Source organism: Oryx dammah, unplaced genomic scaffold (genome assembly GCF_014754425.2).
Source record: "Oryx dammah isolate SB20612 unplaced genomic scaffold, SCBI_Odam_1.1 HiC_scaffold_3, whole genome shotgun sequence".
Taxonomy (NCBI): Eukaryota; Metazoa; Chordata; class Mammalia; order Artiodactyla; family Bovidae; genus Oryx; species Oryx dammah.
The window spans coordinates 83,066,963-83,139,051 of record NW_024070187.1 but is presented as its reverse complement, the minus strand read 5'-3'; the positions used below and the strand labels follow the sequence as shown (position 1 = coordinate 83,139,051).

General features: G+C 37.7%; 1 protein-coding gene across 1 annotated transcript; it reads left to right on the top strand.

Moving 5' to 3' along the window:
* Nucleotides 1–23,927: 23,927 nt before the first annotated feature.
* LOC120861597 (transmembrane protease serine 11F-like) lies at nt 23,928–70,209 on the top strand. Its single transcript, XM_040237321.1, has 10 exons — nt 23,928–23,933; nt 28,267–28,471; nt 34,990–35,108; nt 49,201–49,265; nt 51,154–51,317; nt 53,511–53,549; nt 57,439–57,640; nt 61,241–61,500; nt 62,594–62,736; nt 69,190–70,209. The coding sequence occupies exons 1-10, from the start codon at nt 23,928–23,930 to the stop codon at nt 69,346–69,348; spliced, it is 1,362 nt and encodes a 453-aa protein (XP_040093255.1). The 3' UTR covers nt 69,349–70,209.
* Nucleotides 70,210–72,089: the final 1,880 nt, after the last annotated feature.

Below are 72,089 nucleotides of genomic sequence, written 5' to 3'. Positions count from 1 at the left end.
TATCTAGGTTGGTTATAACTTTTCTTCCAAGGAGTAAGCGTCTTTTAATTTCATGGCTGCAATCACCATCTGCAGTGATTTTGGAGCCCCCCAAAATAAAGTCTGACACTGTTTCCACTCTTTCCCCATCTATTTCCCATGAAGTGATGGGACTGGATGCCATGATCTTTGTTTTCTGAATGTTGAGCTTTAGGCCAACTTTTTCACTCTCCACTTTCACTTTATAAATCTACATATACATTATTACTCCTTAATGAACTTCAGTGGAGTAGGAAATGAAAATCCACTTCAGTATTCTTGCCTGGAGAATCCCATAGACAGAGGAGCATGGTGGGCTATAGTCCATAGAGTCGCAAAGAGTTGAACACATGACTTGGTACGCACACATGCACACATTAATTTCATATACTATAAAACTGGCCAGATTTAAGAAGCTAATTTTGAACACTCATATACTAAAATTTTTGTGGAATGATTTTGCATTTCTTTTTGCAATAACTGTAGGCTGTTTTCTTTCATGCTCACTATGTTTCATACACACTTGTCATATCGGTAACATGAACTAACACCAAGCTCTGACTCATCTAACACACACTGCTTCCTCTGCTTGTGCAGCTCTTCCTTGTAAGCCTCACCTAATCAGAGAATCCTTTAGGTTTTGGTTCAAACATCTTCAGGGAGATCTTCCCTGATCTCTTGCTCTATTTTTTTAATTTAATTTTTTTTTCATTGAAGTAAAGTTGACTAACAATATTGTATTAGTTTTTGGAATACAGCATAGTGATTCAGTATTTTTACAAATTATAGTCCATGAAAAGTTATTATAAGATAATATCTACAATTCCCTTGGCTTTTAATGCTATTGGGGGCAATACAGGCATACCTCATTTCATTTCACTTAATTTTATTGCCCTTCACAGATACTGTATTTTTTTAACAAATTGAAGGTTTGTGGCAACCTAATATCTAGCAAGTCTACTGACACCATTCTTCCAATAGCATTTGCTCACTTTGTGTCTCTGTGGCACATTATGTTAATTTTCACGATATTTTAAACTTTTTTTTAATTAAATTTTTATTTTTACTTTATTTTACTTTACAACACTGTATTGGTTTTGCCATACATTGACATGAATCCACCATGGGTGTACATGCGTTTATTATTATATTTGCTATGGTGGTCTGTGGTCGGTATCTCTGATGTTACTATTGTAAATGTTTTGGACACCACAAATTGTGCCCATGTAAGATAGCGAACTTGATAAATGTGTGTGTTCTGATTGTTCCATCCACTAGCGGTTTCCCCTTTTCTCTTTCTCTCCTCAGGCCTCCCTATTCCCTAAAATAAAACAATATTGAAATTAGGCCATTTTCTAACCCTACAATAGTCTCAAAGTGTTCAAGTAAAAGGACCAGTCATATATCTCTCACTTTAAGTCAAAGCTAGAAATGATTCAGCTTAGTGAGGAAGGCATGTTGAAAGCCTGTGTACAGGCCAAAAGCTAGGTCTCTTGCATCAGTTAGCCAAGCTGTGAATGCAAAGGAAAAAATCTTGAAGGAACTTTAAAGTGCTACTCCTGTGAATATATGAATGAAAAGAAACAGCCTTATTGCTCATATGGAGAAAGTTTTAGTATCTGAATAGAAGATCAAACCAATTGCAACATTCCTTTAGGCCAAAGCCAAAGTCCTAATTCTTTTTAATTCTATGAAGTCTAAGAGAAGTAAAGAAGCTACAGAAGAAAAGTTTGAAGCTAGCAGAGGTGGGTTCACAAGGTTTAAGGAAGGAAGCCATCTTCAGAACATGAAGGTATGAAGTTAAGCAACAAGTGCTGATGCATTATACAAGCTTCAGTAAATTATCTTGAAGATCTAGTTAAGATAATTTATGAAGGTGCCAACACTGAACAACAGATTTTCAATGTAAATGAAACAGCCTTATATTGGAAAAAGATGGCATCTAGGGCTTTCAGAGCTAGAGATAAGTCAATGCCTGGCTTCAAAGTTTCAAAAGACAAGTGGGTTCTCTTGTTAGGGGCTAATGCAGCTGGTAACTCTAAATTAAGGCCAATGCTAATTTATCACTCCAAAAAATCCTAGCGTCCTTAAGATTATGCTATATATCTCTGCCTGTAATTTATAAATGGAACAACAAAGCCTGGATGACAGCACATCTGTTTATAATATTGTTTTCTGAATATTTTAAGCCCACTGTTGAGATCTACTGTTCAGAAAAAATGATTCCTTTCAAAATATTACTGTTAATGGACAAGGCACCTGGTCACTAAAGAGCACTGATAAATAAATTTTTTATTATTATCAGATATTATTTTACTATCATTATTATTATTATTTCTTAACATAGCCATTCTTCAACCCATGAATCAAGGAGTAATTTTAACTTTCAGTCTTATTATTTAAGAAATACATTTTGTAAAACTATAGTTGGCATGGGCTTCCCCAGTGGCTCAGTGGTAAAGAATCAACCTAAAGTGCAGGAGATGTGGATTGGATTCCTGGGTCAGGAAGATCCCCTGGTGGATGAAATGGTAGCCCACTCCAGTATTCTTGCCTGGGAAATCCCATGGACAGAGGAGCCCAGTGGGCTACAGTCCATAGGGCTGCAAAGAGTCAGACATGACTGAGCACACATACACACATAGTTGCCACGGATAATGATTCCTCTAATGGATCTAGGCAAACTAAATTAAAAACCTTCTGGAAAGGATTCACCAGTCTAGATATCATTAAGAATATTTGTGATTCATACGAAGACATCAAGTTGTCAACATTAACAGCAGCTCTGAAGAAGTAGATTTCAACCCACCTGGATAACTTTGAGGGGTTCCAGACATCAGTGGAGGAAGGAACTGAAGATATGACAGAAATAGCAAGAGAACTAGAATTTGAAATGAAACCTGAAGATGTGACTAATTTGCTACAATCTCATGATAAAACAGATGGGGAGTTGCTCCTTATGGATGAGCAAAGAAATTGGTTTCTGGAGATGGAATATACTCCAGTAAAGATGCTATGAGGATTGCTGAAATAACAAGGATTTAGAATATTACATAATTTAGTTGATAAAGTAGTGATAAGGTTCTAGAGAACTGACTCCAATTTTGAAACAAGTTCTACTATGGATCAGTTCAGTTCAGTTCAGTTCAGTTGCTCAGTTGTGTCCGACTCTTTGTGATCCCATGAATTGTAGCACTCCAGGCCTCCCTATCCATCACCAACTCCCAGAGTTCACCCAAACCCACGTCCATCCAGTCAATGATGCCAACCAGCCATCTCATCCTGCCGTCCCCTTTTCCTCCTGCCCCCAATCCCTCCCAGCATTAGAGACTTTTCCAGTGAGCCAACTCTTCACATGAGGTGACCAAAGTACTGGAGTTTCAGCTTTAGCATCATTCTTTCCAAAGAACACCCAGGACTGATTTCCTTTAGAATGGACTGGTTGGATCTCCTTGCAGTCCATGGGTATATGCTATCAAATCACATTGCATGCCACAGAGAAATCATTTGTCATAGTAAGAGTCAATTAATGTGGCAAATTACATTGTCATTTTATTTTAAGAAATGTTCACATCCATCCCAGCCATCAGCAACCACTACTGTCAGCAAGGCATCAACATCAAGGCAAGAGCCTCCATCAGATAAAAGATTATAACTCACTGAAGACTAATATAATGATTAGCATTTTTTAGTAATAAAGTATTTTTAAATTAAGCTATGGACATTGCTTTTTTAGTCATAATGTCATTGCATACTTAATGGGCTACAGTATAGTATCAACATAACTTTTATACACACTGAGAAACAAAGAACTTGTGTGACTTGCTTTATTGTGATATCTGATTTTATTGCAGTTATCTGGAACTGAACCTGTATCTCTGAGGCATAACTGTACTGCTTTTATAATTTCAATATTCATTCATCCAGTGATAATATATGAAAATATTTTTTGATGTTTATATGTAATTTGCTGTCCTGTAACCTTTGTAAGCTTACATACTAGTCCCTTTCTGATCAATACTTAGATATTTTCTATATAATATGCTAATAAAGACAGTTTATTCTTTTCATTCTGTAGGTTCTAAATTTCTTTTTCTTGCTTCCCTGAACTGGTTAGGGCCTCCAGTATGAATAGGGGTGATCCCTGCTGTGATCCCAGTCTTAGGGGAAAGCATTCAGGTCAATATTCAAGTGCATGTCCATTTTGCTTAATATTTCAAGTACACAAACTTCTTTTAAATGTCAAACATCAATATCACATTGCTATGACTCTGTTTTTAATAATGAAATGGAAATGTTCCTAAAAAAGACTAAAATGACATCATTTACTGCTCAGTCGTGTCTGATTATTCAGGATCCCATAGACTATAACCTGCCAAGGTTCTTTGACCATGGAATTTCCCAGGCAAGAGTACTGAAGGGGATTGCCATTTCCTTCTCCAGGGGATCTTCCCCACCCAGGGGTTGAACCTGTGTCTCTTTCATCTCCTGTACTGGCAGATGGATCTTTATCACTGTACCACCTGGGAAGCCCTTTTCACTAGATTTTTAAAATTTAAGTGCAAATTAATGACGACAAAAGCTAGAATGGAAAGGTATCCCTGTGAAGAGGAACTTTTCATGTGACATGACCATCACTCTTGAGATTGTTCTAGGACCAACTAAAGGTTGCAATGTGGGTACTTCACAAACTACTTCCAGTAAATTTTTAGAGTTAAAAATATATGGGTAACTTAGAAGGGTCGTTACTTCCCTTGGATGCTGACTTACTGTGTTGAATAGGAAAAATAAAGTGGAAAATCAACATGAGAAAAACTTCTGTTGAGAAGCTTATATTATGCAGCTATGTGTCTCTTGTTTAGCTGTATAAACATTTGAAAAACGATTACAAAAAACTGAGTATATTTTTGACACAAACTTGGAGTTCAACCTGATAAAGAGGTTTATGCTATAAAATACTAAAAGCAATGAATACTTCTGATGAGTTCTGAAGGTGATTGATGAGTTAAATGTTAAGTTCATTTACTCATCAAGTAGCTACTTGATATCTATTATATGTCTGTTATTAAGGTAACATATTTTAATTGAGGATGAAAATAAGTAAATACATATATCATAATTTGGATAATGATTAGCACAACAAAGAAAAATAAAAAAAAATAAAGAGGGAATGAGTTGGGCTATCAGTGTAAGGCAGGTTATTAGGGTAACCAGGGTGTCTTTATAAAATGAGACATGTAGATATCTGGGGAGGGAATATTTCAAGCAAAAGGAGAACCCTAATGCAAAGATGCAGGCAACATTTTTTAATGATTCAGAGTAAAATATTACCAGAATAAATGCGAGATAAGACATTTTGAATTATGAAATATTTGAAAATATAATAATACACATACATGTAGAACTAGGCCACCAAAATAGTTACCATGCTTATAATTTAATTTAATGGTAATACGGGACTAAATGTTATTTCTTAACTGTTTATGAAAACATTCTTAAATTAAAAAACAACAACACACCATTTGTTTATTCAAAGCAAAACTTTGGCAAGATTAGAAGACTCTTGACTGAGGCTTTCTATTGAGTTGGTTTTTATCTGAATCAACATGTGCTTCTTCAGTCAACTTCAAACCTTTATTCCACTATGGTCAAATTCTTGGGATTATATATTATTCCTACTGGCACTGGTGAGTTAGTTCCAAGTAGTATTTGATAAAATATTGACTAGTGAAACCCCAGTTTATTATCTAGAAGCAACCATTTAGGATATTTTTATTTGAAGTATAAGAGTATAGCTCTATAATATTTAATATAGTGCACAAAATTAGAAATGTAAATATTCTTAAATCTTATTTCTTATAGAACAAGTTTTGTATAGGAAATATTTGTTAATATATTTAACCCACATTTGTGAACTCAGTGAGTGATATAAAGAAGACAGTCACAGATTCCATCCTTTAGGAAATTATAACCCAGGAGAAGATATAGGAGATTATTAGTAAAACAGATTATTAAATGAAGTAGAAGATAGTATCTATGTACTCACTCAAAAGTGTTTATTGAACAACTACTGTATACCAGGCACTCTGCTAGACACAGAAGATACAGCAATTAGCAAGACTGGTACTATCTATGCTGTTTGCCACCTAGAAGTAGGGAGGCAGAGACAATAACATAAATAAAAATAATAGATTATTTATTATAAATTTAAATTTGGAAAGGTAGAGGGCACTATGGGAGCATACTTGAAATAGTATGAGAACACAACATATAAGAATATTAACCCCAAAGGCGTTTGTGATTATGAAGAGAAAGATCATTTTTAGCCAGAGATTCAGAAAGCCTTCCACAGAAACATAGTAATTGAGTTGGATCTCGAAGGATGGGTGGGATTTGACCTGGGGTAGAGATGGATATGCACCAGATGGAGGCGATGGCATGGACAGAATCATTCAAGTGTGAGAAGGTCTAGAGGATCAAAGATCATGCAGTAGGCAAGCTACTGGGAACTTTACTGAAAATAGCCACCAGCTGGCTGGAAAGATGGGTTTAGAGCTATGAGTGAATGTCTAGGCTTGATTCAGGAAACAGAAAGTAGCTGAAGAGACATTTAAGCAGAAGAAACACCACAGAAAATGAGATGTCCAAAATATCTCTGTTTACAAGGTGCTGAATAGACTGATGGGAGGAAAAGTGAAAACAGAGCGGCTAAAATTCCGTTATGATAGTTCAGTAAGGACATAATGAGGCAGGAATTGCCCAGATCTTTGGGTTTACTTATCAAAGGAAAATATGTAGAACATAGAAGTGCCTTGAGATTTAGAGTCATAGTCTTGATTTTAAATTCTTGTCTCAATTCTTGCCAATCTCACCTTGACCAAACTAATCTAAATCTTAGTTAATTTATCATTAACTGAGGCTACTAATGATTGCATTCCAGAATTTTGGGATGAATTTGAGATAAAATGTATCAATGCTCAGCACCAATGTGATAGAGGGGATATGTTCCAAAGGGGAAGTCACACAAATCTGCTTTCCCCAAGGTGGCATTTGGATTTGTTGTTGTTCAGTCACTAAGACGTGTCCAATTCCTTGCAACTCCGTGGACTACAGCCCATCAGGCTTCCCTGTCCTTCACTATCTCCCAAAATTTGCTCAAATTCATGTCCATTGAGTCAGTTATGATATCTAACCATCGCATCCTCTATTGCCCCTTCTCCTCCTTCCCTCAATATTTCCCAGATCAGGGTCTTTTCCAATGAGTTGGCTCTTTGCATCAGGTGGCCAAAATACTGGAGCTTCAGTGTCAGTCATTCCAACGAATATTCAGGGTTGATTTCCTTTAGGACTGACTGGTTTGATCTCTTTGCTGTCCAAAGGACTCTCAAGAGTCTTCTCCAGCACCACAATTCAAAAGCATCAATTCTTCAGCCCTCAGCATTATTTATAGTCTATGTTTCACATCTATACATGATTACTGGAAAAACCATAGCTTTTACTATGCAGGCCTTTGCAGCAAAGTGATGTCTCTGCTTTTAAATATGCTTTCTAGGCTTGTCATAGCTTTTCTTCCAAGGAGCAACTTTTAATTTCAGGGCTGCAGTCACCATCCGCAGTGATTTTGAAGCCCAAGAAAATAAAATCTGTCACTGCTTCCACTTTTCCCCTTCTATTTGCCATGAAATGATGGGATCAGATGCCATGATCTTAGTTTCTTGAATGTTGAATTTTAAGCCAGCTTTTTAGCTCTCCTCTTTCACCCTCATCAAGAGGCTCTTTAGTTCCTCTTCACTTTCTGCTATTAGAGTGGTATCATCTGCATATGTGAGGTTGTTGATATTTCTGCCAATATTTGGGGAATACCAGTGTAAGAATTATAGTTTCAAGCTGATGAACTATAATTATAACACTTTCCTTTCATTGGCTGCCTATTATTTGTCAGGCACTGTGCTCAGAATTCCATTTCCATTATTTCTTAATATAGTACAGAAAATGGGAGCCATTGTCACTGTTTTTTAACAGAGAACTGAAATCTATCAAGAAGTTATAAAGTTATTAATAAGTAGCAGAACCTACTGTCATCTGCAAGTATTAGGCAATCTATTTCATGGTATCTTAATACAACAGGTAAGAATGAGTTGTCATAACAGTAGTCATAAAATTTTTGTAAAGAGAATGTGTTTATTAAGATATTCAGTGTAAGAGAAGGAATAATTTCAGAAATACTAAACTGATATGAGTGAAAATTGTATTAGTAGACATATAAGCTTCAAATATAGACTAAGCCAACAAGGTAAAGGCAGGGAAAACAACCTCATTCTGGAGTTTTAGTGCTGAGATCAATATGTTACAGCATCATGCTTAATGCAATACAGAATTTATAAACTACCCATTATTCGTGAGTTTCACCTAAAAAGGCAATAAAAATGGGATTAAAATGCATGATGGCCTTGATTATTTTGAGGTTACTTAGTACCATATCTGACAAATGATTGAAGAGGTGTTACTCTCCATTTCCATCCTTGGACTCCTATTAGAGCCATTTTTAAAGAAAAGAAAGTCAGATAAGAATGCAGAAATATATTCCATTTGAGTGAGAATCAAAATAAAATGGCATATTAAAAAAGAAGAAAGTTATTTGGATTCAGTTACCATTGTTTTGCCTGGGGAAATAATGGATTTTTTTTTTCATAAAGCTCAGCAAATTAGTGGCATTTTAATAACAGGAAAAATATTCATGCACTTATGGCACTTTACATACAAAGTTTCATTTTATTTTTGTAAGAAATTTGTGAAGTAGATAGTATTATGACTTCCTTAGTGACTCAGTGGTAAAGAAACCACCTGCAAAGTAGAAGACCTGGGTTCAATCCTTGGGTCAGGCAGATCCCCTGGAGAAAGAAATGGAAACCCACTCCAGTATTCTTGCCTGGAAAATCCCATGGACAGAGGAGCCTGGAAGACTGCAGTCCCTGGGGTCACAAAGAGTAGTGACTAAACAAGAAAAAAACAAAGTATTATACACATTTTCTGATTTAAAATAAACAAACAAACATACTGAAGCTCAGAGGGATTAAACATCTTGTCTGAAGTCACACAGTTAGTTAGGCATTAAGTGAAAGTCGCCCAGTCGTGTCCAACTCTTTGTAACTCCAGGGACTGTATAGTTCATGGAATTCTCCAGGCCAGAATACTGGAGTGATTAGCCTTTCCATTCTCCAGTGGTTCTTTCCAACCCAGGGATCAAACGCAGGTCTCCTGCATTGCAGGCAAATTAAAATGGGGATTTAAAGGAAACAACTGGACTCCTGGTGGTGCTTTTAGTTATTATAATATACTGTATCTCAACTCAAAACAAACTTTATGCCTTTTAACTGACCATACAGTAGATCATAATAAAAGTCCACTGTTAGTGATTTACTTCCACTGTGTCATATCCAGGGCTAAACACTGGGGGAAAAGACTCTGAGTCTGCAGATATTGCTGAGGTGTGAAGCTTCCTTTGTGCATTCAAAATTGCATTTAAAATGCATTTTGTGTTAGTTTTCTGTTGCTGCTTCTCTCCATTAACCTGTATGTGTCACTATGTGTTTATGTCACTCTATGTGTGTGTGTGTGTTTTAAGGAAGGTTGTTAACCTCAGTTAACCCATGTCATTATAGAGGTATTACTAACCATGGGAATTCCCAGAAATATATGCTGTTTGGCAAGAAACAGAGGACTGTGCCCGAACAGAATATCTAATATGTATCTAGGCTTCAGGTTGAATGCAAATATGTTAAGACACGTGTAAGATATAATAAGAATTCCCCTTAGGGCTGCTGTCAGGAGAACACCTTATTAACACGTAGATATTTATGCTGCCCATGGAGGAGTGTACCTTATTTACCTTAACCTTGGATATTTACATGTCTTTAGTACCAAAAATAGTCAGATATTTAAATTCTCATGTGAATATCAATAGTTATCTGATGGATTCACTTCACTTACTTCAAAGTAATTAAACAGGGTTTCCTGGTAATATTTTAATAATATTGCCCAAATATTTAATAATATTGCCCAAAGAGAAAGTCATCTAAGAGTGATCTTAAAGGTTTGAAAAATATTGGTCACACTTTATATATATAAAGTTGGTCACAGAGCCTTCACAAAATTACTTGTCTTTTGTATTTCAAAAGACCCTTAGCCACCTCATCCTCCTTTCCACTGTGTTACCTAGTCAAATTAATATATGACTTTATTCAAACATAAACTCTTGGTTCTCTGTTTCTAATTTTGAGAAGCATCACTTGGTTGATTTTTAAAACAAAGACAAAAAGATACTGAATGAAAAAAGTGTGCTTACAAAATTCTCAGGGAGCTCTGCTTTCATCATTTCTATTCACCTGCTATATAATTCCTATTAACATTTCTCAGGTACTAAGAGATGATGAGAAATACTTTCTTAACATGTCTCATTGTTTTCCCAAAGCAGTAAAAAGATTTGGCCCACTGGTAGAAAGAACTGGAAAAGTTCACCTGATTTTATGTCACAACAAGGACCTAGATTTATTCATCAGCAAATACCCCAGGGTGTAACTGTGCTAGGCACACAGTAGGTGCTCAGTAAGAACTTGTTGAATGAATCACATGTGACAGAAGGATTAGATCCATTTTGTGTGATCCTAAGGAAATATAACCAGCATAATGGATATAAAGTTTAGGGATGCATTTCTAAAAATCACCATCAGTTTATTCAAAGGTGAAAGAAATTTCCTCAGAAAAGTAGGGAGGAAGTGTTTCAAGAATATGCTGGTCAACTTAACAGTATAGTAGTGATATAATACAGGACACTGTAGCATTGTTGACTGAGTGGATTCATTATAAGCTATGCTCAACTATGAATTCCAAGCTTTCATATGGATTCCTGGGGAAAATCAAGAAAGGTATCTTCATATCCTCACTCCCAGACTTAAAAATATATTTGTATCTGCAAGCAGTCTCAGGAAGCAGGTGCCTCTATTAAAGATGACTTCTCTAGATCCCAGACTTTCCTTCCTCTTCTGAGGCCCTGGGACAGGGAGGGAATACATGGCTCATGTTTATATCTACTGCTCACCTTGCTGGTTCCTTTCTTACAGGTCAAAGCCTGCCCAGGATTTTCATATTGGAAAGATGGTAGAGAGGGGGCACTTTAAAAGTGATAAGGTGTCCTCTAGGTTTATGGCAGGCAAAGGCTGTAGACTTAGATGTTAGACATGAGAAGGGGCTGTGTGACAGATCAGGCTTCCAAGGACTCCATCGTATGGGACCTTTAGGGTTACATTAAAAATTTGTGTGTCATCGTGAAAGTCAGAAGTTATTTCCTACACCTGTGCCTCAGTGGGGAAATTATGTACTGGTAGAGTTCTATACCATTATATCTACTACTGTGGGCAGGAATACCTTACAAGAAGTGGAGTAGCCATCATGGTCAAAAAAAGTCTGAAATCCAGTACTTGGATGCAATCTGAAAAATGACAGAATGATCTCTGTTTGTTTCCAAGGCAAACCATTCAATATCACAGTAATCCAAGTCTATGCCCCAACCAGTAATGCTGAAGAAGCTGAAGTTGAATGGTTCTATGAAGATCTACAAGAACTTTTAGAACTAACACTCAAAAAAGATGTCCTTTTCATTATAGGGGACTGGAATGCAAAAGTAGGAAGTCAAGAAACACCTGGAATAACAGGCAAATTTGGCCTTGGAATACAGAATGAAGCAGGGCAAAGGTTAATAGAGTTTTGCCAAGAAAATGCACTGGTCATAGCAAACACCCTCTTCCAACAACACAAGAGAAGACTATACACATGGACATCACCAGATGGTCAACACCAAAATCAGATTGATTATATTCTTCGCAGCCAGAGATGGAGAAGCTCTATACAGTGAGCAAAAACAAGACCAGAAGCTGACTGTGGCTCAGATCATGAACTCCTTATTGCCAAATTCAGACTTAAATTGAAGAAAGTAGGGAAAACCACTAGACCATTCAGGTATGACCTAAATCAAATCCCTTATGATTATACAATGCAAGTGAGAAATAGAGTTAAGGGACTAGATCTGATAGGCAGAGTGGACTGAGGTTCGTGACATTGTACAGGAGACAGGGATCAAGACCATCCCCATGGAAAAGAAATGCAAAAAAGCAAAATGGCTGTCTGGGGAGGCCTTACAAATAGCTGTGAAAAGAAGAGAAGTGAAAAGCAAAGGAGAAAAGGAAAGATATTCCCATTTGAATGCAGAGTTCCAAAGAATAGCAAGGAGAGATAAGAAAGCCTTCCTCAGTGATCAATGCAAAGAAATAGAGGAAAACAACAGAATGGGAAAGAATCGAGATCTCTTCAACAAAATTAGAGATGCCAAGGGAACATTTCATGCAAAGATGGTCTTGATAAAGGACAGAAATGGTATGGACCCAACAGAAGCAGAAGATATTAAGAAGAGGTGGCAAGAATACACATTAGAACTGTACAAAAAGATCTTCACGACCCAGATAATCACGATGGTGTGATCACTTACTGAGAGCCAGACATCCTGGAATGTAATGTCAAGCGGGCCTTAGGAAGCATCATTATGAACAAAAGTTAGTGGAGGTGATGGAATTCCAGTTGAGCTATTTCAAATCCTGAAAGATGATGCTGTGAAAGTGCTACACTCAATATGCCAGCAAATTTGGAAAACTCAGCAGCGGTCACAGGACTGGCAAAGGTCAGTTTTCATTCCAATCCCAAAGAAAGGCAATGCCAAAGAATGCTCAAACTACCGCACAATTGCACTTAGTTCAGTTCAGTCCAGTTCAGTCACTCAGTCGTGTCCGACTCTTTGCCACCCCATGAATCGCAGCACGCCAGGCTTCCCATCAATCACCAACTCCCAGAGTTCACTCAAACTCATGTCCATCGAGTCGGTGATGCCATCCAGACACCTCATCCTCTGTCATCCCCTTTTCCTCCAGCCCCCAATCCCTGCCAGCATCAGAGTCTTTTCCAATGAGTCAACACTTTGCATGAGGTGGCCAAAGTACTGGAGTTTCAGCTTTAGCATCATTCCTTCCAAAGAACACCCAGGGCTGATCTCCTTTAGAATGGGCTGGTTGGATCTCCTTGCAGTCCAAGGGACTCTCAAGATTCTTTCCCAACACCAGAGTTCAAAAGCATCAATTCTTCGGCACTCAGCTTTCTTCACAGTCCAACACTCGCATCCATATATGCACTCATCTCGCACGCTAGTAAAGTAATGCTCAAAATTCTCCAAGCTAGGCTTCAGCAATACGTGAACTGTGAACTTCCAGATGTTCAAGCTGGTTTTAGAAAAGGCAGAGGAACCAGTAATCAAATTGCCAACATCCGCTGGATCATGGAAAGAGCAAGAAAGTTCGAGAAAAACATATATTTCTGCTTTACTGACTATGCCAAAGCCTTTGACTGTGTGGATCACAATAAACTGTGGAAAATTCTGAAAGAGATGGGAATACCAGACCACCTGACCTGCCTCTTGAGAAATCTGTATGCAGGTCAGGAAGCAGCAGTTAGAACTGGACATGGAACAACAGACTGGTTCCAAATAGGAAAAGGAGTACATCGAGGCTGTATATTGTCACCCTGCTTATTTAACTTCTATGCAGAGTACATCATGAGAAATGTTGGGCTGGAAGAAGCACAAGCTGGAATCAAGATTGCTGGGAAAAATACCAATAACCTCAGATATGCAGATGCCACCACCCTTATGGCAGAAAATGAAGAGGAACTAAAAAAGCCTCTTGATGAAAGTGAAAGAGGAGAGTGAAAATGTTGCCTTAAAGCTCAACATTCAGAAAACTAAAATCATGGCATCTGGTCCCATCACTTCATGGGAAATAGATGGGCAACAGTGGAAACAGTGTCAGACTTTATTTTGGGGGGCTCCAAAATCACTTCACATGGTGATTGCAGCCATGAAATTAAAAGATGCTTACTCCTTGGAAGGAAAGTTATGACCAACCTAGATAGCATATTTAAAAGCAGAGATATTTTACCAACAAAGGTCCATCTAGTCAAGGCTATGGTTTTTCCAGTGGTCATGTATGGATATGAGAGTTGGACTGTGAAGAAGGCTGAGCGCTGAGGAATTGATGCTTTTGAACTGTGGTGTTGGAGAAGACTCTTGAGAGTCCCTTGGACTGCAAGGAGATCCAACCAGTCCATTCTAAAGGAGATCAGCCCTGGGATTTCTTTGGAAGGACTGATGCTGATGCTGAAACTTTAATACTTTGGCTACCTCAGGCGAAGAGTTGACTCACTGGAAAGACCTTGATGCTGGGAAAGACTGAGGGCAGGAGAAGGGGGACAGAGGATGAAATGTCTGGATGGCTCACTGACTGGATGGACATGAGTTTGGGTAAACTCCAGGAGTGGTGATGGGCAGGGAGGCCTGGTGTGCTGCGATTTATGGGGTCGCAAAGAGTCAGACACGACTGATTGACTGAACTCACTGAGAGTTCTGTATGCCCTCTGCATCCCAGAAACGGCTCTGTTTAAAATTGGTGTTACACATCAGAGTTCTAGATAAGCATTACTTTGAGAAAAAGCTCTCATGGCCTGCAAAATGTTTTGTTCCCCAGGCAAAAATGTGTTGCAATATTCTTAACCTCTTTCTTTCACATTCTATGACCAGTTCGTCAGCATTCTGTCAGCTCTTCTTTCAAAATACATTCTGAATCTAATCATAAATTCTGATCTCCTCACTGCTAATATCTCAGACCAAGCCACCATCACGTGTCACATGAACCACTATGGTAGTCCCCTAACCAGTTTCCCTGTGTCTACCCTCATGTTACCCCCAGTCCCCCTGAGTATTCTTCACACAGTGATTCTTTGAAACAATCATGACATTCCACTGACCAATATTCTATAATGTCTTTCTTTCTTATTCAGAATAACATAAAGACTTCCTTATGGCCTGAGAGAGTATAAACTGGCACTAAGACCCTCTTCAACTTCATCTTTCCCCCTGCTTCTCCTTGTTCACTGCCCAGTGGCCTTATTGACACTATGGTTCTTCTGCAAATACCCCAAGTCTCCCTCACTTCAAAACATTTGAACTTACCATTTCCTTTGCCTGCAATACTTTCTCCCCTGATATCTGAATGATTCCATCCTGCACTTGTTCATATCTCCACTTAGATGTTACTTCTGCCGAGATGTCTCCACTAACCTGTTTAATCCCTCTGCATCCCTGTTCATTCACTATCCTCTTACCGGGCACTTTCCATTTATGAGTAGATTTATTTATTGCTCACTGTCTGTCCTTCCCACCTGGAGACATGAAGGCAGAGAAGATATCCTCAGTCCTACTATATCCCTACTATCTAAAATAGTGTCTGAAATAAGTCAATACTCAATGAAAATGTGGTAAGTTAATGAATAAAATCAAAGGTGTCTTATTAGCAGTGTGCTTGATAGTCATAGTAGCCATAAGTCTTCTTGAGGGAAAAATGTGATCATTCTAAGGCAATTTTTGTAGTAACCATTTCCGACTCCTGGCACGGGGCAAAGAACACAGATGCACTTCTGCAGTTACACTCTCAGACTTCTAACAACCGTCTCTGAGTTATCTCTGCCCCTTCAGACTGCTCAGCGCCTGGCCTCCCATTGCTGCCCATTTTCAGGCAGGAAAAAGGCACTCTGGGCTCCCACAGTCATCCCTGGCAGGAGCAGGACTGAATTCCCACCTCAGGTTATGTATTCTCTGGCATATCTTTGAAGGACACAGGGAAACCATAGAAATGTTGCTCATATTTGTAGCATAAGCAATTAAATTAAATTAGTAAATATTGTTTATGTAGCTGCTTTCAGAGGTAGGACTGAACTTGCTGATATTATAGCATGGGAGGACGTTGCTTCTGGGTGCTGATAAGATGGCAATCATGATTTTGAATGTCAGATATAAAGGGGAATAGATCTTAGGCTGGCTCTAGAATTTATAGGTCCTAAACATTTATTTTAAGGAATTTTTGTAAAACATATGACATTTTTGTGATATCCTGACATATCTCACATGCTTTTATATTGTATTGTACTATATAAATAGGATTTAATAAGACTAGCATCCTGCCTCTTCCTCCCTTCCTGCCATATACAGAGTACACATTGCAGCAAAGGGTTACGATGCTATGCAATTTCTGCCCACACTCTGCAACTTTGCCCTCCTCCATTGCCTGTCAAGACAGTCATATCTGGCTGGTGGGGAAGTTAATTTTGATGACTAACTCATACTTGAAATTCCCTCAGTTTCTCCCCACTTTGCCAGTTCCTCGAGCTTCGCAGTCACTTATTACCATGACATTTATAGAATATGACATGTGTCTTTTGGACAAAACTAAGGCATTTCTTTCCATCGCCCTTTGATCTGTGACTTCTGTCTTTGGAATTTTTATCAAGTTTGAGACAGATTTTGCCTTGTCATGAAAATACCAGGGTCATCACTACCTAGATATCTGGATCATTTAAGAGGTGCAGCAATCCAATCAGCTCCTGTTTTTAAGTACACATCATTTTGCCAATGTTTCTGACATGTTTTCCAGTGTTATTAACAGTCCTCCCATAGAAAGAAATCTTCCGAAGAGAACTGCACTGCCATAGCTGAAGTAAATTAGACTGTTTAAACTATCAAAATGGTTCTCCAGATTTTCTTAAACTCTTTCCACTTCTCATCTTCTGTAAATTGTTCTCTTTTGTCAGTTTCATCAAATTTTCTTTTCAGTAGTAGTGGAAAATGTTATTAATCACGTAGTTTTCTTTGACTTCCAAGTAAATTCTATAGTCATGTTTCTGTTTTAAAAGAATAATGAGAATATGATCATGAGAATTTGTTCTGTTTGTAAGCAAGGAGTGAAAAGGGAAGGATATGTTTAACCTGTATCACATGCTGAAGAACTTCCTGTAGCCCTCAAGGGTTGACCCAATTGTCATATTATCTGAGAAATCTTACCTGTATCTATTTCTATACTTTTCCCAAACAACTTTTATTAGTCAATTCTCTGTTCCTTATTACAATACTTGGTAAATCTATTATTTTCCTATGACACTCTGTTGATTTTATTATGTCTTTCTACTCTACCATAAGCCCCTTGAATACCAAGTCTGTGTCCTTGTTTTGTTTTTAAATTTATGTATCCCCACCCAGTGCTTGGAATATATTAGGCACGTAATAAAAGGTTCTTAAATAGAATTGAAATAAGTATAACGAAAGGTCATGTGACAACCCTACTGACCTGATCATGCGTCACGTGGCTCTGGGTATGTTCCAAGTTCAGTACTACCAAAGTTTTGCCTGGGAACACCTGACATGTCTAACATGAATAAGCCAATTGTCTTATTATTAACAAATAGTTTTAGGACCTTTACCATGAACTTAATACTCATAGCAAGACTGTGGGAGAGAAAAGTACTGGGAAACCTTCTAATCTAATTGGAGTTTAGAGACAGTAGATATTGATAATACTCAAGTTTACAAAGCTTCCGAGAAGCTTTGCATCTGAATCCATAAAGTACTGTAGTACCTAGATCTGAAGTATGTCTATTATTAAAAAGTTAAACATGATTTATGTGTGATATATATTATATATGTATATTGTGTCTCATACATATATCATTTTTAATATAAGTATATATATATATATGTCTCAAATATGTATGATCCTGGAAAGCAATATGTACAATGAGTTCAGAGAAGCTGAGAAGTAGTCCATCAACGCTAGACCAACACACAATTATTAAACAATATATTAATGCCTCTGGTGAAATAATCTTAGAAAATCAAACACATACATGTGCACTTGAGCACACACACACCAACTGTATTGTGAAGTCTAGAAACGGGGAAAGTAGTGCCAATAATGATATGTCAGTAACAAGCTGGTTCAAATAATGAATTGGCTCAAATTTCAATTTTATAACTGAATAAACTAAAGCACTAAGGGATTAAGTTTAAAAAGGGGCACATAGTACTGTGCCAAACCACATGCTATGAAGTATCTCAAATTAGTGACTGAAGCTGTATCAAGGAAAAAAGACAGAAAATAAATCCTGAATATAAATTTTAAAGTAATCCTTTGTCATCTGAATCTTTAATTATGTCACCCAGAGAATATCTGATAGTGATGTTTGGTGGTGAAGGATATTTTACTCTTGCTTGGAGCAACCTCTCTTATCACGAGTGTTCTGTGACTTGTACAATCCACTAATTAGGGTATTTTACACATCTTCTTTGTCGTGATTTATTTGTAACTCATTGCTCTTTAGACGCAAAATACTATGACTCATAAATGTAGTTCCATATTTCACTGACTTTTGAATAACTTATTCTATGGTAGCTCAGTGGTAAAGAATCCACCTGCCAATTTAGGAGACATGAGTTGGTTGGATCCCTGGGTCCAGAAGATCCCCTGGAGAAGGAGATGACAACTCACTCCAACTGCAAGGCATGAGATCCATGTTATTTAATGTAATATATAATGAAATATATAAATAGCACTGTGCCCATTTCTGCACAGTGCTATTTAAACTAGTTAGAACCCCAATCAAATTTTTCTTAAAAGTCTCCATTTTAAGAAAAGTTCTGTAAAGGAAACTGTGAGAAAGCATCTGTTTCAATTGCTTAAACAAACTTAAAATTTCAAGACTGAACTAGTTGTAGGCCTCTCAATAATTATTTGTCATATGTCCAATTATCAGCTATTTTTGATATACTAATTACAGAGCTCATTGGAAGTAGTGATTGGGAAGGGGCAAATTCTCTCACCTGTTTAAGTATGGTTATAGCACTTATCATTAAAGAACCTGTCTCTAAAAAAGGATATAACTCTCAGGCTTAATTTCTAATCTACACTGCTGCATTTTGGAGGGGGCAGTCATAGGTTTTATATTTGCTATCTTGATCAAAACATTTGTGAGACTGTTTAGAGAGGAAGGTGTTTTAAGACTGACTTTTTTTTAACATACCTCTCTTGGTCTGTGAGTAAGTCATAGCAATGAAATAGCAGCATATGCTTAGACAAAGGAGAAATACAAATAGAAGCTATCTCTGTAGTAACATAGAATAAATTTCTTATGCTAAAGAAACCAAAATGTTTCTATTAATATTAACAATATTTAAAGCCAAGAAATGTTCACTGGTTTATAATTTCTTATTCATAACATTTTTAAATTACCAATTCCAAACACCCAAATTATTTTCTAATGCAAGCTCTTCACACACGTTCTATCTGCCTGAAAGACTTGCAACAGTCCTACACATTCTCCTCACACTTCATCCCAGCATTAATATAACTTTCACACAGAGGACTCCATTACTGTTTTCAAGTACTCCTTCTCTCCCAACCTAATCTATAAAATCTTATTTTCAACCACAGATACCTTATTCAACTTCTTCTAAGCTCTTATCCCATCTTTTAAGGATCTCTATCCTTACTAGTTTTATCTTTCCTCTCTTCTAGACTACAAACACTATGACAGCAAGGATAATGTGTTTTCATTTTATTTACTCTGTATTCAATAATGATTAGTGCCTAAAACATAGTGTTTGTGATATAATTGGTAAGTATTGATAATAACACATTTTAGAATTGTTTAGCTTTTATATGCGAGTAATTTTTCTGGATGTAGGACCTAGACTGAAATTCATTCGTTCATCATTCACTCATTCATCCAAGAGCAGTGACATTTATGTCAGGAATTATGCTAGGTGTTATTAGCATTAGATGCAGAGTATTAGAGTAATCTATTACTGCAGCCATGAAATTAAAAGATGCTTACTCCTTGGAAGAAAAGTTATGACCAACCTAGATAGCATATTGAAAAGCAGAGACATTACTTTGCCAACAAAGGTCCATGTAGTTAAGGCTATGGTTTTTCCAGTGGTCATGTATGGATGTGAGAGTTGGACTGTGAAGAAAGCTGAGAGCTGAAGAATTGATGCTTTTGAACTGTGGTGTTGGAGAAGACTCTTGAGAGTCCCTTGGCCTGCAAGGAGATCCAACCAGTCCATTCTGAAGGAGATCAGCTGTGGGATTTCTTTGGAAGGAATGGTGCTAAGGCTGAAACTCCAGCACTTTGGCCACCTCATGCGAAGAGTTGACTCATTGGAAAAGACTCTGATGCTGGGAGGGATTGGGGGCAGGAGGAGAAGGGGACGACAAAGGATGAGATGGCTGGATGGCATCACGGACTCGATGGACGTGGGTCTGAGTGATCTCCGGGGGTTGGTGATGAATAGGGAGGCCTGGTGTGCTGCGATTCATGGGGTCGCAAAGAGTCGGACACGACTGAGCAACTGGACTGAACTGAACTGATTATTGTGGCTCAGAGGGTAAAGCGTCTGGCTGCAATGCGGAAGATGTGGGTTGGATCCCTGGGTCGGTAAGCTCCCCTGGAGACGGAGCAACCCACTCCAGTATTTTTGCCTGGAGAAGCCCACGGACGGAGTAGCCTGGTAGGCTACAGTCCACGGGGTCTCAGAGTGGGACACGACTGAGCGACTTCACTTTCACTTTTCTCAAGCTTCTGGTTTCTGACAATTTCTGTTTATATAGTTCTTCAGAATTAGGAAATGTCTCATATATACTTTCTTAAATACAACCACATTAAAATGGGGGGGGGCGGATATCATCACTCTAATTTGATAGACAAGGGATTCTTAGAATCAGAGCATCAACATAAAAGGATCAATATACGACCGAAGACTTGAACCTTAGATTTCTGATGCTGAATGTCCTAATTTTTCTAGTGCTATTTCCATACATACTTCATTTGTGTAACCACTCAAGTTTTATTTCTATTTAAGTTACCAAAAGACTTTAGTTCCTGTATTTTGTTCATTTTAATGCATTTTTTTAAAAGGACAAACTTAGGCTTAATTCTCTTTTAAACAGATCAAATACTAGGCACTATTAAAAACAGTAAAAAGTTCCCCTTATTGTCTGAATCACATTCGATGAGTAAATCATTGTAATCTACAAATCAGAATAAACATATGGGAATAATGTAAAGGGAATATAAGTAACTAAAATAAAGCAATATTTTTTTCAAAGTTTGAACCAGTTATACATTTTGAAAAAATCCAATTTATCATAGCCAAGTTCTCAAAGTTCATTGCACACTTAAAATTGCCTTGAATGCATTTTGTATATTATGCTCATACAAACATTTCACAACAATCTAGCTAATAAACTTCTTTAAATTTCCTGAATGCTTTGGTTTTTACCACTTTATTTTATTTTTCTCTATTAGGGTAAACCACTTCCTTTATAATTATCTGGTGTCTGCATAATGCTCCCTCCAGCTCTACTTCAAAACATGGAAATGAGTATTTGGTTAAAATTTAGGCTTCCACGTGAGACAAAAAGTCTATATTCCAGCTGTAACAGACTGAGAAAAACTGATTACCAAACAAAACTCATTTTAAAATTAAATATGGCCTTGATAAAAAAATCTCCTTCATAAGATATAGTTATCATGATATAATATCATGATTAATAACATCCCCATAAATTTGATTTTTGTCATTCTTGCTTTCTGAAGGGCCCAGTGTACTAAAACCAAACTGACAAAACTTACAGGAAAAGGAAGTGAGAATTTTTTTAAATTGCAGCAAACAAAATATCTATAACTAAACAATTGAGAATACTTAATGTCATAGATTTTGGAGCTAGAGATTTCAGTTATGAATGAGAAGGAATATATTACTTATGTGGAGACAGAAGTAACATTTTTTTTTTTACTGTTTTCAGGCTGTGTGATATCAACTTTAATAGTTACTTTTATTAGAGTCATACAAACAGGTGTTAGTGACAAAATTAAAATAAAATGAGTCAAAGAGAAGATGCAAACTGGATACTTCCTATTTGATACCAAATATGAGGAACATACACTGCTCATTATTAACAATATTTATGTCTACATTGGAAACACTTTCTCTTCATTTAATTTTCCTCATCTTGCCTGGAGGCACTATCATGGAAACAAGGGAGCCATTAATCTTTTCTTTGTCTGACAGCTAAGAAATCAACAAAGCTCAAGAACTAGAGCAAAATCCATTTTCTCCTCTCCACCCTACTTACTGCCTCAGCCTTAGTACAAGGCATCACCCTTTCTCCTGGACCTTCAAAATGACATCTAAACTGGTCTTCCCATCTGCACTCTTGCTGTAAATTTCATTCATACCTCTGAAATTATTCTAAATTCTCAGCCTAACTAAAACTTTTATTGGTTCCTTACCTCACCTTCAATGGAATCAATTTCAAGCTCTTTACTTTGGATTATAAGACTCCTCATGAGCTGGTTCAACCCTCCAGCCTTACCATGTACTCTTTTGAGTACAATAATTCTGTGAAAGACTTGCCATCATGGATATACTTTGGAAGACATAATTGTTTAAGGGCAAAATTCATATTTTATATTGTATTTTCCCAGTATAATTATTATTGCAAAATGCTGTTTCACCTCCCTAGTGTTTTTTGGTTTTATTTTTTACACATACTATTTTTTTCCCCTGTTCCTTTCTTCTCTTTTATTCCGGACAACTTTTATCAAAGTTTTAAACATGTTTCTTTCTTGATAAAACTCCCTGACACAGCACTCTAAGAAGCTGCTTTCTCTTCTTGTACTAAATTTTCTTTTGGCATAATTCATACTGTCTATTGATTACTTGTTTCTATGTCTGTGTCTCATTTATAATATGAGCATCCTAAACACATATTTTAAAATTTTTATACCTCTTGGGCTCTAGAATAATTTCAAGAATGTTCTCAAATCATCTCATTTAAAGGATTTAAGTTCAAATAAATTAAGTTAAAAATTTTAAGATAAGATTAAAAACATAAAAACTGCTCCAAAATATCTCTTAAAATTTTTAAGATAAAAAATTAAAAACATAAAAACTGCTCTGAAATATCTCACTTGTAAAATATTAAATATTGAATCCTATTTGGGATTCAGAACATAAAGCAAATAAATACCAGTTCTCAAGTTGGAGAAAGATAATTTAAATTACTTACGGTATTTTGGCTGGACAGGTAATACATGAGTTGGGATAGGTAAGAGACAAAATGAGACAGGGCAAAAGCTAACAGAGTTTTGTCAAAAGAATACATTGGGCATAGCCAACAGCCTTTTCCAACAACCCAAGAAACAACTCTACACACGGACATCTCCAGATGGTCAATACTGAAATCAGACTGATTATGTTCTTTGCAACCAAAGAGATAGAAACTGTATACACTCCGCAAAAAACAAGACCTGGAGCTAACTGTGGCACAGATCATGAACTTCTTATTGCAAAATTCAGACTTAAATTGAAGAAAGTAGGGGAAGTCACTAGGCCCTTCAGGTATGACTTAAATCAAATCCCTTTTGATTACACAGTGGTGGTGAGGAATAGATTCAAGGGATTAGGTCTGGTAGACAGAGTGCCTGAAGAACTATAGATGGAGGTTTGTAGCACTGTACAGGAAATGGTGTCCAAAAGCATCTCAAAGGAAAAGAAATGTAAGAAGGCAAAGAGATTTTCTGAGAAGGCCTTACAAATACCCAGAAAAGAGGAAATATGAAAGCCAAGAGAGAAAGGAAAAGATATACCCAACCGAATATAGAGTACCAGAGAATAGCAAGGAGAGATAAGAAAGCCTTCTTAAGTGAACAATGCAAAGAATTAGATGGAAAAAAAACAGAATGGGAAAGACTAGAGATATATTCAAGAAAATTTGAGATAAAAAAGAGAACATTTCATGCAAGGATGGGCATGAAGAAGGTTAGAAATGGTAATGACCTCAGAGAAGCAGGAGATATTAAGAAGATGTGGCAAAAATACACAGAAGAACCATACAAAAAAGATCTCAATGTCTCATATCGTCATGATGGTGTGGTCACTCACCTATAGTCAGACATCCTGGAGTGCGAAGCCAAGTGGGTCTTTTTTTTTTAATATAAATTTATTTGTTTTAATTGGAGGCTAATTACTTTACAGTATTGTATTGGTTTTGCCATAGATCAACATGAATCCACCATGGGTGTACATGTGTTAAGAAACATTACTATGAACAAAGCTAGTGGAGGTGATGGAATTCTAACTGAGCTATTTCAAACCCTAAAATATAATGCAGTTAAACTGCTGCACTCAATGTGTCAGCAAATTTGGAAAACAGCAGTGGCCATAGGACTGGAAAACATCAGTGTTCATTCCAATCCCAAAGAAGGGAGATGCCAAAGAGTATTCAAGCTACCACACAGTTGTGTTCACTTCAGATGTCAACAAGATGATGTTCAAAATCCTTCAGTCTAATCAACGGAGAACTTCCAAATGTACAATCTGGATTTAGAAAAGGCAGAGGAACAAGAGATCAAATTGTCAACATTCATTGGATCTTAGAGAAAGCAAGAGAATTCCAGAAAAACATTTACTCCTGCTTCATTAACTATGGGAAAGCCCTTGACTGTGTGGATCACAACAAATTGGAAAATTCTTAAAAGAGATGGGAATACCAGACCACCTTATCTGTCTCCTGAGAAACCTGTATGCAGGTCAAGTAGCAATAATTAAAACTGGACATGGAACTGACCAGTTCAAAATTGAGAATGGAGTACATCAAGTTTGTATATTTTCACCCTGCTTACTTAACATCTATGCAGAGAACATCATATGAAATTTTGGGCTGGATGAATCACAAGCTGCCATCAAGGTTGGAAGTGGAAAAATGAAAGTTAGTCGCACAGTTGTGTTTGACTCTTTGCGATCCCACGGACTGTAGCCTGTCTGTCTCCTCTGTCCACGGAATTCTCCAGGCAAGAGTATTGGTTTAGGTTACCATTTCCTTCTTGAGGGGATCTTCCCAACCCAAGGATCAAACCTGGGTCTCCTGCATTGCAGGCAGATTCTTTACCAACTGTGTCATTAGGGAAACCCAGAATCAAAAATGCTGAGAGAAATATCAACAACCTCACATTTGCAGATGATACCACTCTAAGGGCAGAAATCAGAGAAGGAAATGACAACCCACTCCAGTAATTTTGCCTGGAGATTCCATGGACAAAGGAGCCAGGTAGGCTACAGTCCATGGGTTTTCAAAGAGCTGGACACAACTGTGTGACTAACTTTCACTTTCAATGGCAGAAAGCGAAGAGGAACTAAAGAGACTCTTGATGAGGGTGAAAGACGAGAGTGAAATCTGGCTTAAAACTCCACATTCAAAATACTAAGCTCATGGCATCTGGTCCTATCACTTCATAGCAAGTAGAAGGGGAAAATGTGGAAGGAGTGACAGATTTTTTTTTCTTTGGCTCCAAAATAACTGCAGAAGTTGACAGCAGCCACAAAATTAAAAGGCGCTTGCTCCTTGGAAGGAAATCTATGACCAACTTAGACACCGTATTAAGAAGCAGAGACATCACTTTGCTGACAAAAGTCCATATAGTCAAAGTTATGGTTTTTCCAATAGTGCTGTACACATGTGAGAGTTGGACCATAAAGAAGGCTGAGTGCCAAAGAACTGATGCTTTTGAATTGTGATGTTGAAGACTCATAAGAGTTCCTTGGACAGTAAGGAGATCAAACCTGTCAATTCTAAAGAAAAATCCACCCAGAATTTTCATTGGAGGACGGATATTGAAGGATGTTGAAACTCCAATACTTTGGCCACCTGATGTAAAGAGCTGACTCACTGGAAAAGATCCAGATGCTGGGAAAGATTGAGGGCAGAAGAAGGGAGCAACAGGGGATGAAATTGGTGGATGGAGTCACCATCTCAAGGGTCATGAGTTTGAGCAAACTCTGGGAGATATTGAAGGAAAGCAAGGCCTGGCATGCTGTGGTCCATGGGGTTACAAAGAGTCAGACACAACTTAGCGACTGAGCAACAACAACAAGTGTAAAATGGAAATGAAGAGTTTCTGTAGGGACTGAAATCTTATCAAGTATAACTTGCAATTTGTGGTTTCACTAATAAAAATGGGAAGAACTGTAGTCAGAACTTCAAGAGCAATGTTGTTACTCTTTATTTTATTTTATTTTTTTTTGAGAAGGAAAATTTTACTGCAAACTCAGATATAATCAATGTCAGATATGAATCTCAGGTAACAATTCAATACTCTTTAAAAAAAATTATTTTAATTGGAGGATAACTGCTTTGCAAGGTTTTATTGGTTTCTGCCATATATCAACATGAGTCAACCATAGGGATACATATGTCTCCCCCCCCCCCAACCTCCCCCCCCCCTCCCACCCCCTCACATCCCTCTAGGTTGTCACAGAGCATGGGATTGAACTCCCTGAACCAAAGAGCAAATTCCCACTGGCTATTTTACATATGGTAATGTATATGTTTCAGTGCAACTCTCTCAATTCATCCCACCCATTCCTTCCTCCACTGTGTCCACAAGTCTGTTTATGTCAGCGTCTCTGATGCTGCCCTACAAATAAGTTCATCAGTATCATTTTCTAGATTCCATATATGTGCATTAATATACGATATTTGTTTTTCTCTTTCTGATTTGCTTCACTCTGTATAACAGGCTCTAGATTCATCCACTTCACTAAAACTGACTCAATTTCTTTCCTTGTAATATTCCATTGTATATATGTACCACATTTTCTCATCCATTCATCTGTTGATGAACATCTGGGGCTTCTTCCGTGTCCTGACTATTGTAAATAGTGCTGCAATGAACATTGAGGTACATGTATCTTTTTAAATTTAGGTTTCCTCAGGGTATATGCCTAGTAGTGGGATTGCTGGATCATATGGTAGTTTTATTCCTGGTTTTCTTTTAAGGGATCTCCATACTATTCTCAATAGTGGCTATATAACTTTATATTCCCACCAACAGTGCAAGAGGGTTTCCTTTTATCCATACTCTCTCCAGCATTTATTGTTTGTGGATACTTGATTACTGCAAGGAGATCCAACCAATCCATTCTGAAGGAGATCAACCCTGGGATTTCTTTGGAAGGGATGATGCTAAAGCTGAAACTCCAGTACTTTGACCACCTCATGCGAAGAGTTGACTCATTGGAAAAGACTGGGAGGGATTGGGGGCAGGAGGAGAAGGGGATGACCGAGGATGAGATGGCTGGATGACATCACGGACTCGATGGACATGAGTCTGAGCGAACTCCGGGAGATGGTGATGGACGGGGAGGCCTGGCGTGCTGTGATTCATGGGGTCGCAAAGAGTCGGACACGACTGAGCGAATGAACTGAACTGATGATGGCCATTCCTACCAGTGTGAGGTGGTACCTCATTGTAGTTTTGATTTGCATTTCTCTAATAATTAGTGATGTTATACATCTTTTCATCTGTTTATTAGCTATCCAGATGAGTTCTTTGGAGAAATGTCTGTTTAGGTCTTCTTCGATTTTTTGATTGGGCTGCCTTTTTTTTTTTCCTGATATTGAGTTGTATCTACTGCTTGTATGTTTTGTCAATTGCTTCATTTGCAATTATTTTCTCCCATTCTGAGAGCTGTATTTTCAATTTATTTATGGTTTCTTTTACTGTGCAAAAGGTTTTAATTTGTCCTGTTTGTTTATGTTTTGTTTTTATTTCCATTACTCTAGGAGGTGGGTCATAGAAGATCTTGCCCTGATTTATGTCAAAGGGTGTTCTGCCTATATTTTCCTCTAAGAGTTTTATAGTTTCTGGTCTTCTATTTAGGTCTTTAATCCATCTCAAGTTTATCTTTGTGTATGGTGTTAGGAAGTGTTCTAATTTCATTCTTTTATACATGGTTGTCCAGTTTTCCCAGCATCCACTTATTGAAGAGACTGTCTTTTCTCCATTATGTTGTTACTTTTAAAATAAGCAATTAATAAAAAGTTTAAGGTCATTGAAAAGTATACATATTAAAACCTTTTATTTTTAATCAAGAGATACCAGTGAGATTATTATGTAACTTTGTTGCTAAAAGTTTCTTTTTAAAATATTAAGATGTTATCTATAAATTACCTTTTTATTACATGAGCCTCTGTACTTCACCACCCAAATTTCAAATTGCCAACGTGTTTGACAAAATGTAGAGGGGAGATGCCCTCCCTTCAATGTCAACATCAGTAGAGCTTTAATTAAAACATACTGGGATTGAGGTGTTGGGGGAGGGTAAACAAAACCTTGTGTTCCTAACAAAATCTAAGTATCTTATTGTGAATTAGCAGTAGAAACTATTTTCACAGAATTCTATCACACATGGACTTGGAATAGAACTGTACTACAATTTTTTTTTTACCTTACTATTTTTCTTTCTATTATCACAGACCACTTGAATGTTCACAAGCTGATTACCCACAAGTTGAATATCAAAGAAGACAGCAATGCTGGGGCCCTATAAGTCTATCTCTTTTCACATTGGCAATCATAGCAATCATAGGAATTGCCATTGGTATTGTTACTCATTTTGTTGTTGAGGGTAAGTATACAGGTCACATTTCTATTGCCTCAGTGCTCCATGACTTAATATCTTGAAATTCTCAGTCATATAAAAATTCCATTAGCATGCTATTAGCATTTTAATTATGAATCTTTTACTGATGTTAAATTATAGATTGCCCCAATATAGAGTCCTATGTTTCATATTTCCAGCCAGTGATGCTTGCAATATATTTACATTATTATGAAGACAATTGAAAACAAATATATATTTTTTAAAAAAGAATGAAAACATTATCTTTAGAATAAAAACAAATCACATCATGTGTTGAGTGTAATATATATATTTTTAAAATCAATATGTTAATGAGTGCTCTAAGAAAAACATAATATGAGAAAATTACATGAAAATATCTTTAAAGGGCTAAAGGTTAAACATTATTTTTGAAAGAAAAAAGACATTGTTTTATGACTGAAGGAAGAAGAAAATACTCAGAATTATTCTACCTTAAGTGAAAAAATAGAGAGTCAGTACCACATTTAAACCAAATGACAGTCAACCAAAGTCATTTACCTTTGTCTTTGGTGTGTGTATTTATAATCACATATGACTGAGACTTTGCCAAAAATTTTACAGAATTGTATGACCCATAACAGTAAAACCATATTTGAAAGAATTCCCAAATGGGGATGAATTATTGTCCAATGTGCTCAGCTTACTAGCTTACCTACTTTATTGGGGGATTGATCATATTCATTTCTTAAACTCATATAATAAAATAATAAACTACATTAACCTCTGTCTTTCTTGTTAATATCTTTTGTGTTTAGAATGCAGTTCATCTTCAATATTTCATGTGTTCAAGAAATAAAAAAGTAAAGGAATAATACAAATAATGGGAAAAAGTATTTTTAAAATATCATAGAAGTTGTGTTAGGTTGAATAATGTCCCCACACCCCAATACATCTGTGTCTTAACCTTTGTAACTGATGAGTGTTACCTCATACTGCAAACGGGACTTTCCAGATGTGATTGCTTCAAGGATTTTGAAGAGCTGTTATTCTGGATTTTCTGGATGGGCCCTAAATGTAATCCCAGTATCTTTATAAAGGACAGGCAAAAAGCCCAAAGAAGGAAAAAGGCTATGTGACAATAGAAGCAGGGAAGAGGAAAACAATGTGATGTATAACCACAGGCCAAGGAACGAGGATCCCTCTAGGAGCCAAAAAAGGCAAGGAAAAAGATTCACCCCTTAGATCCTCCAGAAAAACAAACAGACATACAAACAGGTCTTAATTTGAGCCCTGTAAAACTTATTTCAGACTTTTGACCTAAATTGGTGGTCACCGGTCACAGCAGCAATAGGAAATTAATACAGAGGTAGGTCCTTGGACTGTAAGGACATCCAAACAGTCAATCCTCAAGGAAATCAACCCTGACTATTCATTGGAAGAATTGATGCTGAAGCTGAAGCTCCTACACTTCAGTGGAGTGGTCTATAAAAAGGTGAAAAGGATAATGTAAGAAAAATTTTAAGAAGACTGTGTGGTGAATGCAGACAAATATAAGCAGTCTGCTATAGTTTCAACAGAAATTATTAAGGGAACATGGCAAAAAATATGCTCAAGAAGTAAGCAGGACCTAGGTCAAGGAATACCTTTGTAGATCATAGTAAAGTATTGTGACTCCTTCTCCATTGGCAATGGAGAAAAATGGAAGTGTTTTAATTGGAGAAGTGATATTGTCAAATTTGCAATTTGAAAAGATTTTTCTGCCGGTATGTGGGGAATAGAACTGAGGAAAACAGAACAGGAGGCAGGGTACCAGTTAGAAAGTTGTTACATTTTCCAGACAATAAATGATGAGAAAATGAATGAGAGCATTAATGACAATAGAATTTGTGAAAAGATGATGAAGTTTTAAAATTTAGGAGATAAAATTTTCAGGATCTGTTGATTAATAGGAAGAGATCAAAGTGTACTTTAAAATTTCCAGTCTGGGTCGTGAAGTAGATTGTAATGACAGAATTCAAGATAGAGAATCTAGGCAGAGTACTTTTTTAATAGAAAGGTCATTTGGTTGTGGATAGACATTAGCTAGGGGGATGATGAGGATCTGAATTAAGGATATAACTCTTCTGGGTGGGATAAGGGATTCAGAAGATATTAATAAGTTGCATTCATAGATCTTAAGACTGAAAAATGGGATACTGCAAATGAGAATTAAGCCAGCTGTGAAGAGATACCCCATGCCAAGGTAAGAGAAACCCAAGTAAGATGGTAGGTGTTGCAAGAGGGCATCAGAGGGCAGACACTGAAACCATACTCACAGAAAACTAGTCAATCTAATCACACTAGGACCACAGCCTTGTCTAACTCAATGAAACCAAGCCATGCCTGTGGGGCAACCCAAGACAGGCGGGTCATGGTGGAGAGGACTGACAGAATGTGGTCCACTGGAGATGGGAATGGCAAGCCACTTCAGTATTCTTTCCTTGAGAACCCCATGAACAGTAAGAAAAGGCAAAATGATAGGATATCAAAAGAGGAACTCCCCAGGTCATTAGGTGCCCAATATGCTACTGGAGATCAGAGGAGAAATAACTCCAGAAAGAATGAAGGGATGGAGCCAAAGCAAAAACAGTACCCAGTTGTGGATATGACTGTTGATAGAAGCAAGATCCGAGGCTGTATAGAGCAATATTGCATAGGAACCTGGAATGTCAGGTCCATGAATGAAGGCAAATTGGAAGTGGTCAAACAAGAGATGGCAAAGGTGAACATCGACACTCTAGGAATCAGCGAACTAAAATGGACTGGAATGGGTGAATTTAACTCAGATGACCATTATATCTACTACTGCGGGCAGGAATCCCTAAGAAGAAATGGAGTAGCCATCATGGTCAACAAGAGTCCAAAGTGCAGTACTTGGATGCAATCTCAAAAACGACAGAATGATCTCTGTTCATCTCCAAGGCAAACCATTCAATATCACAGTTATCCAAGTCTATGCCCCAACTAGTAATGCTGAAGAAGCTTAAGTTGAAAGGTTTTATGAAGACCTACAAGACCTCTTAGAACTAACACCCCAAAAAGATGTCCTTTTCATTATAGGGGACTGGAATGCAAAAGTAGGAAGTCAAGAAACACCTGGAGTAACAGGCAAATTTGGCCTTGGAATGCAGAATGAAGCAGGGCAAAGACTAATAGAGTTTTGCCAAGAAAATGCACTGGCCATAGCAAACACCCTCTTCCAACAACACAAGAGAAGACTCTACACATGGACATCACCAGACGGTCAACACCGAAATCAGATTGATTATATTCTTTGCAGCCAAAGATGGAGAAGCTCTATACAGTCAACAAAAACAAGACCGGGAGCTGACTATGGCTCAGATCATGAACTCCTTATTGCCAAATTCAGACTTAAATTGAAGAAAGCAGGGAAAACTGCTAGACCATTCATGTATGACCTAAATCAAATCCCTTATGATTATACAATGGAAGTGAGAAATAAGGGTCTAGATCTGATAGATAGAGTGCCTGATGAACTATGGAATGAGGTTCATGACATTGTACAGGAGACAGGGATCAAGACCATCTCCATGGAAAAGAAATGCAAAAAAGCAAAATGGCTGTCTGGGGAGGCCTTACAAATAGCTGTGAAAAGAAGAGAGGTGAAAAGCAAAGGAGAAAAGGAAAGATATAAGCATCTGAATGCAGAGTTCCAAAGAATAGCAAGGACAGATAAGAAAGCCTTCCTCAGCAGTCAATGCAAAGAAATAGAGGAAAATAACAGAATGGGAAAGACTATAGATCTCTTCAAGAAAATTAGGGATACCAAGGGACCATTTCATGCAAAGATGGGCTCAATAAAGGACAGAAATGGTATGGACCTAACAGAAGCAGAAGATATTAAGAAGAGGTGGCAAGAATACATGGAAGAACTGTACAAAAAAGATCTCACAACCCAGATAATCATGATGATATGATCACTCATCTAGAGCCAGACATCTTGGAATGTGAAGTCAAGTGGGCCTTAGAAAGCATCACTACGAACAAAGCTAGTGGAGGTGATGGAATTCCAGTTGAACTCTTTCAAATCCTGAAAGATGATGCTGTGAAAGTGCTGCACTCAATATGCCAGCAAATTTGGAAAACTCAGCAGTGGCCACAGGACTGGAAAAGGTCAGTTTTCATTCCAATCCCAAAGAAAGGCAATGCCAAAGAATGCTCAAACTACCACACAATTGCACTCATCTCACATGCTAGTAAAGTAATGCTCAAAATTCTCCAAGCCGGGATTCATCAATATGTGAACCGGAAACTTCCAGATGTTCAACCTGGTTTTAGAAAAGGCAGAGGAACCAGTAATCAAATTGCCAACATCCGCTGGATCCTGGAAAAGCAAGAGAGTTCCAGAAAAATATCTCTTTCTGCTTTATTGACTATGCCAAAGCCTTTGACTGTGTGGATCACAATAAACTATGGAAAATTCTGAAAGAGATGGGAATACCAGACCACCTGACCTGCCTCTTGAGAAATCTGTATGCAGGTCAGGAAGCAACAGTTAGAACTGGACATGGAACTACAGACTGGTTCCAAATAGGAAAAAGAGTACATCAAGGCTGTATATTGTCACCCTGTTTATTTAACTTCTATGCAGAGTACATCATGAGAAACACTGGACTGGAAGAAACACAAGCTGGAATCAAGATTACTGGGAGAAATATTAATAACCTCAGATATGCAGATGACACCACCCCTATGGCAGAAAGTGAAGAGGAGCTAAAAAGCCTCTTGATGAAAGTGAAAGAGGAGAGTGAAAAAGTTGGCTTAAAGCTCAACATTCAGAAAAGTAAGATCATGGCATCTGGTCCCATCACTTCATGGGAAATAGATGGGGAAACAGTGGAAACAGTGTCAGACTTTATTTTTTTGGGCTCCAAAATCACTGCAGATGGTGACTGCAGCCATGAAATTAAAAGACGCTTACTCCTTGGAAGAAAAGTTATGACCAGCCTAGATAGTATATTCAAAAGCAGAGACATTACTTTGCTGACTAAGTTTCGTCTAGTCAAGAGTATGGTTTTTCCTGTGGTCGTGTATGGGTGTGAGAGTTGGACTGTGAAGAGAGCTGAGCGCTGAAGAATTGATGCTTTTGAACTGTGGTGTTGGAGAAGACTCTTGAGAGTCCCTTGGACTGCAAGGAGATCCAACCAGTCCATTCTGAAGGAGATCAACCCTGGGACTTCTTTGGAAGGAATGATGCTAAAGCTGAAGCTCCAGTACTTTGGACACCTCATGAGAAGAGTTGACTCATTGGAAAAGACTCTGATATTGGCAGAGATTGAGGGCAGGAGGAGAAGGGGAAGACCCAGGATGAGATGGCTGGATGGCATCACGGACTCAGTGGATGTGAGTCTGAGTGAACTCGGGGTTATGGTGATGGACAGGGAGGCCTGGCGTGCTGCTATTCATGAGGTCGCAAAGAGTCGGACACGACTGAGCGACTGAACTGAACTGAACTGAACTTGGGTGAATATATAGACGAGTAAGTTGTTCAGAAGATAGAAAACAGGATATGAAGCAAGGTTTGACTCTAAAAAGAGGTAAATAATCCTGGTTAAGGATAGAAGTGGGCTTCCCTGGTGGCTCAGTGGTAAAGAATCTGCCTGCCAATGTAGGAGACATGGGTTCAATCCCTGGGTCAGGAAGATCCCTTGAAGAAGGAAATGGTAACCCACTCCAGTATTCTTGCCTGGATAACCCCATGGACAGAGGAGCCTGGAGGGCTACAGTCTGCTGAGTTGCAAAGGAGTCGGACACGACTTGGCAACTATGCAGCAACAACAAAGGACAGAACTAGAGGGTTCTCCAAAGTAACCGGTGAGAGGCCAAGAGCAAGAGAGAAAATCAGAAGATAGCTTCATAAAGCCAAAGACAAGCTTTCAAGGAATATGATTAAGTCCGCTAAGAAATCAAGATGATTTTTGAAAAAAGACCAAAATAAATATGGCCTTAGATATAATAACTGTTTTGCCCTTGACAATGGCAGCTACAGTGGTTTGTTAAGAGTCCATTACGGAAAACTGATGCCTGCATGGGCAAAAAGAAAATGCAGATTTAAAATACTGGTTTATATTTAAGTAAGTTTGTCATTAGTGTAGAAAAAAGTGATCACTCATTCGATATAGCTTCATAATGCAGCTTAGTTATAATATACTTATATTACAATTCTTTAAGGAAAATGATAATTTTTATTATATGACTGTCAGCAATTGTTTTCAGCATTTGAATTTTTATTGTATGTTGTGTATCTAATTGTGTGAAAAATTATATATGCATAGACACTATAAGTGGATGTTCTGAAAGTATAATCTATTTTAGCTGGATGCAATGATAAAAATTACACAATATTTTAAAAAATGACTATGACTAATTCTATAATGATAAGAAGAAATAAGATGTGTTATTGTAAATCGATTTCCTGGGGGAAGGGGACAAGCAATTGATCATGTCTAAGCATGAATCTTTTGTTTATTTTTACCTTTCAGATGATAAGTCATTCTACTATCTTGCCTCTTTTAAAGCTACAAATATAAAATATAGAGAATGTTATGGAATGAGAACCTCAAAACAGTTTATAGAAAGGAGTCATCAGATTGAGAGAATGGTAAGCCCAATAGAAATTTTGAAAGCTTATGAATGTTTCTCTGCCTGACATTGAATGTGATTGTTATAGGAACATAATTTCTCCATGGCTCAGTTTCTTCTTCTATAAAATGAGGATAATATAGTAGGTCATATGGTTTTAACTTAATGTATGTAAAATATTTAGAGTAATGTCATATGCCATTAAACATATGTAGATTAGAGTAGGCAACTAGTTAACATCTGAGGAAACTGTTGGTTGAAACAGGTATTCTCAGTTTAAGTTATGTTTAAATTTAAATTTCTGTTAAAAACAGATCAATTTTTAAACTCTTGATTTCCCTTCTTGGTTCATTTTCCTTAAACTTTTCTTTCAACATAAGAAAATAGGATTGTGATGTTTTGCCTCATCATTTTGTGATTTTGATTTTGAAACATATAAAAGGTCACATGCAAGACTGTGTGTCTATGATTCTTATGAATCTCAAATTTAGTTTTGTCCCTCAATTATTTTGACTTTCCTTGAAAACCTAGGCAATTATCAAGGCATTTCTAATTTTTTTAAGTATATCAGGCAAGCAAAATCCTTGCCTGTTATAGCAGAAAGTCAAATAAAAGAGTCTATTTTTGTTTAATAAAAAAATGTGTCTTTAGAGACTATAGATTTCTTTAGCAAAACCCACAGCATTAGACTAGAGTATAATTTAAAGTCATGAGAGTTATTCTAATAAGGAAGTAAGGGGTCTATAGAAAGGGGACTTAATTAGTATGGTTTTTATGATTAGCTATAGACACTACCTCTCTTTTTTATTTCCTTACTTATTTAAATTAGAAGATAATTACATTACAATATTGTGATGGCTTCTGCCATACATCAACATGAATCAGTCATTGGCATACATGTGACCCTCCATCCTGAATCCCCCTCGAAACTCCCCACCTACCCCACCCCTCTGGCAGATGAATGGATAAGGAAGTTGTAGTACATATACACAATGCAATATTACTCAGCTATAGAAAGGAACACACTTGAGTCAGTTCTAACATAGCGGATGAACCTAGAGCCTATTATACTTAGTGAAGTAAGTCAGAAATAGAAAGACAAATATCATATATTAACTCATATATATGGAATCTAGAAAGATAGTACCAATGATCCTACGTGCAGGGCAGCAAAGGAGACACAGACATAAAAAATAGACTTTTGGACACACTGGGAGAAGGACAGGGTGGGATGATTTGAGAGAATAGCATTGAAACATATACATTACCATATGTCAAACAGGCTATCTCTTAATTAAGGGAGGAGGACTTTAGCACTCCCACTCTTAATTGTACTCTCCTCTTAATTGTTAACAACATAAGAAAGTATTTGCATTTTATTTGGTTGTTTATTCTTACATAGCTTGATTATATGTAGTTCCATTCTAAATGTTGAAAACAAACACTGGTTTATTTTTCATACCTATTTAGATAGGGTTTTGCATTTAAATCGGACAATGTTTTTACAGTTTTGTTGCCACAGTTCTTTTTCAACTTTATTGGTAGGTGGCTTTATTTAGATTTTTTATTTTTAATTGAAATATAATTGATATATAACATTATGTTAGTTTCAGATGTACAACATAGTGGTTGATATTTGTATAAATTGAGAAGGAACACCATCATAAGTGTAGTTAACATGAAACACCACAGGTAGTAATAATGTTTCTTCTTATGACGAGAACTTATAAGATTTACTCTCTTAGCAACTTTCAAATATACAATGAAGTCTTAGTGGATACAGTCACCATGTTATACATTATATCCCAAAGAACATATTTATTTTATAACTGGAAGTTTGCACCTTTTGACCACCTCAGCCCATTTTGCCTAACACTCATCTCTCACTCCTGGCAACCAGCAATCTGTTCTCTAGATATGAATTTGTGGGTTTTGCTTGTTTGTTTAGATTCTATATCAGTGAGATCATATGGTATTTATCTTTCTCTGTCTGACCTATTTCATTTAGCATAAAGCCTTCAAAGTCCATCAGTAAATTGTCAAAAATAGCAAGATTTCATTCTTGTTTATGTCTGAATAGGTGGCTCAGATGGTAAAGCGTCTGCCTGCAATGCGGGAGACCCAGGTTCGATTCCTGGGTCGAGAAGATCCCCTGGAGAAGGAAATGGCAATCCACTCCAGCACTCTTGCCTGGAAAATCCCATAAACGGAGGAGCCTGATAGGCTACAGTCTATGGGGTCGCAAACAGTTGGACACGACTGAGCGACTTCACTTCACTTCATGTATATGCCACATCTTCTTTATCCATTTATTCATCAATGAACACCTAGTTTGCTTCCCTGTCTCGGCTATTGCATGACTAATAGCAGTGGTAGTATGGTTGATTTAGGGATTTAAGGTTGTTCTTTCCCCCTATGTGAATAAACAGTTGTTTTAGCACCACTGATTGAACAGTCAGTCCTTTCCTGGTTGATCTGCCATATCATTTCCACCACCATTCCAGTTTCCATATATGATGTGAAATACTGCTGGGATCTCTAATCTGTTCCATTCATCAGCTTGGTTTTCACTGGGTCAGTACCATGATACTTTAACCTCTACAGTTTGACAATGTGTCAATACATGTTGTATTAATTTTCTAGGACTGCTGTAGCAAACTACAAAAAACTAGTGACTTGAAACAACAGAAATTTATTCCCTCACAGTTATGGAGACCAGAAATCTTAAAATCAAGATGCCAGCAGCCTTGGAAGTCTCTAGAGAAGAGTTCTTCTTTGCCTCTTGCAACTTCTGGTAGCCTCAGGCATTCCTTGTCATGTGACTACATGAACTTGATCTCTGTCTCCATCTTCACCTGGCCTTCTCTGGGTTTCTTTGTTTCTCTACTCTGATAAGGATACTTATTATTGGATTCAAAGTGTTCCTGGATGATGTCTACACTGGTCTCATCTTGATATCCTTAATTACACCTGCAAAGACTCTTTGCCAGGTAAGGGCACATTTACACATTCCCAGAGTCAAATGTATCTTTAGGGGGCCAGCATTCAACCCATACACCTGGATTTATCATCATCTCTTTCAGGTATACTGTAGTTTTTCTTGTCCTTTTTATTTCCCATACCAAGTAAACACACACACACACACACACACCCCCTCATATTGAGGTTTTGATTTGGAGTGCTTCAAATGTAGAAATCTAGAGAAATAATTGACACCATTTATTATACTTATGTGCTATATTTCAATAGAGCTTTAAAGTTATTTTCTTAAATGTCTCATATATCTTAGTTAAATTTAATCCTAGATGATTGTTTCATTCCAATCTGAAAGAAAGTCAATGCCAAAGAATGCTCAAACTACCACACAATTGCACCCATCTCACACCCTTGTGAAGTAATGCTCAAAATTCTGAAAGCCAGGCTTCAGCAGTACATGAACTATGAACTTCCAGATGTTCAAGCTGGTTTTAGAAAAGGCAGAGGAACCAGAGATCAAATTGCCAACATCCGCTGGATCATCAAAAAAGCAAGAGAGTTCCAGAAAAACATCTCTTTCTGCTTTATTGACTATGCCAAAGCCCTTTACTGTGTGGATCACAATAAACTGTGGAAAATTCTGAAAGAGGTGGGAATACCAGACCACCTGACCTGCCTCTTGAGAAATCTGTATGCAGGTCAGGAAGCAACAGTTAGAACTGCACATGGAACAACAGACTGGTTCCAAATAAGAAAAGGAGTACGTCAAGGCTGTATATTGTCACCCTGCTTATTTAACTTTTATGCAGAGTACATCATGAGAAACGCTGGGCTGGAAGAAGCACAAGCTGGAATCAAGATTCCTGGGAGAAATATCAATAACCTCAGATATGCAGATGACACCACCCTTATGGCAGAAAGTGAAGAGGAGCTAAAAAGCCTCTTGATGAAAGTGAAAGAGGAGAGTGAAAAAGTTGGCCTAAAGCTCAACATTCAGAAAACGAAGATCATGGCATCCGATCCCATCACTTCATGGCAGATAGATGGGGAAACAGTGGAAACAGTGTCAGACTTTATTTTTTTGGGCTCCAAAATCACTGCAGATGGTGACTGCAGCCATGAAATTAAAAGACGCTTACTCCTTGGAAGGAAAGTTATGACCAACCTAGATAATATATTGAAAAGCAGAGACATTACTTTACCAACAAATGTCCATCTAGTCAAGGCTATGCTTTTTCCTGTGGTCATGTATGGATGTGAGAGTTGGACTGTGAAGAAAGCTGAGTGCCGAAGAAATGATGCTTTTGAACTGTAGTGTTGGAGAAGACTCTTGAGAGTCCCTTGGACTACAAGGAGATCCAACCAGTCCATCCTAAAGGAGGTCAGTTCTGGGTGTTCACTGGAAGGACTGATACTGAAGCTGAAACTCCAATACTTTGGTCACCTCGTGCAAAGAGTTGACTCATTTTGGAAAGACCCTGATGCTGGGAGGGATTGGGGGCAGGAGGAGAAGGGGACGACACAGGATGAGATGGCTGGATGGCATCACCGACTTGATGGACTTGAGTTTGCGTGAACTCCGGGAGTTGGTGATGGACAGGGAGGCCTGGCGTGCTGCAGTTCATGGGGCCGCAAAGAATTGGACACGACTGAGCGGCTGAACTGAACTGAACTGAGATGACTGTTTTGTGGTTGTTTGGTTTTATGTGTATATGGGGTTTGTTTGTTTTGGGTCATTGTTAATGGATATCTTTTCAAAGTGCATTCTTTAAAAATGGTTTTTACCAGTGTATAGAAATATGATGAGCCTTTATAACCTCTTTTCACTCTTATCCTTTTTCTCATGTCGTATTTCCAAGTGCTGAGTCTCTCTTGGAGGTTTTAGAGCAGAGAGACTCCCTTTGTGGTTGAGTTGCCTTGATCCACAGTCTGGTCCAATGATTTTCAATTATGGGCCCTTTTGTTTCCCTAAAGATATTTTGCAATTCCTGGAGATATTTTTTGTTGTTGTTGTCACACTGGGAGGAGGAAAGCTGCTGGCATCTAGTACCCAGAGGTTCTGACTATTCTTCCAACTTTTACATTCTCTTCCTTGCTCACTATTCTCTGACCATAATGGTCTTCTTTGAGATTCAGTTCAGTTCAGTCACTCAGTCATGTCTGACTCTTTGTGACCCCATGGACTGCGGTATGCCAGGCTTCCCTGTTCATCACCAACTCCCAGGGCTTACTCAAACTCATGTCCATTGAGTCAGTGATGCCATCCAACCATCTCATCCTCTGTCATGCCCTTTTCCTCCTGCCTTCAGTCATTCCCAGCATCAAGGTCTTTTCAAATGAGTCAGTTCTTCGTATCAGGTGGCCAAAGTACTGGAGTCTCAGCTTCAGCATCAGTCCTTCCAATGAATATTCAGGACTGATTTCCTCTAGGATAGACTGGTTGGATCTCCTTGCTGTCCAAGGGACGCTCAAAAGTCTTCTCCAACACCACAGTTCAAAAGCATCAATTCTTTGAGATTACCTACACATTTTTTTCCTTCTATCTGGAACTGCACCCCCTGATCCCACTCTTTCTGTTGCTTACTTCTTCTGATCCTTCTGATCCTTCCTGTATCCTTCATGTATCATGTTACCTCTCTGGAGGTAATTATAGACCCTCAGCCATTATCCTGAATTACCTTACTGTTTTAGTTACCTTTTAGGGGGGCCACTCTACAGTTTGTGGCATTTTAATTCTCTGACGAGGACTGAACATAGGCCCTCAGCAGAGTGTAGCGTTCTAACCTCTGGACCACCAGCAAATTCCAGCCTTTGTATTTAACTATTTATTACTGGCTATCTCTCTATTCTATGAGCCCAGGGACCACGCTTTTTGTTCCTACTCTTTATCCAGTATTGTCACAGTAACAAATCTAGGATACTCCAGCCAATTGTTCTGAATGAACAAATAAGTTAGGATAAAAGGAAACAATGGGATACAATGAAAGAGTCTTGAAGCACTGCAAAAGCCAGCATTTTTTTTTCTTCATACCATTGATTAAGATTAACCATAGCTGGAGAATCAATGAATTTATGAAAATGTTATTGTGTACCTCTTTTGTGCAAGCTAATGAAAAATGCCAAGGTCTACATAGTACAGTTCCTTCTTTATTTGGAGTGTATAATATTGTTTATATGTGGAAGTTTAGACATGGACAATATTAGAAAAAGATAATTTATGTAGCAAATAATATGACATATAAGAGCTTACAAGACTGAATGATAATACTAGAGCTGCTATATTGCAAAATATAATAGTCTAATCTATGACTCAAACAATCAGTATTTTAGGGGCTCAGGGGAAGTAAACATCTCTTTGAGCTAGCAAAAAGCTTCCTTGGAGAGGAAAGCAGTCTAGTGTGGTTTGGGAAGGGAGTGTTTTTTTGTTTGGTTGTTTTGTGTGTGTGTGTGTGTGTGTGTGTGTGTGTGTGTGTGTGTGTGTAGCTTTTCCCCTGAAAGAAGCAGGGTATCTGCAGAACTTGTCTGATTACTTTCATGGGTGGGCCCAGAAAGGGATTTCCTAGTTCTCACCAGTAACTACTAATCTTCCATAAAGACCTAATCTGCATGCAGTTCCCAGACAGAGGGAAGGCACAAGCTCAAGCTTGCCAAAGACAGTAACTTTTGGTTACTGGATGTACTTTTAGTCAGGGCCACACATATTTTTTCAATTATGCTCTTTTAATTTTGATCCTAGAGTCACATCAAGGACTACAGTTTGTGTCTGATTTTAAGGAAAATGTTTTATTTTCATTTTACCAGATTAAGGGCAGGAGGAGAAGGGGGCAACAGAGGATGAGATGGTTAGATAACAGCATCAACGCAATGGACATGAATTTGAGCTATCTGCTCAGTAAAGGAAAGGGAAGCCTGGCCTACTGTACTCCATGGGGTAGCAAAGAGTCAGATATGACTTAGGGACTGAACCACAACAAATGGGCTTAGTCATTATCTTGCTTAAAATGGAGCACTCTCTAGTAATCTTAGATTTCAGTTCAGTTCAGTTCAGTTCAGTCCCTCTGTAGGGTTCACTCTTTGTGACCAAATGGACTGCAGCTTGACAGGCCTCCCTGTCCATCACCAACTCCCAGAGTTTACCCAAACTCATGCCCATTGAGTCAGTGATGCCATCCAACCATCTCATCCTCTGTCACACCCTTCTCCTGTCTTCAATCTTTCCCAGCATCAGGATCTTTTCCAATGAGTCAGCTCTTCACATCAGGTGGCCAAAGTATTGGAGTTTCAGCTTCAACATTAGTCCTTCCAATGAACACTCAGAACTGATCTCTTTTAGGATGGATTGGTTGGATCTCCTTGTAGTCCAAGGGATGCTCAAGAGTCTTCTCCAACACCACAGTTCAAACGCATCAATTCTTTGGCGCTCAGCTTTCTTTATAGTCCAACTCTCACATCCATACATGACTACTGGAAAACTGTAGCCTTGACTAGACGGACCTTTGTTGGCAAAGTAATGTCTCTGCTTTTTAATATGCAGTCTAGGTTGGTCGTAACTTTCCTTCCAAGGAGTAAGCGTCTTTTAATTCCATGGTTTCAATCACCATCTACAGTGATTTTGGAGCCCCCCAAAATAAAGTCAGCCACTGTTTCCACTGTTTCCCCATCTATCTGCCATGAAGTGATGGGACCAGATGCCATGATCTTACTTTTCTGAATGTTGAGCTTTAAGCCAACTTTTTCATTCTCCTCTTTCACTTTCATCAAGAGGCTCTTTAGTTCTTCTTCACTTTCTGCCATAAGGGTGCTATCACCTTCATATCTGAGATTATTGATATTTCTCCCAGCAATTTTGATTCCAGCTTGTACTTCCTCCAGTCCAGCATTTCTCATGATGTACTCTGCATATAAGTTAAATAAGCAAGGTGACAATAAACAGCCTTGACGTACTCCTTTTCTTATTTGGAACCAGTCTGTTGTTCCATGTGCAGTTCTAACTGTTGCTTCCTGACCTGCATACAGATTTCTCAAGAGGCAGGTCAGGTGGTCTGGTATTCCCACCTCTTTCAGAATTTTCCACAGTTTATTGTGATCCACACAGTAAAGGGCTTTGGCATAGTCAATAAAGCAGAAAGAGATGTTTTTCTGGAACTCTCTTGCTTTTTTGATGATCCAGCGGATGTTGGCAATTTGATCTCTGGTTCCTCTGCCTTTTCTAAAACCAGCTTGAACATCTGGAAGTTCACGATTCACATATTGTTGAAGCCTGGCTTGGAGAATTTTGAGCATTACTTCACTAGCGTGTGAGATGAGTGCAATTGTGCAGTAGTTTGAATGTTCTTTGGCATTGCCTTTCTTTGGGATTGGAAGGAAAACTGACTTTTCCAGTCTTGTGACCACTGCTGAGTTTTCCAAATGTGCTGGCATATTGAGTGCAGCACTTTCACTGCATCATCTTTTAGGATTTGAACTAGTTCAACGAAAATTCCATTGCCTCCACTAGCTTTTTTCATAGTGATTTCTCCTAAGGCCCACTTGACTTCACATCCCACGATGTCTGGCTCTAGGTGAGTGATCACACCATCGTGATTATCTGGGTCATGAAGATCTTTTTTGCACAGTTCTTCTGTGTATTCTTGCCACCTCTTCTTAATATCTTCTCTTCTGTTAGGTCCATACAATTTCTATCCTTTATTGTGCCCATCTTTGCATGAAATGTTCCCTTGGTATCTCTAATTTTCTTAAAGCGGTCTCTAGTCTTTCCCATGCTATTGCTTTCCTCTATTTCTTTGCATTGATCACTGAGGAAGGCTTTCTTATCTCTCCTTGCTATTCTTTGGAACTCTGCATTTAAATGGGTATATCTTTCCTTTTCTCCTTTGTATTTTGCTTCTCTTCTTTTGACAGCTTTTTGTAAGGGCTCCTCAGAGAGCCATTTTGCTTTTTTGCATTTCTTTTTCTTGGGGATGGTCTTAATCCCTGTCTCCTGTACAATGTCACGAACCTCCATCCATACTTCATCAGGTACTCTGTCAATCAGATCTAGTCCCTTAAATCTATTTCCCATTTCAACTGTATAATTGTAAAGTATTTGAGGTAGGTCATACCTGAATGGTCTAGTGGTTTTCTCTACTTTCTTCAATTTAAGTCTGAATTTGGAAATAAGGAGTTTATAATCTGAGCCAAAGTCAGCTCCTGGTCTTGTTTTTGCTGACTGTATAGAGCTTCTACATCTTTGACTGCAAAGAATGTAATCAGTTTGATTTCAGTATTGACCATCTGGTGACGTCCATGTGTAGGGTCTTCTCTTGTGTTCTTGGAAGAGGGTGTTTGCTACTCCAAGGACAAATTTATCTGTTTCTCCAGGTGTTTCTTGACTTCCTACTTTTGCATTCCAGTCCCCTATAATGAAAATACCTTTTTGGGGTATTAGTTCTAAAAGGTCTTGTAGGTCTTCATAGAAACTTTCAACTTCAGCTTCTGCAGCATTATTGGTCTGGGTATAGACTTAGACTATCCTGATATTGCGTGGTTTACCTTGGAAATGAACAGAGATCATTCAGTTGTGGATGTGGTTCTTGATGCACACAAGGTGCAATGCTATAAAAGGCTATCTTGCATAGGAACCTGGAATGTCAGGTCCATGAATCAAAGCGAATTGGAAGTGGTCAAACAGGAGATGGCCAGAGTGAACGTCAACATTTTAGGAATCAGGGAACTAAAATGGACTGAATGGGTGAATTTAACTCAGATGACCATCATATATACTACTGTGGGCAAGAATCCCTTAGAAGAAATGGAGTAACCATCATAGTTAATAAAAGAGGCCAAAATGCAGTACCTGGATGCAATCTCAAAAACAACAGAATGATCTCTGTTTGTTAGTTTCCAAGCCAAACCATTCTTAAGTTTAGACCATTAAAAAAAAGAAGGATACAATTAATTTTTTATAATTTGGACTAAATATAACATTTACTTATATATACGGATCTTCCAATAGATAAATATAAACATAGATTTAACTTCTCCAGAAATTGGTTACAACAATGATTAGGTGTCCAAAAAGAAGTGGTTCCCTTAGCCTTGTTAAACTAGAAGCAGAAAAAAAGCAAATTCCTGGGGGATTATCTTTTATTAGGCTTAGATTCAGGAAATAAAAGATGCTTTGAGGACTTCTTTAAGGGCTTCCTGCCCCCAAACCTCTACCCCCACCAACCTGAAAATCTGTCATCAGGCATATAAGTAACTTGGGGTTGTCAATGTCACTTAATGCTTAAGAATACAAGATCTCAAGCCAGATATCCTGGGTTCACATGGCAGAACAACCACTTCCAATGCCAATTTAGACAATTAAGTGTCTTGAGCTTCAGTTTTTTCACCTATAAAATGGGACTGATGACAATAAAGAAAATACTCTCCTCATAAGGCTGTATGAAGTTGACTAAGGAGTTGGTCCAATGCCTACCATGTAAATGGACTTAATACATATAAGCTATTATTCGTGGTTACACCAATAGTGTACTATACCAGAATCTACTCATTTTTTAAATAGAGGTCAACTCCTCAAGGGACCATGGTCTTATTAATATCACATTTTAGTTCAAATAGATTCTTAGTAATTTCTTACACTCTGATATGACAGAATCCTGATCCTTTCCTACAGTGCCATTATGTACACAGTTCAGAATTTCAGAGGCCACTTATATTAAAGTGCTAAAAATCTTAAGGGCTTCCCAGATGACTCAGTGGTAAAGAATCTGCCTGCCAAAGCAGGATGCAGGAGATGTGGGTTTGATCCCTGGGTTGAGAAGATCCTCTGAAGAAGGAACTGGTTACTTACTCCAGTATTCTTGCCTGGGGACATCCATGGACAGATGAGCAAAGGCTATGATCCATAAGATCACAAAAGAGTCAGACATGTGAGCATGCCTGCACACATGCAGAGATCTTAACATCACATTTTCTCCTTGTTCCTTGAGAAATAAAAATGAAATGTGTTCTGAAAAGCTTAGTGAATCATAAGTGACATAAATCAGAACTGTTCCAAACCCTTGGAATGACCACTTATGAAGGGGGTGGGGGTCACTTCTGGGGTCTCCTGGCTTCTGCCTTGCTTTAGATTCCCACAGAGTTTTACTTACCCTTGGCAACATGACTTGCAGATAAAGCAAAAACAACCATGTTATTATCTTCTCTCCTTTATGGTATTCTTGAACTTTCATTCATTTTCTCATTTATTCATTCATTTATTTAATCCATCTAACATACATTGAGCATTTACTGTGGACCAGGCATTGTGTCAAACACTAAACATACAGTCCAGAGTGGGAAAGACAATTGTAAACCAGTGTGATAATTGCTACAATAGAATCATGTGCAAGACGCTGGGGTGGCTTCAGTTCAGTTCAGTTCAGTCACTCAGTCATTTCCAACTCTTTGCAACCCCATGGACTGCAGCATGACAGACCTCCCTGTCCATCACCAACTCCAAGAGTTTACCCAAACTCATGCCTATTGAGTCGATGATGCCATCCAACCATCTCATCTTCTGTAATCCCCTTCTCCTGCCCTCAATCTTTCCCAGTATCAATGTCTTTTCCACTGAGTCAGCTCTTCACATCAGGCCAAAATATTGGAGTTTCAGCTTCAACGTCAGTCCTTCCAATTAACATTCAGGACTGATCTCTTTTAGGATGGACTGGTTGGATCTCCTTGCAGTCCAAGGGACTCTCAAGGGTCTGTCCAACACCACAGTTCAAAAGGATCAAGTCTTCAGCGCTCAGCTTTCTTTATAGTCCAATTCTCACATCCATACATGACTACTGGAAAAACTGTAGCCTGGACTAGATGGACCTTTGTTTGCAAAGTAATATCTCTGCTTTTTAATATGCAGTCTAGGTTGCTCATAACCATAACTTTCCTTCCAAGGAGTAAGAGTCTTTTAATTTCATGGCTGCAGTCACCATCTGCAGTGATTTGGGAGCCAAAAAATAAATAAAGTCTGCCACTGTTTCCACTGTTTCTCCATCTATTTACCATGAAAAGGAGAATTTAAGGAAGAATTTGAGGAAGGCAAGTCAAAGACAAGTTAGTTGTCACTGAAGAATACCATAATTATCATTGAAGAAACTTACCTGAAAAAAAAAAAGTATACTGAAGGAAGAGGGAAATGAGTGTGCAAAATTGTAAAGGTGTGAACCAGGAGAGTAAGATTAGGAAAGAACAGGTAATAAAGAAGATAATAGGAGTAAGATTTTAAAAGGACCATGATATGCAGATGATACCACTCTAGTGGCAGAATGCAAAGAAGAACTAAAGAATTTCTTGATGAGGATAAAAGAGGGTAATGAGAAAGCTGGATTAAAATTCAACATTCAAAAAAGTAAGATCATGGCATGCAGTCCCATAACTTTCTGGCAGATGGAGAAAAAATGGAAACAGTGACAGTCTTTATTTTCTTGGGCCCCCAAAAGCACTGTGGATGGTGACTGCATCCGTAAAACTAGAATTTGCTTGCTCCATGGAAGAAAAGCTATAACAAACCTAGACACTGTATTAAAAAGCAGAGACATCACTTTGCTCACAAAAGTCCATATAATCAAAGCTATGGTTTTTCCAGTAGTTATATACAGGTGTAAGAGTTGGACCATAAAGATAGATGAGGGCCAAAGAATTGATACTTTTGAACTGTAGTGCTGGAGAAGACTCCTGAGAGTCCCTTGGACTGCAAGGAGATCAAACCAGTCAATCCTAAAGAAAATTAACCCTGAATATTAATTGGAAGGACTGATGCTGAAGCTGAAGCTCCAATACTTTGGCCACCTGATGTGAAGAACTGACTCATTAAAGAAGACCCTGATGCTGGGAAAAATTGAAGGCAGAAGGTGAAGGGGACGACAGAGGATGAGATGGTTGGATGGCATCACCAATTCAATGGCCATGAGTCTGAGTAAACTCTGGGAGATAATGAAGAACAGAGAAGCCTGGCATGCTGCAGTCCATGGCGTCTCAGTAAGATACAATTGAGTGACTAAACAGCAACAACAATAAGGCCCATGAAGGGTTAAGATTGTGGAGCTCTTACTAAGAGACACTGGGTTTCAAGCAGGAGTGTAATATACTCAGACTTGTGCTTTAGGGATCTCATCCTGGCTGCTGGCATATTGGGTAACAAGTAGGGAAGGAAAGATAGAGTTGAATCACATAAAGGTGCCAGTGAGGGGAACACTGCAAAAGCCTGAACACAAGTTTTGAAGGAGCTGATTTTTAGACCACAGCAGTGAGATGGAAGGAAGAGAGGGAAATTCAATATTTAATGAGGTAGAATCTACTGAGCACTGTTATTAATTTAGAGGAATCAGGGAGAAGGAAGAATCTATTGGGCAAGGGAACAAATATTCCCTCTTCCCAAAGAGGGCAATAAACTTACACAGACCTGCAATTTCTGAATTTTGACTTTCACTCTGGTGTTTGTTTTTTTTTAAATCTTTTCAGGCAATGCCTCAATACTCTTTTGGGGATCAGATAACTTTAGGAGATAATTTCACAGAATATCCAAAATCCTAGAAAAGCCAAGTAATAAAATGCTGACAGTATGAAGTGTGATGAAATATAGACCTGCCAAAGAGAAGATTAACAAGTGAGGGTATCAGTCACATGGCAGATGTTGATACATATTATGTCAAATGCTCTCATAAGGGATATTCATGTGAGAAATAAGCAAATTGATACCAACAGAGATTAGAATGCCATATTGGAGAATGAGGAAAATATACGGTAGGTGAATGCTGCCTGGAAAAATAGCACCAATAGTTTAAATTATTTGACAATCAAAATGAACATTATGAATAGTGTTTAGTATATCAGGCAATGTGTGACATGTGGTATACATTGCTTTTAAATCCTCAAAACAACTCTACAACGTACATGACTCTGTTACATCATGTTAGAGCAGAATCAAGCTATTATGATAAGATTGTTCAGTTTTACAAGGATTAGAACTTGGTTTAAGTCTTACCACTGCATATAGCCAGTTCACAAGTCTGGGAACAAACGCATCCTTAACTTTTCCATATGTCTCTAGATAAGGTGAAGAGTAACATTTTCTTAGGATTAACACTTTAAATTTTTTTTCTATTCAGATGTCTAAGATATTTCAACATTCTGGAGAGGGTCGGTTTATCAAATCTCATGTTATCAAATTAAGGTATGTAAACTTGGCTTGGGGCTTCCCAGGTGGCAGCAGTGGTAAAGAATCTGCCTGCCAATGAAAGAGATACAGGAGACATGGTTTCAACCCCTCGGCTGGAAAGATCCCCTGGAGGAGGGCATGGCAACTCACTCTGATATTCTTGCCTAGAGAATCCCATGGACAGAGGAGCCTGGGATCTGTCCTAGGGTCTCAAAGAGTTGGACACCACTGAAGTGACTTAGCACATAAAGGCCAGCACCTTTTGATTATCCTCACTTTAAATTTACCCAAAAATCAGACTATGATTTTCACTTCAATAAGGTTTTTCCTTGGATGCTCCTGCATTATTTTATTTCTAATGCCTTTTCACTCTTTGTTCTGATAAAAGGCAACATATATAAATTGAAGGTATGCATTATCAGAGACTAAAATAAGTTACTGAAATTTATCCTGAATATAGTTTAATAGAATATCCAAAAGGCTCGGCATTTACTGGAATAATATATCTTGTTTTCTATCAATTTTGACAAAAATTGATGAAATTTAAAAAATTTTATTGTGGATATCAATCAGTTTACACACATACATATTATACACTCGAGCTTCAGAGGTGGTGCAGTGATAAAGAATCCACCTGCAAGGCAGGACACTCAGATTTGATCCCTGAGTCGGGACGATCCCCTGAAGAAGGAAATGGCAACCTACTCCAGTATTCTTGCCTGGAAAATCCCATGAACAGAGGAGCCTGGCAGGCTACAGACCATGGGATTGCAAAGAGTCAGACATAACTTAGTAGCTAAACAACATATATACCTATGTATATGTTGATATATACACGTGATAACATGCATATACATATATACATATGTAAATACACATATGTATTTGTAATACTTATTTATTTCACTTCTTGATAGTAAATATACATATGGTCAGGAGCCCATGTCTTTTCTATCCCCTTTCCCCTTTCTACTCTCCTTTCTTCCTTCATTCTTTATATATTTCCAATTAAATTTGTTTTCAAAATATAAAATATCTAGACCTCTACACATTATTGTAAATTTTTATATTTGAACTTATCAAATGATCTCCTTTTATAATTTCTTTTTTTAATCATCCATGTTTCAAACTCATATCAACTGACTACTAAGCCCCTAAACTCCAATGGCTTAACACAATAAAGATCTATTTAATTTCCACGGTACAGTCCAAACAGAAGTGGCATAAGTGGATGTAGGAATGATTTGGATTGTAGAATGGACTTGCCCACTGAATCTCTGCTGGCAAATAAGGGAAGAGGGAATGCATGGAGGATGGTACAGGAGGTCTTCCAGGGCTGGGTCTGGGAGCAGGGTACATCATTTCTTCCCACATTTCTCTGTCCAGGATTCACTAGAGAGTTTCAATAAACTGCAAGGAAGGATAGGAAATGAAATTTAGCTCTTCCTCAGAAGGCAAAGCTTAGAAGAAGGGTTTGGTGAATACAGAGCTTTGTCTTTTCCACACCACAACTGAGGAATAATGACCTTGGTTACAACTTGGTTCAGAATCCCTTAAAAAGCAAATCACTTAAGTGCATGTGTAGAGCATGATTTCACGAACCTCTCCTCCTCCCACAACCTCATCTTTTTGAAGTTCAAAAAAGTTATGAAGCTAAAATTATCTCATAGCTAGATGGTGAGCTAAGTTAGAGGCAAGAATAATGTTTTTTCCAGCTATTTATCTTAGCTGGTATTCCTAGAGATCATTTAAAAATCTGATATGCACACATTCCACTCACTATGTTTCTTTAAATCTAGTTTGAATCTAGTTTAAATCCAGTGTGAATCTAGTGTGTAAAACTAGTTCCTGGTTAGAGAACTGACTTTATTATGATTACCTCTATCTGCTTTTTCCTCTTTAGTCCAGATCAAAATGGTATGAACATTCTTATGGTGCTTGTGTTTCGATTCCCATCTACTGATAGTGCTGAGCAAGTCAGGAAAAAAATTGAAAGGATTCTATATCAAAGTCTGAAGAGAGAATCAACGCCTTTAACTATATACAAACCATCATTTACACTCACATGTAAGTCCTTTTACCATCTTTGTGGTTCCCTCCCTTCACAATTTTTTTTTTTAATAAGAATTCAGGTCAATGTATTCTCTCATCTCAAGAATTCACCCTTGATGAATGTATGTCAGTGAAGATTAAAACTAAAATAAAAATTCGCTATGAGGTAAAGTCTAGTTTTATGATTTTTTTTTCATATTTAACTTCAGCATCACTATGGGTTTTTAATTCACCCCTGTATATGAATTTTCATGTTGGATCTTTTCAAAAGCCTGAAAGGGTAGGCATTAATTGCACCATTTTAAGGAAGCTAGACTCAGGGAAGGTGTCAGATGAGACCTGTAAGCATTGGCGGCAGGGGGCGGCAGGGGGGTAATAAAGCACAGGTATCATGACTCCCAGAGGCCAGTTCTGGGGGTTAGCTTCCATAGTATCAAAGAAACAGAATCTTTATGAAGGTTGAAGCCTGTTGGAAGAAACATTAACATGAACCATAAAGAGATTCTCTCTAGCTTATTTCCAATTTAAAACAATTTTAGTCATCTCCTCACAGATTCTTCACAATACAAACTCAGGAAAGCTGTCATTTCATTTTCCCCCCAAGCAGAAAAAAATGGAGCTCAAAAAGGTTATGAAAGTAAAACTAAAACTGCCTCACAGCTAGTGGGAATCCAAACTGAGAGACATTTCTGTTTTTCTGTACCAACACAAAATTAGAGAAAGTAAAATAATGTATTTCAAATAAGACTATAAGTGCCAAGATCAGGGACTATGTCTTTTTATTTTTTTTATTCCTCCCCCTGAATTCTAGCATATGTCTCACAGGCTTTAGGTATTCCAACTCTGTTTATTGTTTCTAATTAAATATTTCCAAATGTGGTTGCTTCTGATTTAATACCAAAAAATAAGGCTTGTCCTTTAGATCTTGAATCTTTTCCCCTCCTAACAACTATGAATTTAAAAAACAGATTGTCTAATTTCTCTGTTGGTAGAAAACCAGGAAAATCCTTTAAATACATTTTGATAGAATCCCCATGCACAATAGAGTAATTAGAAATGATGAAGAATATGGTATCCACCTTTATTTTTAAACCAATTATATTCCAAGGAAAAACATGGCATTTTCCAGCACTCTGTAAATGGCAATCTCAAACTAAATCTCAATTCCTGGTAATATAATTGTGCCTAACACATGATTATATAAGCTAAAGTAAAATATCCACCATAAATTAAAATTGTAGAGTTTCTTATTTTACAATTTTAAAAATCATTTTTTCAGCCTTCCTGGTCATGTATACTGACTTTTTATTATAAAGGTTGTTTTAATATTAAATGATATTCTATGACCATCCTTGATAACCAAAATTCTACCACATACATTTTCTTCTGCTACATACAAAGCTCACATTAAATAAAAAGAAGTAAAATGTCCAGAAGACTTCTAATAGGATTTGGGGCTCACATTCCTCTCAGGGGAAAGTCAGTATTCTTGCAGAAAATATGATATACTTTCCTACTTTCTAACAAATAAAACAAATACCAAACCACCTCAATCAAATGAAACTGACTATAAAGGAACACTAAGATAAGTTTGAAGGGGAAAAGGTGTCACAGAAGGCAGACATAAAGTAGAGGGAGAGATAGGGGGCTGGCTGTATACAAGAGACCTTCATGCCTCCAGTACCTGCTGACTTCCACCATATTCACTGTGAGAGTAATCAGTGAGAGAAGCCATCCACCTGCAAGGACCAAGTTCCCACCCTTTGTAGTCAAAGGCCTGGGAATTGGTCTGTGGGGGACCTGGGATGCCTATCAACATGGCTTCCAGCCATATGCCTAACACACATAGGCTAGTCCAACAGTGAACACCAATTGTGATGGGAATAGAGGTTGTTTCCCTTAGTTTTATCCGAACTCCCACAGAAATCAATCATGGACATTTATCCTAATCATTCTTTCCTCATTTCCTAACTTCTGTTTTTTTGGTTTCTTAGCGAAAATCAGAAAACAAAATGCTACCTTTTTAGGGTAAAATTATACATTTTGAACCAAATCAGAGTAGAGGGTTATTTATATATTTCTTGGTTACAAAAATATCTTATATGGATTCTTTGGGCAATAAGCATTTTATAGTAACCATTTGAACAAAATCACATGAAAATAGGAACATACACTTCCACCAACTAATTCATGTTTTGTTTATTCCAGCTATCGACAACAAAAAGATGAGGAATCTTCTCAACAGCCGTAAGTTCCAAAGCCCATGATTAACTGTCTATTTCATAGCAAAGATAATTAATAAAAGCCCAGAAAGTTACAAGTAGAATTTACCACATTCTTTTATGAGGTATAATTGATATAACATTGTATTAGTTTTGAACATACAATGTATAATTATTTGCTATCTGTATTTCAAAATGATCATAACAGTAATACCAAGCTGTTTTTTTCTGTTGTAAACCACTTAATCTTTTTATTATGTTTTATTACTGTTGACATTTTAAGACATTTAAATTTATATATTTATGCCAAATATAATTTTTAGTGTTTTGACTTACAGAATGTGGTAAAAAATTACACAGTATTCTTGGTATTACAGACATAACATATGTAGCTATATTTCTAACATCTTGCATGTGTGTGTGCTAAGTTCCATTGGTCGTGTTCAACTCTTTGTGACCCTATGGCCCATAGCCTGCCAGATTCCTCTGTCCATGGGATTCTGCAGACAAGAATACTGGAGTGGGTTACCATGCGCTTCCCCAGGAAATCTTCCCTACCCAGGGATGAAACCTGCATCTCTATGTCTGCTGCATTGGCAGGTGGATTCTTTACCACTAGAGCCACCTGGGAAGACCAATTTCACATTTTACTTATCACTAATCTTTACATGGACTTCCCAGGTGACTCAGAGGTAAAGAATCCACGTGCCAGTGCAGGAGACACAGGCGATACAGGCTCGATCCCTGGGTCAGGAAGATTGCTTTGAGGAGGAAATGGCAAACCATTCCAGTATTCTTGCCTGGATAATCCCATGGACAGAGGAGCTGGCAGGCTACAGTCCATGAGGTTGCAAACAGTCAGACATGACTGAGCACCAGCACAAACTTTATGTACTCTATTACTAATCTTTTTCAAAACAATATGTTCCATTTTATCCCAACAGTCACAGTCATTTATCCATCACTAAAGTCTCTTGCTTGATCGTTGTTCAGTCACTAAACCATGGCTGATTCTTTGTGACCCAAAGGACAGAAACATGCTAGGCTTCTTTGTCCTTCGCTATCTCCCGGACTTTGCTCAGATTCGTGTCTATTGAGTCAGTGATGCTATCTAACCATTTCATCCTCTGATGTTCTCTTCTCCTTTTGCCTTCAATTTTTCCCAGCATCAGGGTCTTTTCCAGCGAGTCAGCTCTTCATGTCAGGTGGCCAAAGTGTCGGAACTTAGCTTCAGGATCAAAGTTTCTTGTTATACATTTACTATTTCACTTTCTTGAGTCTTGATTTAAATTCACCTTTTTGCTTGTTATGCTGTATCTTTAAGTTACTTTCCGGTTAAGACAACTACATAGATGGTGTATTTTTGAGAAGTTGCATATATCAGAATCTCTTTCCATTGCCTTTATCTTAATGTTTTATAGGATTCTTGGATCATAAATTTTCTCAAATAACTATATGCATATAATTCCACCTTCTTCTAGTGTATTGTTATAGAGCAGAAGTCTAAGGCTGGTGTGATTTTTATTCTTTTAAGTTATCTTTTTGGTTCCTGGAAGAAGGTAGGAAATCTTTATCCTATAACTTTTATTTTTGTCAAGAGATCTAGATGTGTATTTGACCCTGAACCTTGTCTGGGACACTATGAGATTTTCAACTTGAACACTGTTTTTTCTCATCCTGGAAAAATATTCTTCCTTCATAAATTTGATAATTGACTCTATTTTGATTGGTTTGGGTTTTTTTCTTCCTCAGGGACACAAATAATTTTTTATCTGAATGTCCATTTACTAAACTCTATGACAATCATTATTTCTAGTTCCAGTTAAGTTTCAGTGCATTATGAAAGATCTCATCAGATCTACACTCCTGACAACCTCTTACCTCAGTTGTCTGGTGTCACATTTTCTCTTCTCCTATGTGGATTTATTATCTGTTATGACATTTCTGTGATTTCTTGAATTTTCTTGATTGACATACAAATCTTTTGTTGTGTGTACTCTTCTCAGAGTATATTTTCCCCTTATGTTTGGCTACCTTTGTTTTATTAAGGTCATGTTTTCTTGAATATCTTTGCTGATACCCAGCACAAGTTCTGAAAATTTCTGAGGAAAATTTTCAGTGATATGTCTATCTTCTAAGTTTATATATCATCTTATTTTGAGGATCTTAACCATGCCATACAGTTAGATATAGGATTAAATTTGGATTTGAAAAACAGAGTATATGAAAACTACATCAACCGCCCATTTTAGGGCACCACCAGTTCCAGCATTCACTGGTGGAAGGGGCTAAGGTCTCCTCTGCAGACTATTTTACAAGGTAGGTACTGATCCATTCATGAGAGCTCCACTCATGACGTAAGCACCTCTGGAAGGCTGTACCTACTAATACTACCACCTTTAAGGGTTAGGGATTTCAACTATAAATTTGGGGAGTACACATTCAGACCATTACATGAAATAACCACATTTTCATAGAACCTTTCATCTTTCCTGTGTTCCTAGATAAGATGGTGTGCAGGCATGGTGGCTTCTGAATGCATACATAGAGAAAAGAGTTGATGGGTCACGACTGGAAGTTTCGAACTATAGCTTCTGTTTGGCGAGGGACTGGTGAACTATACCTTTATTTCTGGTGTGGAAAATCACAATATCAGTGGCTTTGTCAGAATTGTTAGGATTCTCCACACAGTTCTGGTTCAAAGAAATAGGCTGGGCAGTCCAAGAAGTTTTTTTTTAAACCAACCCACTGAATACTGCAGTTACTGAAAATTACCTCCAAAATGTACATATTTTTTTCTTATCTTTCCTTAATTTTTGGTGATTTTGTTCCTTTTGCCTTTGAGTAATACCATAAGCTCAAATTTTTCATCTTCAGTCTGAGGATAATAACATCTAATAACAGAGAGATAATAAGAGAGTTATTAAAATTAGGGCAAGTGTATGTAACACTATGTACAGGGTCTAGATCATAACTAGTAGATATTATTTTTATTATTATTACCTTCACATTTATTTTTAGGGGAAATTGGAAGAGGAGGCATTAGACTCTACTGATGTGGCACCATATTAATGGAGAAACTCTACATGACAGAATTATAATAAATTTATACATATGATTTCACAACTTTTTAAAATCTGTTTCTGAATAAAACCTCTTTTTAAAAAAGTATATTGTTAATAAAATATAAACATTAATAATTAGAAGGCACATTAATAAAGTATACCAATGCACTTTCAGGTATTAAGGTTGAAGTCTAATCAACTGAGAATTTGTTATCAGGGAATCAGAATATGTTTAAAAAAACCAGTCTTTTTAAATTTTAGAAAAGCAAGATAGTCATTAATATTTAAGATGGTTAAAATTCAGGGCTTTTCAAAGACAATGTACAGATTTATGTCAAGGCAGAATCATGGCTGACATTTAGTGTTGCACTCTCTCAGTAGTAAGAATATAAATTTTGACATAGATCCTTCTAATCCTTCCAATATCCAACTCTGTCTCTTGCCAGATGTGTTACCTTCAGTAATTTATGTTCTTTTTCCCAGGCTGAGTTTTCTCATTTGAAAAGTGTTTTGCTACACATGTATTGAAAACTCTCAGCAGAGGATCTACACATTTTTATGCTCTTAAATTATCTATCTACTTGTCTATTTATTCATCTGTATATACTCCGTACAGAGGCAGAAGTTCACTCTGGTTTGGATGCCTTGAAATGTTGATAAATATTTCTTTTGAACCTCTCTGGGAATAGTAGCACCCCTAGAGAATAACCCCAGAGACCGAGTGCTAGAAATGGGCTAAAGAGCAACAGGTTCAATGGACCCTCTAAGCATCTGCACCCAGTGCAAATCAGGATGTGCTTTTCCCCCCTCATTTTCATGAAAGCAAGGTAACACTTGTTTCTGTGACAGGCTGTGGAATAAGGATGACACCTTCATACATGCCATTACCAGCATTTGCATCTACTGAAAGAATTGTTCAAGGAAGTGAAGCAGCTTTGGAAGGGGAGTGGCCATGGCAGGCCAGCCTCCAGCTCATAGGGGCTGGCCATCAGTGTGGAGCCAGCCTCATCAGTAACACGTGGCTGCTCACGGCAGCTCACTGCTTCCGCAGGTAAGTGTATTAGAGCTCTTGTGAGTCTTGCTTACCCAGTTATTAATTACCATCAATTTAGTGCCTGGGAAGAGTCCAATCTCATCAAATTATCCTCTACTCCACTCTGGATGCACACTATCCCCTAAATGCATTATGGCTGCTCCATGCCCCAATCGAACTCATCCCCTCACTCTTCTCTCAATATATATCATGTTTGGTCTGGTGAAAACCAAACCAAAGAGCCATTCTTGTGGCTCATACCATCTGTTTCCTTGTATGTGGCATCATGAAACTATGCAATCTTTTTCTACTACATCATAAATTATTTTAAAGACTATTATACATGTACAAATTTAAACTCTTCTGCATATTTAAGGAAAATTCAGCCACTTTCACTTTTAAAAAATTATTTCATCTATCCTCCAACTATCAATATCCACCACCACTTATAGGAAAAAAAAATCAAAGGTATCATTTTTGAAGGTCTCCCTTCCAATTCTGGAGAAGGAAATGGCATCCAACTCCAGTATTCTTGCCTGGAGAATTCTGGGGATGGAGGAGCCTGGTGGGCTGCTGTCCACAGGATTGCACAGAGTCGGACACGACTGAGGTGACTTAGCACGCATGCATACATTGGAGAAGGAAATGGCAACCCACTCCAGTATTCTTGCCTGGAGAATGCCAGGGACGGAGGAGCCTGGTGGGCTGCCACCTATGAGGTCACACGGAGTCGGACACGACTGAAGCAACTAAAAAGCAACAGCTTCCAATTATCCAAGAACCATGTGGGCTGGTAAAGAATTCACCTGCCATGCAGGAGACCTGTGTTCAATCCCTGAGTTGGGAAGATACCCTGGAGAATGGAAAGGCTACCCACTCCAGTATTCTGGCCTGGAAAATTCCATGGACTGTATAGTCCACGGGGTCACAAAGTGTCAGACATGACTTAGGAACTTTCACTTCACAGTTGTAGCTCTTAACACTCAGCTATATCACTTCACATACACAGACACGCACAGGCACGCTATTGCCCAAGATCAGGGACACACTATCTTCTTTCCTTGAGGTTTAAACATCAGGGTACAGAGGTTTAAACATCAGGGTACAGACAGTTTTTCCTTTTAAACCCTCAAAAAACAAAAGTTCTGAAAAAAGTCCTGGTCAACAACACTGTTCACACACCCTTTCAGAAGAAACTATCCTTGATAAGTCTAGGTGGCGCTTGATCATCCTTCTAAGGGTAACACCCAAATTGTTCTAAGATGCCTACACCTTTATTTGTGGAGCAGATGTGTAATGAGAATGACCTAATGGATTTAAGGTGATGGTCACTGTCTCATGAAAAAAGAGAAAAGGGATGCACACGTACGTATTTACAACCTCAGTAATATCATCATGCTTAGGTAAACTTGAGTCTCACTAACTTCAAGGCTTTAAGATTTTTTCATGCTCATGTAGTTCTCCATTCTTCATATATTTAAAAAATTTATTACTGATATTTGCTTACATAAATTAAAAAGAAATAAGCTCAGAATGTAAAGTCTTTAGCTATTTAGTGAAGGATACAAGCTATATAGACTGAGATACATGTTCTAGCAGGTCCACTGCCATTTCTGTGTGGGCAGACATATAAAGGGACTGGCCATTGAGTTTGATAAAACAGAGATAACTGGTGATCTTGATAAAATAAATTGTGAAGATGTGATAGGGGTGAGAATGAATTCAAGAGAGAAAAGAAAGATAAGGATTGGATGTAGTGAGTTTAGATCCCACTTTCAAGGAGTTTTTAAATGAATGGGAGCAGAGAAATTTGATAGTCCAGGGTGGCTGTGGATTCTAAGGAGGAATTTTTTTTTAATATGAAAAATGTGATAGTATATTTTATGCCAATAATAATAAAGAGTTTGAAATGATAATGATCCTGGAGAGGAAGGGATCAATTTCGCATGTGATATAATTTCATATAATTGCATAATGAAGTACACTATTGTGAAGGAAAGATAAGGGTACTTTGAAGACAATATCACAATTATCCAAATACTTTTAAAACTTTTATGTTTTTTCCTACAGAAATACTATATTTTAAAAATCATATTTAAGACAAATGTTAGCACCTTTATGCCCATGAAAAATGATCCCAGTCTTTGTGAAACAAGTGTATATAGGGAAAAGTTCTTGACAGGATATCATGAGACCTGGGCCATCTGTCTCTGACACTAACCTGCTGAATATATCATGTACCTGGCCGAGTCATTTAATTTCTGAATCTCAGTGTTCTTATCTGTAGAGCATGCTGAACTGTGCCTATTACTTGAGTCTCCCTTTCTGGTTTTTCATGCATGCATGAAGGTATTTCCATTTTGTCTACTCAGTTGGTTTACAAGATCCTTAAGGACTGAAGTAACATAAGTCTTTGTAATTTCCAGAATTCTAGTTTTCAGATGAATGCTTCATCCTTAAGATTTCTGCTTTGAATTAAACCTTCCTTTAAAGTGTAAATAAGTAGAGCAGCTGAGAGAGGAGACCCCTGCATACCCCAATTCCTTGGCCCCTAGGCTCTGCCTGCTCATCCCTAGGGCAGTACAGAGTACTTTGCAAACCACTGATCTTTCAGGTTTTGCATTACAGTTAAAACTTTATGATTCACCAACACAGTAATCCCGCATGAACAGGGAAATTCCCTTTTTGAATTCTCTTATGTGTAATTTCCTTTTACATAATTTTCCTTTACATAGAGAATTCAAGTTTCTATATATTTTTGTCATTCTTGAAAGGGCTGGTTAGACAAAGAGGAAACAGGTTTAGGGTAGAACAGGGAGTAAAGAGATGATAGAAGGATGCAAAATTTGCTTGTAGTGTAATCTCATAGTAGAGAAATGATCTGTGTTAAGGGAAAGCCTCAAAAATAATAAAAGGGACTGACCAGAGCAGATGAAAAGGTAGTGGGAGCTCTAACAGCACAACAATGAGTTAAGGCTGCTTTTAGCCCTTGAGTATTGGGGCAGAGTATGGGCACTGGGTGGAGAAATAATCCCGTATACACATGAGAGTTTGTGAAGAAGACAAATGACACTTTGTCTCAAAGATCAAGATAAGACTCAGTAAACAAGAGTCAACAGGTTAAATCATAAAATAAGAATGGAGAGAATGTCTCATACAGAAGGAAATACCTCTTAGGGTGATAATGTCCAAAACAGATCAAAATTAATTTCTATATACTTCACTGAAATTAGAGAAAAAATCAAATTTGAAGAGTTCCTAATGAACAAAACTGTTAATTTAATTTAACATCAAAATGTTTAATTAAAATGGCAGAATTAAAATGTTATAAACTAATTGTATACTACCCATTATTATTATTCCAACTGCAGCATGGAATTCCACTTAGCTATTGTATTCTTTTAAATTTTAGAGCTTGTGAAACATTTTAAGAGCTTTCCTACTCTCACTTGTATCATCAGTATTTTAACCTTTTTTACATAAGGCCATCAATTGCAAATTCTCTCGCTATAGGAATTTTTCAGGGACATAATTCCAATAGTTGTGAAGAATACTGTTTCAATTGTTTTTAAAGGATTCAGTTAAGTATCACTAATATTATTCTTTATTTTTATGCAGAAATAAAGACCCAAATAGATGGATCGTTACTTTTGGTATCACTATAACACCACCCACAGTGAAACGAAGTTTGAGGAAAATTATCATTCATGAAAATTACCGTAAAGAAACAAATGAAAATGACATTGCTTTGGCTCAGCTTGCTACCCGAGTTGAGTTTTCAAATGTAGTTCAGAGAGTTTGCCTCCCAGATTCATCCTTAAAGTTGCGACCTAAAACAGGTGTATTTGTCACAGGATTTGGATCCATTGTAGATGATGGTGAGTTGTTCAATGTAATTTACTTAGTACAAATTTATCTTGGGATCTAATGTGCCATCTAGGAGGTACCTCTTTAGACTTTTCATTAAAATGTTCATGCTTCTAATGTGTATGGGATTCCCTGGTGGCTCAGATGGTAAAGAATCTGCCTGCAGTGCGGTAGACCCAGATTCAATCCCTGGGTCAGGAAGATTCCATGGAGAAGGAAAGTATGGCTCTGAGAAGAACAAGGTGCTATGTGTTAAAGTAAAAAAACTAAAAGGAATCATATACCCATCCTTGAGGAGTTCACAATTATTTGGAGCAGTCGTGGGGAAGAGGAGAGTTCTATAACATGGATAAGATGAACAGACTGTTCTGGTTACACTAAGAAGGAACAAAATGCTATGGGAGTACAGGGAAGTAAATTACTACAAGTTGTATATTCGCCAGATGTAAACACTCCTGGCTAGTGTATACTTCATATGCTTTTTTGTTGTTGTTAAAATTCTTCCTAATTTTAATGAGGATATACAATAGTCATAAACACAGAAGTGGTTTGTGAATGTTTTGAGACTAACTTGTGCAGTATTTTTTCCTCCTAACCACTGGCCTTCTTCTCTGCTGGTGTCATATTGTTGATATATCTTCAGCATTTGCTTTGTTTCTCATGCTTTGTGACATTCTAAAATAACACTGTATAGCATAGAGCAGGGCAAACAGACCTGTACAGTTTTTATCCTGGTTTATACTTGAGTAGATTTTGGAAAATCAATGAACTTCTCTGAGCCTCAGCTTCCTTATGTGGAAAATCATGAAAAAAGTCATATACATACAATATTGTGTGTAGTTTTGAGAGTTCAAAGAACTTTTGAAGGTCCACAAATGCAAGAGTTGGACACGACAGCAGCTAAACCACCAACGCCACGTATATGTGTACTGTTTCCTTGCATGTAGACATTTATACCACAGAAAATAAAATTAGGCAATCATTAATAATGAAAAATCTAATGCTTTTACTCCTAAGAATATACAATTCATGTGTCTTCTGAGTCTTAGAAATAGCTGTGTTCAAAGAACATGTTTTTTGTTTTTTCATTTGTTTGTGTAATAGGACCAACACAAAATAAACTACGGCAAGCCAGGGTAGAAACCATAAGCACTGAGGTGTGTAACAGAAAGGATGTATATGATGGCATGATAACTTCAGGAATGTTGTGTGCTGGATTCATGGAAGGAAAAGTAGATGCATGTAAGGTAAGTTCAAAGACAAGGTCAACACTTTAAAAGGAAAGTTTCCATTAATGATTTCTAATTTGGGCCTATATGTTTAAAGAAAAAAAATAACATGAATTTTATCAAAGAATCAGTTTACCTAAATAACCAATGATAATAAAAATTATTATATTGAGTGTTCATTATGCAAAAACAATGCTAAACACTTTCCATACATTATTTCATTTAATATAATGAGATTGACATAGTTCAGTTCAGTCACTCAGTCGTGTCCAACTCTTTACAACCTCATGGACTGCAGCACGCCAGGCCTCGCTGTCCATCACCAACTCCCAGAGCTTGCTCAAACTCATGTCCATTGAGTCGGTGATGGCATCCAACCATCTCATCTTCTAGTCCCCTTCTCTTCCTGTCTTCAATCTTTCCCAGTATCTCTTTTCCAGTGAGTCACTTCTTTGCATCAAGTGGCTGAAGTATTGGAGTTTCAGCTTCAATCAGTCCTTCCAATGAATATTCAGGACTGTTTTCCTTTAGGATGGATGGGTTGGATTTCCTTGCAGTCCAAGGGACTCTCAAGAGTCTTCTCCAACACCACATTTCAAAAGAATCAATTCTTCAATGTTCAGCTTTCTTTATAGTCCAACTCTCACAACCATACATGACTACTGGAAAAACCATAGCCTTGACTAGACTGACATTTGTTGGCAAAGCAATGCCTCTGCTTTTTAATATGCAGTCTAGGTTAGTCATGGGCTTCCCTGGTGGCTCAGAGGTTAAAGCGTCTGCCTCCAATGCAGGAGAACTGGGTTCGATCCCTGGGTTGGGAAGATCCCCTGGAGAAGGAAATGGCAACCCACTCCAGTATTCTTGCCTGGAGAATTCCACGGACGGAGGAGCCTGGTAGGCTACAGTCCATGGGGTTGCAAAGAGTCGGACATGACTGAGTGACTTCACCTCATCTCACCTAGGTTAGTCATAATTTTTCTTCCAAGGAGCAAGTCACCATCTGCAGTGATTTTGGAGCCCCCCAAAATAAAGTCTGTCAATGTTTCCACTGTTTCCCCATCTATTTGCCGTGAAGTGATAGGACCAGATGCCATGATCTTACTTTTCTGAATGTTGAGCTTTAAGCCAACTTTTTCACTCTCCTCTTTCACTTTCGTCAAGAGGCTCTTTAGTTCTTCACTTTCTGCCATAAGAGTGGTGTCATCTGCATATCTGAGATTATTGATACATCTCTTGGCAATCTTGATTCCAGCTTGTGCTTCATTCAGCCCAGTGTTTTTCATGATGTACTCTGCATATAAATTAAATAAGCAGGGTGACAATATACAGCCTTGACATACTCCTTTTCTTATTTGGAATCAGTCTGTTGTTCCATGTCCAGTTCTAACTGTTGCTTCCTGACCTGCATACAGATTTCTCAAGAGGCAGATCAAGTGGTCTGGTATTCCCATCTCTTTCAGAATTTTCCACAGTTTCTTGTGATCCCCATAGTCAAAGGTTTTGGCATAGTCAATAAAGCAGAAGTAGATGTTTTTCTGGAACTCTCTTGCTTTTTCTATGATCCAATGGATGTTGGCAATTTGATACCTGGTTCCTCTTCCTTTTCTAAAACCAGCTTGAACATCTGGAAGTTCACAGTTCACATACTGTTGAAGCCTGGCTTGGAGAATTTTGAGCATTATGTTACTAGCATATAAGATGAGCACAATTGTGTGGTAGTTTGAGCATTCTTTGGCATTGCCTTTCTTTGGGATTGGAATGCACATTGACCTTTTCCAGTATTGTGGCCACTGCTGAGTTTTCCAAATTTGCTGGCATATTGAGTGCAGCACTTTCACAGCATCATCTTTCAGGATTTGAAATAGCTCAACTGGAATTCCATTACCTCCACTAGCTCTGTTCGTAGTGATGTTTCCTAAGGAAGGCCCACTTGACTCTGTATTCCAAGATGTCTGACTCTAGGTGAGTGATCACACCATCATGGTTATCTGGGTCCTGAAGATCATTTTTATACAGTTCTTTTGTGTATTCTTGCCACCTCTTCTTAATATCTTCTGCTTCTGTTAGGTCCATACCATTTCTGTCCTTTATTGTGTCCATCTTTGTGTGGTACTATTGACATAGTACCATGACGTAGTACTATTTATAACTTAGAAAATTAGTCTATTGCTCCAGTTTCTGGGTCAGACAACCTCTTATGCTCTATTGTTATTTTCTTAAACAAATTTGTAGTCAAAAGGCAGAGAAATCTCTCCTCTGAAAAGCACTTTATTCAGCTGTATCATCGTCTCTCATTTATCTTGTTTTTATCTCCCTACCTCCTAATCTCTCTACTTTGTTCCACTCATTCTTTCATGCCATTGATGCCTAAAATAGATTCCACCTTCATCCTAACTTCTGCAATATTGTCATCAATTCATTTAAATACTGGATCCTTAGTTCATAGATCTCAACTTCCAGGGACCTTAACTCCTCCTCAGTCACCTATTCCTAGGGCCACACCTTGAACCTTGTCATCAAAACCTGTTGCATCTCCAATGACACTAAATTCCCAAATCTTCCTATTTAACAACTATCCTCAGTCCTTTCTGCCTGATTTTCAACTACTTCTATTTCTTTGGTCACACTGTTATAATCCAACCTACCAATCCTGACTGCCCAACATACACAACTTATACACATATTCTTTGCATCTCTTCTCTGTTTTATTTTCATTTCTAGCTCTTACACCATTCAATGCACACTATATTTTATTTAACTGTCTCACTAGCCTAGAAAGTGAACTCTGTGAAGGCACTTATTTTAGAGCATCTATTTTATTTACCTCTGTTTCATGAAAACCTCAATCAGTCTTGGCACAAATATTTGTTGGCTGAATACCACCCTTCTTCAGTTTCACAGAGTCTTGTAGAGCACAGCTTCTCTGCTGTTTCACAGTCCATTAATTCTTTCCTTTCTTCCGCTGTTCACTTGTCCAATTTAGATTTCACTGTGATCATTTTTTAAACATTTTTGCTTATACCCCAAACCCACTTGATGTTCTTTGTTCCTAGTGTTTATGTCTGACAAGTTCCAAACCCGGAAGAACTCAGTTATTCAGACTCTCTCTCTGCCTGCATCTGGGAAATCACATGCTCCTGAAAAAAATACAACAGAACGCATGGCTCCAGTATGGGTTCCACATAACAGAGCTGACAACCTTACTATTTTTGCTGCTTTTTCCTAAATCTACCTTTCTCTGAATTCTCCCACCATTCTCCACTTTTCTTAACTTCCAGTTTTTCCTGCTCATTTATTCTCGACTGATGATTCTGTTCTGAATTTTCAAAAATAAATAAATAAATAAATAAAAGCCATGGTAGGGAATTTCCCCACCTTCCTAGCATCAAACATTGCAGATCTGCCTTTATCTGGACCCTTTTCATCCACCTTCAGCTTAGGTCACTACAGAGAAGTTGCCCCTTCACTAAGGATAGCCCCTTCCCCACTGTTCAGATTCCTCCTCTTGTTGACCTTTTGGGGAAATTTACACTAGCAACTGGGCTTCCCAGGTGGCACTAGTGGTAAAGAACCCACCTGCCAATGCAGGAGACATAAGAGACGAGGGTTTGATCCCCAGGAAGACCCCCTGGAGAAGGAAATGTCAACCCAGTCCAGTATTCTTACCTGGAGAATTCCATGGACAGAGAAGCCTAGCGGGCTACAATCCATAGGGTCACAAACAGTTGGACACAACTGAGGTGACTTAGCATGCATATATTAGCAATTGCAGTCTCCCTCCTTCCAGAGTCAACATTTCTCTTGTAACTAAATTCTCTATTCAGATCTCTCAAGTCACAGGGAAAAAAAAGAAAAGCAAATTTTTTTTGACCCATAATGCCTTCAGCTAGCCTCTCATTTTATCTCTTTACCATCAAATATTTGAGAAAATGTTTATTGTCGCAATTTTCTCATCTCTCACTAACTCCTCAAACTGTTTAAATATGGTTCCTGCCTTATCGTTTCATCAAAATCTCTCTTCCTAATGTTTTCAATGAATCACTAACGACCATCAACAACTTGAAGGGGTTTTTTTTTCCTCTTAGCAGTATTTAATACTGCTAACCACTCCCTCTTTATTGAAATATTGTCTTCTCTTGGCTTGTAATAATTTTCATTTTGCATCTCTGTCTGCTCCTTCTCTATCTCCTTTTCAGTGTCCTTGTCTTAATCCCACCCATTACAGGTTAATTTATGCCTGTTTATCTTTTCACTTGATACTTTCTCCCCAGAGAATCTAATTCTCTTTCATAGCTTCAATTATCTTTTTTTTTTTTTTTGCAGATGCTACATAAAATTTTACTTTTAGCCCCATCCTCTCTTTTGATCTCCAGATTTATCTATTCTATTCCTACTTGGCAGCTCCAGTTAGATATTTCAAAGGCACTTCAAATTCAAATGTTGTACCCGATTCTGCTCTGATTCTTCTCCTCAACTAATCTTCTTTCTGTGTTTTGTATTTCTGTAAATGGTATTCCCTTTCATTCTGTTAGATACGCCAAAGGCTAGAAACCATTGTAATTTCTCTTTTTCCCATATTCAAATAACCCCCTAATCCCATGGATTTTACTTCCTTAAATCTCTCTCCACCATTTTTGCCTTTCTATCCTCTCTCAACCTCTCCTCCTCTTCCTGTCCCTTGACACCCTCCCATACACATTAACTATCTAGTTTATCTCTTTGTATTCATTCTTATGATCCTGTAGTGCATTAGTCGAATGAATTTCAGGATGGTTTCTAACAGGATGCAATCTGATCATGTTAACACCCTCCTTAAAACACTTAAATCTTCAATGCTTTACCTTTATTTTTCTCTTATGATAAAAACTTCTTAAAAAGACCCATAGGACTTTATATAGAATAGTCTCTCTTTACTGCTATGGCCTCATTCTGTACCACTTGCCCACTTGCTGTCCTCTCTCCAGTCTCCTATTTCTACAAGCCTTTGTATATGCCAGGCTGCTTCATGCCACAGAGCATTTGTCATGCTTCCCTCTGTCTAAAACGCATTTCATTCATGCCTTGCTTTTCACGATTTACTCCTCTTCCTTCAGCTATTAGATTGATTACATTTCACCAAGGGAAATATCCCTAACCTCCCTGCCTAGTCAAATCCCCCTATTTTATGTCTCCATAGCACTCATAACAGTTGTCATTTGCATATTTGTAGGCTTATTTCATATTGTTTTTTTTCTTATCCTAAATGTCAAGCTCTATGAGCATAGGGACAGTTCATTTTTGGTCATTGTTAATCCTCAATGCCCATCAAAATGCCTGAGACATGTAGTGAAGTGTTAGGTCATTCAGTTGTGTCCAACTCTTTGCAATCCCATGTGCTGTAGCCCCCCAGGCTCCTCTGTCCATGGAGTTCTCCAGGCAAGAATACTGGAGTAGGTAGCCACTCCCTTCTCCAGGGGATACTCCTGACCCAAGCGTCCTCAATACCCAGGGGTCTCCTGCATTGCAGGCAGATTCTTTACCATCTGAGCCACCAAGGAAGCCCTGTGACACATAGTAGGAACTCAATAAATAGTTGATAAAAGAAAAAACAAATGAAGCAAGTGGGAGAGGCACAGAGAATTTATTCTGTGTATCTTACCTAAGATCACACAACAAGTAATTAATAGAGCTGGACCTGAAACTTGGGCAGTTCAACTACTGAGATCACAATTTTAACCTCGATACTTGCATCTATTTATTTGCATAATCTTCTCTGATCCAAAAGAGATTTAAGAAGGCTTATATAAAATTCAGAAAGCAAACATAAGATAGAAATAGGTAAGTGAAAGAAAAGAAAGCCAGAGCTAACATACTCAGAAGAGATCACAGAAAATTGCTGCTGCTGCTAAGCTGCTTCAGTTGTGTCCGTCTTTGTGCGACACAGATGGCAGCCCACCAGGCTCCTCTGTCCCCAGGATTCTCCAGGCAAGAATACTTGAGTGGGTTGCCATTTCCTTCTCCAATGCATGCATGCATGCTAAGTCGTTTCAGTCGTGTCTGACCCTGCGCAACTATATGGACAGCAGCCCACCAGGCTCCACCATCCACAGGATTCTCTAGGCAATAATACTGGAGTGGGTTGCCATTTCCTTCAATGTACAAATACTAACCTCATATTAAATATTTTAGATAAATGCTTACTAAATCATGCTTAAAGTGTCTAATAAAACTAGCAAAAAATATATGTATGCTGAAGCATAAATAATGTAGCCATTCCATATTAATTAGTATTGGTCTTTCTAGAAAATAATTTACTTAATAATTTAGCACAAAATTTTAACTCAGTCAAGAGAACCATCATATAATCTGTCTCTAATTTGGTTGCACGTTCTATGTAACTGTTTCCATTTTTCCTCTGGAAGAGAGATGATTGCAGTGATTGTCTTACTGAATTAGAGTTAACAATCTCAATGTTTTTTTTTTCTCTAGGGAGATTCTGGTGGACCTTTGGTTTATGAAAATCATGAAATCTGGTACCTTGTTGGTATAGTAAGTTGGGGACAATCATGTGCTCTTCCCAAAAAACCTGGGGTCTACACAAGAGTGTCTCAGTATCGAGACTGGATTGCCTCCAAGACTGGTATCTAGTGTGAACTGATCCTGAATTTTACACATCGCACATAGAGCTAAAACTCCTGCATATTATGTATTATTTATATTCTTGTGGTTTTGATCAGTTCTTTTGCTGAATGTCAAGAAGTCCTTCAGAGGTGGAGCAATCTAATATCATGAGGTGAACTTTGTGTATATGGGACAGAAATCTTTCTCTACCCTAAGGGAAAAATATACAGCAAATGACAGGTAGCACCAACTCCTCACTCACATGGGAAATTGTGATCCTACTAATCAGATGAATATTTACATATACTTTCCTTCCATTGAAGATGGGAACATCATTTTCCAGAGGATATGAAGAGCTGCCAGGGCTCTCAAAATCTTACTTCATATATTACCTGGAGCACTTGGAATTCATCTAGCAAAATATCAAACAGCAACCATCCTTGAGGATTCAGGGCTCCAGCATTCTAGGACTGATTACTGGACCTTCAATGGCTTGAATGGAGTGTGTGAGATTTGCAATATAACTTGAATTCTAACCTGTGTTTACAAATAATAATACAGAGCATTATCATTACCCATGAGAATTGCCATTTAAAAGGTGTTTAAATATATCTGAACTTGCTATTAACATTAGGTTATACACATCAGTGCTAGCTTCAGGATGCATGTTGTATTGTTAATAAGCATTTCTGGTTTATTCTTTAACAACATCTTTCCACTCACACATTTGAAGCTAGACTGAAAAGGAGACAACTCTTGGGAGCACTTTTTCATGGATATAAGGAGGCTAAAAAGAACCAATGGAACCTAGGCCATCAGAGATGTTTCAAATAATTACTAACAAAACAAGCACTCTTTAGATTTTTGGTGGAATGAGACATCCAATTATCATTTGCTGCTGCTGCTGCTTCTAAATCGCTTCAGTCGTGTCCGACTCTATGCGACCCCATAGAAGGCAGCCCCAGCAGGCTCCCCCGTCCCTGGGATTCTCCAGGCAAGAATTATCATTTAAATATATCTATCTATATCATATACAGTGCTTTTATAAGTCTTAAATTCTCTGACAAGTCAGATGTCTACTAGAATGTCAGGTTAGGAAATCTGATTTGTGCAATACTTGGCACAGTGTCTGGCATATATTATACACTATATAAAAGTTTGTTATAATGGGAAGGAATGTCTTTATGAGTTTTAAAGTAAATTAACTTAATTTGTTCAATAAATGAATGAAATGGGGCTTAAACCAGCCCCGGGTCTACTGGGAGAGAGCACAGGCTTAGAATCAGACTGCTTGAGCTTGAATGTTGACTCTGACGTGTATAAACTATGGGTCCTTAACATCTCTGCATTAGCACTTTCATCTCTACAGTGAGAATAAAAATGGTACCTACCTCATATCATTATGAGGATTAAATGCATTCATACAGGTAAATTACTTGGAAGAGTGTGTTTACACAGCGGGCTCTCAATATGGACTATGTGTCATGCCGTGTGCGCATGCTCAGTTGTATCTATCTCTGTGACCCCATGGACTGAAGCCCGCCAGGCTCCTCTGTCCATGGAATTTTCCAGGCAAGAATACTGGAATGGGTTGCTGTTTCTTATTCCAGGGGGATCTTCCTGACCCAGGGATAGAACCCATGTCTCCTACACTGACAGGTCGGTTCTTTACCACTGAGCCACCTGGGAAGCATGTATATAGATTAGCTGCTATGAATTATTATTAATGTGCTTTGGACTCAATAAAACAATATACTTTTTAAAAATTGTACCTTGCTTCTTTAAAATCATGTAATTGATTTCAGAATAGTTTAAATTACATTGTAAAAAATTAGGTGAATTACTAGGTTTTCAAAATCAGTTTTGTATGCTTCAGTAATGTATGTCTAACCAAGTCTGTTTATACACAAGTAGTCATAAGATGCTTGTCATCTGTCATCAGGGCTATGGCCACAGAGATGCAGCTGGATTCACACTCAGGTTCCAAACGTGAGGTCTCAAATTCTAGACTTGTTGCTCTGATTTATCTAAGAAAAATCTAGCCTCTTAGTTTCTTTAATGATCGAAACTTTAAATTTGCATGTATGTGTGTTATATGTAATGTATATGTAAACAAGATAAATGTAACTAAACAACTCCTAGTCATTTAATATAAATGTTAAGATATAATAGACACAAGATGGTTATTCATACATACTTCCTTTTTGAAAACAAAAAATCACCAAATTTCTGATCTGATGACTCCTAGCAACTAAATATCAACAGAAAAAGCAGAATAAAAATTTAAATCCTTATGCTTCCTTTTATATGTAGAGATACAGCCAAAACTTTTTGGCAAATATTTAGCATATTCAAAATCTGTTTGATTGATGATGTACCTTCTTTATATTAAAGCCTAACACAGCCTTTGGTAGACAAAAGAAAACAGATCTGTATAGATTGGATGGATATGTGCTTTTGTGTACCTATATTTTTATTTCAGAAGACTGTGACTACTCTTTGCATATAAATATCTGTGAAACTACATATACTTATTTAAATTATAATACAGTTAACTTAATTCAGCCCAATGACATTTTGACACATATGAGAGGAATAAATGCAATAGACTATAAAAATCTGAGAAATGGAAAAGCAGATTTAAAAAATAGATTTATATATACTATTTCTAGTTTGATTCTGATCTGTTGTGTGGTGATACGAGGATCATGCAATAGCTTTTCCTCATGTTTTCCATCTACTATATGGGACATTGGGTGATCTAGCTC

Bases quoted from the DNA above. Each gene is read 5' to 3' on its own strand.
- LOC120861597 (XM_040237321.1), top strand. The intron at 53,550-57,438 runs GTAAGTTCCAAA...TTTCTGTGACAG, and splicing joins GAGGAATCTTCTCAACAGCC to GCTGTGGAATAAGGATGACA. The intron at 61,501-62,593 runs GTGAGTTGTTCA...TTTGTGTAATAG, and splicing joins TGGATCCATTGTAGATGATG to GACCAACACAAAATAAACTA.